The following is a 72089-nucleotide window of genomic DNA, read 5'->3' on the forward strand; positions in this document are numbered from 1 at the left end:
CTGATGGTCAAATCATCTATCATTTTACAATCATTATTAATTCATCTAGAGGTTTGGTAGTTTCTTCACAGGTATGCTAAAAACACAGCACTTTGTTTCTACACACCATCAGTCTGTAGAACAAGTAAATCAGTCATATAGAGTCAACAACAATCCCTGTGCAATAACTCTGCAAATCCAAAATGAAATACACACTGATTTTAGACATGTATATATCATTTGGAAATAAAAACGTAAGCAGTGCATGCTGTAAACAGACATTTATACATGATATACTGTCCATGCAACCTAGTGTATACAATATAAAGTGACTTATTAATCAGCCAATATTTATTCCAGCACTCTTTGCACTCTGCACATTTCTTCTTGTAACAGTTTGACTTGTATACACTTTGTATGTGGTTGCTTTTTCATATATTTATCAATGCATCTGCAACTTGTATATATACATAAAAGTTCATATTTACCCACTCCCTGTTTTTAGCTGTATGCACCTTGAGAGCAGCCAAAAACAGGAGTCGAATTCCTTGTAGGTGTGAACATACTTGGCCAGTAAAGCTGCAAACCAACTCCAACTAGCACTATTAAGTGTACTGTACACCATCTGTATAATTTCACATTGGGCTCATCCCATGTGGTTGACTGTAATGCACCCAAACTTACAGCAGCTGTACAGTATGGTCTACAGAGATTTTCTTGAGCTACATGGTGGTGTCACAACCCCATGTAGAAGCACTGTATGTTCAGTTCGTAATCCAGCCGCACTCACACTCTCGAGGAATAAATCAGGCTGCAAGACGCGACTGCCAGGTTACGTAACATCAACTCACTGGTTTGTATATAACAGCATCAGCTAAACACTAAAATCCCTCCCAAAAAAATGAAAGCTGAGCTCACTCCTCCCCCTCACTGCACAATCTATATGAAGAATAAACTCGTTTGGGGAAGTTCAATGTTTCCTACACACGAATAGGACAATAGACACACAATAAAGCACTTATTTCTTCTTCTTTTTCTGTAGCTATGCATGAGTGTGGCTCTACCCAAGTGAGCTGGAGACAATGGGCGCTCACAACTGATGCAGTGCCAGGGTGGTGGTGGGAGTAGACACATGCACAGGCTTTCTCTCTCTTTAGTCCCTCAATCAGATGAACACAATGACAACTATTCTCTGGCATCAGGAGGATTTTCAATTAGTTCAGAAAAGTTGACAGAGCACACAGTGTTTTGAATGTTGGAGGAGCAGTTTGTGCGTGTTTGTCTGCCTGCTAGTTTGTTTGTTTGTTTGTTTGTTTACTCTGGAGCCTCTACATGTATTTGTGGCATGTTGTCTGTTATGTATGTTACAAAACCGACCTTGAGTTGCTCTCAAAGAAGAAAAGGTAGATAAGAAAAGGTAGAAATCGTAGTATAGACCACGTGTAAGGCAAGCCATGTGCTTGAGTCAAAAAGTATTTCTAGCTGATGCACTGTTGCACAGGAGGGGGTGTGGCACTCCTAAAACCCATACCCCCCCCCCCTCTCTCTCTCTCTCTCTCTGTCTCAGTGGCGGAGCCAGGGGGGACTGGGGTGGCCACGTCAATAGTTTTAATTGCATTTCTCAGGCATGAAAGCAAAGAGCCATGTCGGCAAACTGACAGCGCGACAAGAGAAAATACAGTTAGTTTCAGTCTACAGCAATACAATCACCACCTAAACATGGGCATCTTTTAAATAAAGCCTCTTGTTTTCATGATCATTAGGGCTTTGATGCAAATTTTTAAGTCTGAACATGGCAGCTGTGGTGCAGTTTTTTCAGCAACACATGTATTGAAGCACATTTTTTCATGGGGAGTACCCCCAGACTCCCACTTATGTTGAAGCGAAACCTAAGCCCAAAATTTTCACTGGCCCCATCCTGGCCACCCCAATGAACATTTCCTGGCTCCGCCACTGCTCTGTCTGTCTCCCTCTCCCTTTGCTTTTGTTGGACACAGTCACATAACACAACCCATCATCTAACCAGCCAATAGGTAGCCCAACTCTACGTACAGTCATCTCAACAGAGTCGTCTTTCGTGTGCATATGCTTTAGGTAGGGGGCGTGCATGTGTCCCTCCCCCTCCTCTCTCTGCCCGCCACGCCCCCCATCTTTCATCCCGGTCCTCCGATAGGTTCGGTTCAAAGGTAACAGCAAGACCGGGGGCTCTATAAAGATCCTCTTTGTTCACTCGGCCTCTTTGCTCCTCTCATTTCTTCTCCGTTCAGTCCACTTCCCATCAACAAACGCCAAGATGCCCAGCAAGAGAAAGAAGAACAAGCGCCGCATGAGGAGAGTGGTAAGTGGTGACAGGCGCGCTTTTTTTTATTTCCCACTATAGGTTTTTAATTCTCATCATCACGGTCATATCCGAAGTTTATAGGGCTTATTTATAATATGAACTCAAGTTAGGGAGAACCTTCTCCGTTTGGAAAATGTTGATGATAATAACCTTTTGAAATAGCTTGCAATGGTGGTAGTGGTTGTGTAAGCTAAAGTGCGTCGTTCGGTTTTTCAAAAAGATGGGAGGAAAAAAATGGATTTTTGGAATCGTTATTTTGTGTTTTTGTTCACTCAACCAAACGTTATTGATTGCTATGAACGTTAAAATATTGTTTATACTATTGCACGATTTTTATGCAAATTGTGTTTTGCACTTTTGGTCAAATCAAGCTTCTACACAAACACTTCCAAAAACCTACCGATAGGTTATGTGACAAAAAAATAAAAAAAATAAAATGAAAATAGGTTCGTGTTTTTGTCAATAATTGCTTATTTGATTGCATATTCACTTTAGTGTTGCTTTCGACGCACTGAACTTCGAGGCGCGCTCCGAGCACCACGTGCATACAATCTCGCAGATATGGGAGGCTGCGCAAAAAAGAAGAAAAATACCAAATAACTTCTATCCAAATCATGCAACCAATTTGTATGAGAACCGACGACATACATTCTTCTGACTCACTTAAATGTGCAAGAGACAAATAAAGTTCATAGCTGAAGGCCTGCGCGTCTCGTGCGCGCTCTGCATACATTTTTAAAATGCTGGGATGGAGACTCCAGGTTTATAGATGTCTGTGGTTTATTGCCATCAAACGTAAACATTGCCCCACTTCACGCCATCACATTTGATTGTAAACTTGCTGCTCTTGTTACATAATTCAGTATACAAAAGCAGCAGCCAATGATATAATGATTGGCAATGATCTGACTCCCTCCCCACTCTTCTGGGGGACATTTTACTTCTGAACATTGAGTGCCCGAAGAGAAGGAGAAGGTGTGGCAGTGTGCAAAGAGGGGAGGGGTCTGCAATGAGTTGCACAAGTACACACGCAACACAGAGGCTCTAGTTTCAGAGGGCAAAGGTAACTCCATCATAGAACAGTGTCCAGTTGTTTATTTGTTCTTATCATAACCATTTCAAACCATGCTCTATTATTCTCATTTCAGCCTAAAAACAAATCACTTGCTGCACCCTAGAAAGTTATCTTGAAGCCCAGTCCACTCTTTAACTCCAGGGGAAGTTTGGGGCATTCTTCCTCAGCCACCTCACCACCTCCCTCGCCCCTCCTCTCTTCCCCCCTCTCACTGGGCTGGCCAGACCGGGACTCTCAACACCACACCACTCTATTTGGTAGTGTGTTGACTCCAGGAATGTCTTTGCTTCAGTTTTGCCTGATTGCCAGAGTCTCAGTCTGCACAATCTCTCTGATTCTCTCTCAGAGTCGGCCACTAGTCACACTCACAGATAAAGGCCAGTTTAAGCTCAGTGTTATCACCCATTCCCTCAGAGCTGTCAGAGCACAGGAAGGTAAGGGGCGTTTGAACACTTGAAGACATGCCTTCGTTTGTATGCAAGCATTATAACTTAGTATAAAACCGGTTGCTCTCCAACAGTGGCATGGCCTCTTTAAAAAAACATGCCCAAGGAACACAATTAGCATGGTTGATAAGTTTGAATCTATTCATGACTCTACAATGGAGAGGTTTGCATTGCTAGGCGGTGAGATATTTGTGATCAGAGACAATGGACAGGGGGGTTGTTATGACTGGGCTAGGTGGACAGGCGTTGACGTACAGTATGCCCTTACACACACATGCCTTGTTAGCTTACAGCACCATTGGCTCCTGCTCTTTGAATGCCTCACTGGCCGTCAGCCCCCTTTCACAAAAGCATTTTGGGGGCACGATTGTAACCTGATTATGATGTGATTAGGCCTACTGTCTGGCGCGCGGGGGATCCACGAGCGCTGCTGACTCGCACGGTTTCTATTCCCGCTTCACCGGGCCTGTCAGGACCGCTCCGATTCAACCAATTAGCTCCGATGGTCTGCACACCCAAAACCTCCAGCCCGAGGGGGTTTTGTCCAGAGCTGAATAACATGTTAGATCTGGCCAGGGGTGGTATGCCCGGCATTCCTGTAGACAGAAATGTGCTAGGATGAGCAACCGAGTGACAACAACATCAAGGTCTGAATAGGCCTACGACCAGGGTCCTAGTAGCAAAAACTCCTCATATGCCTCTTTCTTTGTAGTTCTCCGTCATCGTGAGGTCAATTTCTTTGTACACTTTACACCTTTTTTGAAGCCACTATAAATTAAGTGTCACAGTACTTTGTGTGGAAAGAACGGGTCTTCATTCTTTTCAGTTTTGAAACTTTAAACAAAGATCAGTTGTGTGAGAGTAAAAACCAATGATGAACTAATTTTCCTTCTGCTTAATATCCAAAACAACATTTTCCAAAACAGAATGATTCCCAGCTCCAGGGCATTAAAGAATTGTGGCTCCATTTCAACCATTAACCCAGATGTTTTTTTTTCTCTTTTCTTTCCCCCCTCTTTGCAGCAAGCCTATAGGAGAGCACTCGAAGAGCAGCATGCACTCAACCCCCCAGCCAAAGCCAGCCCGGCCATCGCAGTGAGTGCGCCCCCTGCGGCAAAGAAAGCTCCGGCACCGTTCTTTGCTCCTGCTCCAGTCATTGAAAAGATCCCCGAGCCCGTTCCCGTCGCTGTCCCCATTGTGGAGGCGGCTCCCATTGTAGAACCAACACCAGAACCCATTGTAGAACCCACACCTGAACCCATCAGAGAACCCACACCAGAACCCATCAGAGAACCCACACCAGAACCCATCAGAGAACCCACACCAGAACCCATTGTAGAAGCAACGGCAGAACCCATTGTTGAAGCAACGCCAGAGCCTGTCGCAGAGCCCGCCCCAGTCGAGGTAGCAGAACCAGAGCCCGAGGTGGTGGAAGAAATTGTGGCCGAAGTGGAGGTTGAAGCCCCAGCCCCGGTCGCTGAAGAAGTCCTTGAGGCAGCAGCAGTAGCAGAAGAGCCCTGTGTAGTTGAGGAGGAGGCAGCACCAGAGCCTGAACCTATCATTCCCGAAGCAGAACCAGAAGCTGAGGTAAGAATGGCTTCTTTAAAAAAAAATGTAGGTGATGATGCTTGAGACAGACATTTGATTGGGGATTAAGAAGTGTTGGTTCGCCTGTCAGTACAATTCCATCTTAAAAATGCTAGTGGATAACCAAAACTTCCATAGTTAACCAAACACTTCCTGAGACAGTATCCCTGTCAACATGTCAAACTTTTTATAGAGTGATTCCTGGAGGAACTTCTCAGGTTCTTCCATAGGTCTGGCGTGATGGCTCCTCAAATGCCATCTACTGCGAGTGTTAAGATGCAACGTTTGTAGCAACTATATTTTTGATCCCAGAGTGTGCCTATTACATCTGAGGATATTTTACCAAGTTGGTTCTTTACTGGGGCAATGGAGCAGCATAGGGTTCATCATGTTTCTTAGTGTGAATGCAGTTGCCAGATTGAGAAATAATCTTAAATAGGTGCATTTTTGCTTATGGTTTTGCGGGAAAGAGACATTTTGTCACGGGCTGTTTCTGTATATAGCTTGTCACTGTTGGTTTGAGTTTTGTGGACGACCAATTTGGTGAAATGATATGTTCTTCAGTGATTGGTTCCTCGTGGTGGAAAGGAGGTGGAGATGGTGAAGGGTGGGAGGCAAAGGGAACAGCGTGTTCCATTTAGCATGGAGGTGGGAAAATGGAGAATGATTGTAGGCTACATCACTGGGGGGCTGGGCAACGGCTTTTTTCAGTCATTATACATTTTCACCTACATTAGACCACGTGTGTGTCACTTCGCATGTGCCCTAGAGGTTTTACCTATTTTTAAATAGGCTTGTTGAATGAGACAGATGGGACCTTTGCTCTCTTAAAAATCCATGTGGTTATCACAACGGGGTTTGGCTGGTTTTATTGTATTATTGTGCTGCAAGAAGAGGTTTTCCAATTTTTTTATGGAAAAGCTCGTTGTCTGACCTTTTTGACTATTTATTTTGACAAGTTGTCCCTTTAACAAAACCTTTTTTTTGTATTATAGTTATTTTTTAACTGTGCTTTTTTTATATACTGTTTTGAAAAAACGTTTATCAGTGATAAAATAACAATATCAGTGAGAATTCTATTTTCATTTGCAAGCTAAAAAATTATGAGCACATGGGTCTTTGTTCATGCATCCATCATGAAGACACTTTGGGAACAGAATGTTCCATTTCAGGCAGTAGACTGCAGGCTATGTGTTGGCGCACACACAAGCCAGGCTCTGTACATACATGTACAGCTGTGTACACGCACGCACGCTCACACACACACACACACACACACACACACACACACACACACACACACACACACACACGCACACACTCACTATCAATCTCCCAGTAACTGAGACATGACCACATATGTTGCACATGTATGTGCTCACATGTGTCCTGTCCACATGCACGTGAGGGGCCAAAGAAGGTGTTATCTTTGGCATGGCTATTTTCTACCACTTCTTCTCCAGTAATGTTTGGGTTTTCCAGCCCAGTTTACATATACTATGTTTTAATGGGAGGTTTGGATTTTCCCTTATAAACCTTAGGGTATTGCGGTAAATACATTTCTATTATAGTATCAGGATGGCCTGCCCATCATTGTATAATTTTAAAGCTGTGGCAGTATCCAGCCCCTCCCCCCTCCCTCCCTCCCTTCCTTTCTCCCTCCCTCCTCTCTCCCTCCCTCCTCTCTTCCACCACACCATCAATCTCTCTTCCTCCTCCCTTCTTGCCTTGCTCCGTCTCTCTCTGCTCCCTCACTGATGCACCTTCGCAAAACTGAAAATTACTCATTGCTGGCTGCAACTGCAAACACACGCAGTAGCCCTTTTTGCTTTTCTGAAAAGATTTTGAAGTTTTGACCTTGTTTAAAAGTTTTGCTCACAAAAAAATATACAGTTGTTTTGGCCACAGTCCTGCAGGAAAGTGTGCCCTTTGTGACCCCCCCGTGTCAGGCTAGAGTTGGATACCACTCGGTCAGTTGATTGATAAGTGATACTAGAATCAGAGTATTATGGGGCTCGTATTCAGCTGGCTTTGGGACCGCAGCGAGGCGGCCCCTCCACATATGCTTGTCGACACGGAGGCTCAGGTGAGTGTAAACCCACCACCCAACCCAACCAGACCTGCTTGCTGAGTGTCTTTCATTTCTCTGTGGCCATGAAGCGTTTGGTGGGTGGGTGTGGCTACTACTCAGGCTGAACATTTTGTACCAGCTTGCAACCTCCGTGCTGCAACACCCCCCTCCTTCCCCTCCACTCCCTCTACCATCCATCTCCCGTAAATTCACTTTGCTGGGAGTAATGGGAGGAGGCAGGAGTGGAGAATGTTGGGTATTGAGTTCTGTGTTGGGGCATTGGAGGGGAGGGGGGGTACATGTGCCTGTTGAAGTGTGTGCCTGCATATGTGTAAAGTTGTGTAGTTTAGCCTTTGGTATTTGGTGTGTTGAAGAGGAGCCTATGGACAGCTGTCGCAACCTTTTTTCAGATTCGGCGACAAATCTCTAGGGAAGGGAAGACTTGGCGTACATTTGCTTTCAATTCGCCCCCTATTGAAATGCTAATTACAGCATGCTCATAAATGATTGGTTGGCTTATTGTCATTCATTTGCATCTGACAAGATAGCCAGAGGGAGGAAAAATAGGGGGCGACCAAGATGTGTTAAGAAAATCAAAGATGATTTAAAAAGAAATTTGAACAATTACCTTGTTACTCGTGGAGCGACTCAACACCCCTTCCCCCAATGTCCAGCCTTCCTCCACACACATGCGGCCCCCTTCCACACACACACACACACACACACACACATCCTACACACACACATTTCCTGACATCCTTTATGGGTTTGTTTTTGGAGAACTACACAGTAGAGCTTTGTTAGCCAAACCATGATGTTTTGCACAGTTTAAATGCTGCCCTAGCTTTTTTTCTTCTTCTTTTTATGCTAAGTGTGATTTATGAAAGACCTTTGTGAGACCCCCCCCCCATTTGTAGTTTATTAAAGAACTACAGGTACTCTTTGCAAGATTGGCAAAACTTGTTCCCCAAACATTGAATTGGTTGTCAGAGATCCAGAAAAAAACATGCACTTGTGTGTGTGAGCATAAAGTTTGTTGGAACATAGAGCTCTTTGCATTGCAGGTACACAATGTTCTTCTTCGTGGGTTAAACTGTTGTTTGTGGCTAATTGTAGATGGGCTTGGATTGACTAGTGGGGCAGGATCTCTGTGCAGATCAGTTTGGTACAAAGTGTTCTGGTGCTGGGACAGATAGGAAGGGGGCGTGTAGACTTAATGTACACGTGTAGCTGTGTGTGTTTTCCTGTAAAGCAAAGGAAGGCATATAGTCCAACTCCCTCCCTCCCTCCTTCCCCCACTCTTTCCTTCCCTCCCCTCTTTCTGTCCCCTATAGCGTCCCCTATATATAGCTGGAGTATATACTGAGTATGTATTTACCCTTCTCAACGACACGTGCATTTTTGCCCACTTTGCTTTTGTTCACGCGTGGTTAAATCCCTAATACAGGATTCCTCACCTCCCAATAGTAAAGAGGAGGCGATTGTTAAGTAAGCAACAAGCATTTTTAACTTTTTCTTCTTAAGCTGTTTTCGCTCTCTTTTGACCATTGCAGTTAGAAAGACTGGGGTGATTTTAGTCAATGGATGATTTACTAGCAGTATAGTAGCAGCATGCATGCACCAGTCCTGTCCTACTTTGAAGAGGGGTTGGTACAAGGCCGTCTAAATAATTTACTGTCGGGTCTGTGGAGAATTACAACATCTATGTGCCGCTCCCTGTGATTGTCACTATGGCTCAACACACTTGGATGCTCAGCCGTTGCCACATGTGGACATGTAGGCTACTGCAAGCTGTTACAAACATGTCCTTGGCATTAAAAAATAAGTTTTTGTATTTCTATGTCTAATTTTATTTATATTATGAGTGTTACAATAATACAAGAAGGCCCTAAAGCAGTGCTGTCTAGAGTGCAGATGTTCCCCATTTCCATTTAAAAGATTTATGTCCTTTAGGTTTAATGGGGAAAATAATTAAGTTAAGAGTCTGAGCTGTATTATAGCTTAAGGGGGCGTATCAGCTTCCCTCTATGCAATTGGTTGTAGCATTCCCGTAGGATGCATAATGTTCCTTTTCTTCCCCCCAGAAATACAGCTGCGCTCACTCACAAAGCAAACTCTTAGGAAGAGTGTGTAGATATGTAGTTTGTGTGTAGTATATGTGTGTAGGCCAGCCCGTGTAGTTGTACAATCTGGGAAACAAAAAAACAAATTTTGGCAAATGTCTTCTCTTTAAAATAAACCTGCTGAACCTCCTACTAGGTTTTTTTTTTTTATATATAAGTGAAACGCCTGGAGGTTATCACAGCCATGAGTTTGGTTGACAATCTCATGTGCAGAAGTTCACTTTGCTCTCGGCACATTTTCATTAACTGCGGTTTGTGACCCCTCCCAAAGCCTCACCTTTATCTGTCAGAGAACATCAAGCAACGGTGTTTAATTGGCTGTGAATGCGTGTGAATATTATCCCCAGATGCACTTCTGATTTGAGATGTGCCGTTTGTTATCTCCGCTACTTTTTAGTAGTTTAAATACAGGTTTTTTTATTTATGATTGTGTTTTCTGACTCTCTATTTTTTTCTTTCATAGGTCATAGCCGAAGTTGAGGCTCCAGTGGCGGCTCCTGTCGAGACTGAGGTAAAACATGGCTGCTTTTTAGATTTAACACACATGCTCTCAGTCCCCATTCTGTTCCCCTGAGGCAGATGACACAGGTGTGGAAGGGTACAAGTGGAGCATAACTCAATGTGACAGCTTTCAAGTTAGACCTGCTTTGATTTTTTAAACATGTTATCACAGATAACATTACTAAAATGTACTGAGAAAGGGGTCAGCCTTCGCCTACAAGTTAGTAAAGCAATTAGGTGTCTAGGAGGAAAACAAACACCACTTCTCTCAAACATTTTACAAATAACCTGTGTTGTTCTGACATACAGTCAAGTTTTTCTTGGGACAAGTATGGTAAAAAAAAACATATCAATCAATCAATCATCTTAACTGATCAGTGGCCATTTAAGCTAACCACACTGTTTTTATATAAGCATAATACAGGACATTCATTGAGTACAAAGAACAAAACGGCCTTTAATACATTTCGGTGTTGCTCACGTCACACCAGACAAGTTGTGCAAAAGATGACATACGTCAAACCTGGGGTGTAGCTCAGAGTTTCCACTCATGTTTAATAAGTTCATGGTAACTGGACAAGAGACAAGCCTTTCGATGGAAAAGTGTTGAAAGTTTGTGTGAACTCAACTTCACACCTTTCGGTTAACAAACTCCTCAGCCCCAGGCCTCTTTCTCCTTAAATTACACAGTAGTCAGGTCAGTGAGAATGTGGCTGAACTACTCTATAACACCAATTTTATGGACTTTTATGGATTTACCACCCAACTAATCACATACATAAACTCATTAGTGTCCATTACAAACCAAGAGAAGAATCCAAACAGCCTATAATTGTAGTTAATGAGGTATTTAGACTAGGCTCTGCAGGTAGTGTGGAAGTTGTAATTAGGCAACAAGTCCTTAACAGAGCAGTCAGTTTAAAGTGATTGCTTTACGATGACTTTAGGCTGGAGGTTGTTTTCAGCGAGTTTTGTAAAGTGTGTTGTTACCAGGTAAACAACCATAGCTAAAGTCTTCTATCTCCTTCTCCAGATTCTTACAGAGGAGATCTCGATCATCACAGAGACCGCAGAGGTCGTAGAGGTAAGACTGACCTTCTTTAATAACAGCATGTGGCTTGATGTTGTATTTCATATCATAATAAACTCCATATCATCTTATAAAATAGACAGTTGCCCTTTGTAAAGCATTTCACGCTCATTGCTTAACCAGGAAAGGAAAAACCTGGTTGATCAATGATTCATACAAAGTGCCGACCGCCTTTTATGTGTTTCCATTGTTGCATGTTGCATGGTGTGTTAATCTGTGTATATCGTGTTGGTTTTTGAATGTGCAGCAGACGCAAAATGTCTGCGAGCCCGAGGTGGAGGCAGAGGCAGTGGCAGTGGCAGAGGAGGTTGCCGTCATTGAGGCGGAGGTGGAAGTGGCCGCAGCCGACGTTGTAACCATTCCAGAAGAAGTGGTAGAAGCACAGGTCTGTGAAGAGGTGGCTGAGCCCGCCGCAGAGGAGGTGCTAACCCTCACAGAGACAGTGGTGGAACCAGAATTAGCAATCTGTATCGCCGCGGCCCCAGTCCAGGACGAAGCCGAAGTAGAAGTGTTGCCCGAAGAAGAGGCTGCTGAGCCTTTAACAGTGACAGAGGTGCCACATTGATTACCAAAAGAAAAACAACTTTTTTCCCCCCTCTTTTCTCTTCAACTCCTTTTTTTTTTTTTGAAATTTTCCTCCCAAGAACTACAAGGATGATACAGGAGTGCATGTGTGACTTTGTGAACGTCTTGTGTGCTGTCTATGTGTGTGTGTGTATGTGTGCAGCATGCGTCATGATTAGTTGTGATTATTGTTGTAAAAGTGCCCCCGTCGTTATCTTATCATCCAGTAGCATTGCTGTAAATATGCTGTAGAATTTCATCGATGACTTCATCGTTTTCTTGCCTTTTTTCATCCCTTTGCATAATTATTTTCACAGTTCAACTTAACAGCAAAGACTAATGACTTACTGTGTCCCGCTATTTGTTTTGTGTGTATTAGGATGCTCCTGCCGAAGCTGTGGAAATCCCAGAGGTGTGTATTCTTTTAATCTCCCATCAAGAAATGCATGATATAGTTGACTATATGCCATGCATTATATGACTAGTCATACTTAAGAAGTAGAAAGTTGACTTTGGCCACATACAGTATGCAAGTGTTGTTCTATATAGTGACATGTCCCTATGTGTCTCCTCTCCAGGTGGCCATGGTGGTCCCAGAGGCTCCGGTAGAAGAGGCCGAGGCCCCAGTACCTGCAGTGGAAGAGGTTGCTGCCACCCAGGAAGTCGCTGAAAGCTTTGTGGATGACTTTGTCGTCACAGAATCTGCCTCGGCAGTGGAGGTCGCCATCGCCGAGTCAGCTGTTGTAGAGCCGGTGAGAACCACACAAGATTAATGTATCATCAGACAGTACAATCGTTACAATAATAAGAAACATCCCAATAGTTTTGTTTGCCCTAAGATGAACCTGATCAGTTTAGCCACCAGAGTGCTACAAAAGGCTAGTATTATACCACCTCGGTATCATTTATCTTTAATTAATCCAGCGGAAAACACAGTATCTTTAGATATATTGCGTTTTTCTACTTGTCACAATGTCATGCTTATGTTACGCCTTCCTTTCCTGCAATGTCTATGCTCATCTTATTTAACAGAACACTCTATCTGCTTGCTATATTTAGGAAATCGTGGAAGTTAGTGAAACCCTATCGGGATCTATGGATGTGATGCCCGCAGAGCCAGAGCCAGAGCCCGTTGCTGCCCCCGCAGAAGAAATCGTCATTGTAAGTCATTTCCAGGCTTTAACAGCATCTTACACAGCCAGTACTAATCTGGTTCATTGTATTGTGAACTTGAGTAATTGTAGCTTGACACGTCATCAGGTGCAGCTTAGTATTGAACCACCATTTAAAGATATATTGTGTAAATATTCCTGTATTAGAGTATATGAGTCTTCTCTGTCTCCTAAATGCATCTCTCTGTTCCCCTCCCGTCCAGGAGGCCGCTGCTGAGACATGTATGGTGTCAGAAGAGCCCCAGGTAGAAATCTGTGACATCGCTTGTCAGATGAAGCTCGCTGTGGAGTCTGTTCAGCTCAGCTCAACGGTAAATGGATAATATAGGACGAGCGGCACAGCCTAAAAAGAAGAAGAATGTGTCAAAAATAAACCTGTCCTAGTTATTTAGAGTTGGCCCGTAGCAAGTGTCTTTAGGTAGTACATTTATCAGATGGTCATAGTGTAATATTGGGGATTTACAGTGCACTCACCTGACGTAATGTCTTGTTTTTGTTTTCTCAGGAGTTGTCAGTGGAGACAGCACTAAATGGACACATTGCTCCAGAGGTCGCCATCGAGGGCTAGATACGCATCACACAGCCTGGAGAAACTTTTTTGTCTTTGTAAGTGTCTCACAATATCGAAATCAGTCACTTTAATCACGTACATTGGATCTCATTTAGTTGGCACTGTTTCCATCATACACTAACCAAAAGCTTTGTTTTTCCTCTCCTTTGTCTCTTTCAGATTCCCCTTTGGTCATTCGGAGGACTCAAAGCTTTACAGGGAGTCAACCAGCCGACCTTTTTTAATTTGTAGGGCTTTACGACAGAAGCGCCAGGAAATCGAAGGGAGATCCACACTTGGAAGTGCCTTTTCCGGCCCTCGTTCCTGTCGAGAAAAAATAACACCAAACCAGATGTCAACCAACGCCAAACGGCTGCATTCGTGGCAGCAGAACAGACTGTTTGTCATACGTTTGCAGAAATGGAAACAAACTGTGACCCCCCCCCCCCACCCCTCTTTCTTTGTGTGTTTCTCCCCAAAAGCACGTACAGTTTATCTGCATTAGCAGTGGAAGCTGAAGTGCTGGAGAGATGGAGACTCCTTCAATGAGATAAATGGCAGTGCCTGATATCTCTTGTCGCGTTCCCATCTCTCCAGAACATCTTCTTCCACGCGACATACTCAAAACATGTGAATACTTTCGAACTGATGAATTCTGGTACAGTTTGTTGAGCCTATGTTCACAAGGGTGGGAGGGTCGACTTGTTTGTTTTTGTTTGTTTCACATTTCAAAATCACAGGTATTGCTTTTCAGGCCCTTTTTACTCTGAGAGACAAATCTACAAACTTTCCCCTCTTTTGCTTCCATGTCTGTCCCCTTCTCTGTCTCGATTAAGTGCCGATGCTAAGGTTAGCGTAATGCTACGACGCATCTTAAAGCTTTAGAGCTGAGAGAATGATACAGATATCAGGGAACAGGCTGGGAGCTAGCTTTCCGTTTTCTTCTTTTCCTCACTTTCCCTTTTTTTAATTCATTTTGTATAGACTATATGATGTGCTACAGTTTTGTGTTCAAAGTCTGTGCTCTGGATGGGGAAACGTGGTATGGTCTGGGTTTGAGAATCACTGTTGGGCTGTTGATGGGCTGACTTGATCCACCTTTGAAATAAAGCTGTAATTCATCGTGATTCAGGAGTTTGTGTCTTACTTGCCTTGCAGTCACATTATAAAAACACATATGAGAAACAGTCCATAAATATATTAAACATTAAATATTTCCAGCTTCATTTTTCAGGTCAATGTCTGACTCACACACAGAATATTTTGATAGCTTTCATATTTGGTGTGTGTTATGATTGCAACACTGTTTCCTAAGCCCACAGGAATTAATGGTAAAATAAATGTTGTTGCTGAAAGGGACAAATAATGAACATGGTCAAACTTGAGGTAAAACAAAACAGCCATAAATGCATCATGACATAAAGAGTGTGACCATGTGACATTTTACCTAGAAGATTTCAAGATGTGATGACTGTAAAGCAAACTTATTTGAAAATTGAAAAGGAACATCGGTGTAGAAATTGGGTTATTGCTAAATAAACAAGCCATTAACATAGTAAACTCAAGTTAATACTCTTTAGTAGCACTTCCAAAATGAATGGTAGCAACACCTTGGTTTGGTTGTCTTTTTAAAATATATTTGATGGGTATCTTATCAATCTTACTGGTCACAAAAACCTAATCTTACATCCAATGAAGTAGGAAACAGAGATATTATATTTAGGACCAAAGCACACAGACTACACGGTTTAAACAATTTAAAAAGGTAGCAGGTTTCTAATAATAACAAAAAATGCTATGATATACTCTTTTATTTTGCTTATGTTATCAACGTGAAGCAAGCTGCAAATCATCAAAAACAAAGACAACAAAACAGATCAAAAGTGTTTTTAATTATTTGTTTTGCACGGAAATCTACATTCATAATAGTATGACGTAATTTGGTACAGTAAACACTGCCGATGTGTGGTTTTGCAATCCTCCCACTTTATACTATGATCATACTGTCAAACCGCTGAATTTCAACCGAAATTCAAGCATGAGTTTAGTTTTTTAGATTTTTCTTACATTTACTGGCCCCTCGTGTTGGAATTTTAACAAAATGTCCAAAATGCAAAAAAGAAGAAATAACTTCAGTTCTGCCATAAGAGGAAAAAAAAGAAACAAAACAGTAACAACAAACAGACTGAACAGACAAATGATAAACACATACCGCTTAACAACAGAGAGGATATATATTTAAAAGCACATTCGTATTAATAATAGATGCTTTGGAATGAAAAAAAACAGCAACAAAGAGGCTCACTGTGGTCAACTGTCCTACTTGCACTCGGCACATTCCACTTATATATTATCTGAAAATGTTCACTTGTGCCATTAATATGCATGAATACATGTCATAATAACCCAAAACCCTCCTGAAAAAAACATAATAATAAATAAGAAAACAGGTGATTTGATTGGTCCATGAGGTAAAATGTGAAAAAAAGAGAAAGAAAAAAAAAAAGGTAAAAGTTGGAAAACATTTTTCTTTTAAAGACATATCCACGAAAAACAAAAAGGTGAGGGAGAGGCTGAAAAAAAATGAAGGAGGAAAAGATTGTGATTGCCAACAAGAAAGAAAGCATGATGTCCAATTTCATTATCTTCCCCAAGAAAGAAACACACGCACACACAGTCACTCACTCACACACACACACACTCACATACTGACTCGCACAACTTTTCACCCAGTCAAGCATGAATCTCAAGAACAAATCACTTGCCCAGGCTGTACTCTTTAACAAAGCCACTTGATGAGGGGGAGGGGGAGTTACCTCTATATTTACACTGAAGTGATGATTAACTGACAGAAAAAACACTCAAAGCTCAGACCCAACCCAAACATACAAAAAAAAAAAAGAGTAAAAACCAAGAGCAACCAGAGTAAATCACCATATTCTCTTTAAGTTCCTTCACTTTTTGATCTCCTCCTATGCACTGACAAAAAAAATGAGGGGGGGGGGGGGTGTTAGAAGTGGGCAGGGCTCACAGAGACAAAGAATGGGGTGAATAATAATGTCAGATTTAAAGATGACGGGGTTGCTCAAAAGTGTGAGCGTTTGGAAGGCATGAGGTCTGCCACTCAGGGCAGATAAGACTCTTCTGTTTCTGCTACAAGAAAAAAGAGCACTTGAATAAAAGAGCCCACCCCTCCCTCCCGTGCCCAGTTTGGACTACCCTGGTTATTGAAATCAAACACACCTGCCTCCTGTTCCTTGAAGAGGTTTGGTGTGGGAGAGCATGCAGTTAGCTACACAGTATAGCCTGAGTGGGTGGAATTAAAAGAGCACTTCAAAAAAACAACAACAACAGACTGCCCATTTAGGTTAATATAATATGGGGCTCGGAAACATGTCCAGCTCCTAAAGTTGTCAGAGGTTCAAGGATGCAGGTTTTTAACAGCGATCTAAGGAGTGTGTGTAGCAGTAACAGCAATGGTAGAAGCAGCACTAGTAGAGTTCAGCAGGCAATCGTCTTGTTTTGTTTTTTCAGAGAGCAAACTGGCTCAAGAGCAAACCCCAAGTGTTGACCCCAAAAGGTGCAGCAGTACAAAGCATGAATGGGCGTTATCGATGGATTTACCTTGTTTCAAAGAGGGGGGTTAATGCTCCGCCTGCCTTGGTGGCAGGATAGGAGTTTGTTTTGCCCGTTGGTATGTTGCGAAGATTCATCCACACATTTATTTTTTGAGGCAACTAAGCTTAAAAACTTAACATTCAAATGTTTTGCAAACAGGTTGGCTGGCATGCTAAAAAAATGTAAAGCCATGTTCAGTTTTTTTTTTCTTTTACCAGTTCGCTAAATAACTGGTTGTTTGCTAATGTGCCAGGCACAAATGACAAACTTACCAGCCAGTGCCAACATGTGCCAGCATTTAACTAGTGTAGGGTCAATATATCTCTTTTATCTTTGTATCTTTTAACCACTTTTGTGATAATTAGCCGGGCCATTTTTTAAAAGTCCATGTATTATTTTATTTGTTGTTCCCATTTTGTCTTCTTCCTGTGATTGTCACCCATTCCTCCCTCCTGATGTTTGCAGCACCACTCAGGCAGTCGTACAGGTAGGCAGTGAGTTTAGGAACTATCACAATGTTTATTCAACTGGCTGTTTATGAACCAGTGAGGAAATGAGGCAAAAAAGGGTATTGTTTTCATTGACTGTTGAAACCGAAGAAAAGTAAAGAAGGACAAAGGGAGTGAAGGGAATGGTAGAGAGGACACCTCTCAGAGGCTCTGCCCAATGTGGGCTCAGTCCTGTCCTATCTGGCCCAGTCTAACACCCTGTTTGGTCAGGCCAAATCCAGTCCAGTCCGGTCTGGTCTGGTCTAGCTGGGATCCAGACCGAGGTTTTTAGAAGAGTGCTTTGGATCCCTGGTTCTCGAACTCTGTCCAGGCGTCATTCAATTCCATGAAGATCATCTTAGCGTAATGTTCATAAGGCTTGCCTGTTGCCTGCAGAAGGGAGAGAGAGAGAGAGAGAGAGAGAGAGAGAGAGAGAGAGAGGGCATACATTTACTAATAAACTTAGAATAATAAACATTAAAGGTGGAGTCAGCCTTTCTGGAGAATGCTTGTTGTCGAAATCACTTTGTCAAAATCTGTGAATATCTCCTCACGATCCGTACTGTCTGTGCGCTGAAAAAAATCCAGTGTTAATGCAAAGCCTATGTTAGGTAAACGGGTGTGCTGCTGGCTACGGTGGGCCCCTTTGTCTACATACTCTTTGTTTCCATACCAGTTTCCATACTAGTTAACAGAGCCTAGGCTGTGTATTGACACTAGATTTTTTTTCAGTACACACAGTAAAGTATAGGTAGCGGATTGTGAGGAGATAATCACTGATTTTGACAAAAAGTGATTTTTGAACACGCATTCTCAGGAATAGCATACTTCCAAATAAGGCTGTAAAATGGCTTCAATGATAATCAGCATACCTCTTTTTTTTTTTTTTCTTGTCCTTGTTAAATGGATGAACATATTATACTGTACCTTATCTGGGTGTACAATCAGCACAGCCTTCCTGTAGTACTTCTTGACCTGGTCTGGTGTGACCAGGTCAGCCATGCCTACAGGCTTCCAGCGGGTTTCTCCCTCCCACAGCACTGTGTTCAGGGTCGACAGCAGCGCTCGGATGTTCCGCTCCTTCCCCTCGATCCAGTCCAAGATCTACAACATGACAGTAAGACAAACCTTCACTAAACAGCCCTCACACTGAACAATACCTTAAGGCTTTGTGAGGGACAGTTATCGCAGTATCACCTGCCAATGTGTGTCACGTTGGTCTATCTAATCAGACCTTTTTGATAAGGCCGATTAGGGGACCCAGAATCCCATTTTGTTCAAAGGAAATCGTATGGTGCATACGCCAATAGATACAGGAGATTTACAGAGTGACCACAACTTTTATCAGTATTTTGTAACCTTTATTTGCCTAGGGAAGCTTTGCCAAGAGCCAACAATGTTACACTGCAGCAACAGTACAGTCAGTGGTGGTAAAAGACCTGGCTCAATGGCACCTAGGTACTGCAAGACAGGCAAGCACTGCTTTTTCACATTTCCCAACCGGATTTATCCTGTTTTCCTAAAGATCAAAGCCGCCCAGTCATAAGCAAATGCATACTATTCACATTGCATCCAATCAAGAATGTTGAGTTTTGAGTAGTGCATGCAGTTTCCAGAGTGCGTCAAGTCTTTCACATGTGTTTAGTTTGTTACCTGTAATTTAAGTGGATCGATGTCTTTCGTGATCTCCTGTCTCCTCATCTCAGCGATGGTCCTCGGTCCCTTCTTATCAAACGTAGAGGCGAAACCCTGAGTTGACAGCAGGTCCTCAAAATCGTCCTCTTTCACCTTCGGCTTAGGGCCTGCAATGAAGCACAGAGTAGTTAAGGTCTGACATGGAAGATTGAGTGGGAACAGAAAAAGAGGCAAGCAGGCTGTGCAAACTGTATACAATGAAGCTTTTACAGAGTAGTACAGAATTGCTTGAAAATTTAATGCAATTATGTCATGTGATAGAAGTGCAGCATCAGACGTAATTTTGATAGAATACGTTTGCTCAACTTTTTCCTGCACTTTAGCACAATTCCCAAAACGAGTTTGCAACACAATTCAGAAAAGAGAATCAACAAGATACTGTAATAAGTATTATTAATTAGCAGGTGAATTCGAGTGCTTTACTAACTTTACTTTCTTACCATATTTATCAATTTCTAAAGTTGGGGACAACCATGTTTAAGTAATATATGACTAATAATTGTGGAAAATCAAACATCATTTAATAACTATCCCTTACTCCGGTACCATATCCTTTCCCCTCTAGTCAATGTGTCTTACCAAATCCATGCCCGCGTACTCCTCTGTCCTCTCTCCCTCCAATGACACTGGCGAAGTTGAGGTTGTAGTTTGGTTTGGTGGGCTGTGTGCCTGCAGGCGGGGGAGGTGTTGTGGAAGTGGACCCAGACCCTGCTCCATGCTTCCAGGGTTTACTCTGGGCCGAGGCGGGCCTTCCAGACTGCCAGGCTTGAGTCTTAGCAGAGGAGGGAGGAGCCTTGGTGCTAAATGAGGGCCCGGGGAGTTTACTGCTGGAGGAACCTGAGGAATGACAGTCGGATACACATTAAACAGTAGTTTATTCATGAAGTGTTTCTTATTTTAACAGCATTTTCCCCTTTTGGATCAGCCACTTGATCTCTGAGCAGGCCTCTTACCTGGTATATTAGAAGCCAGGTTTCCTAGGTCCGCAAAGGGATCAAAGGTCTGAGACTTGGCCTTCGACATAGACGACACACCAGAAGCTACACACAAAGGAACAATTTGTGTGTTAGAATATTTCGGGTTTTCAAGATAGTCCTGAAAACAGACAGCCACAGATCCCTACACAATGTTCCTCCACCTACCTGTTTTGGTGTAGTTGGGTTTGCTTGCGGCGGTGCTCATGCTAGCCGTCGTGCTAGCTGCCCAGCTGTCCCACCCACCCAGCAGGTCTGGTTGGCTGGCCGATGATGTCATCTTAGGGGCATCTTTCACTAGCTTATCTGTTGAAACACAAACAATAAAAAACAAAAGTGTCACAAATTAAGTTCTTCTTTTGCATAATACCATTGTGGATAGAGAACAATAACACAAATGACTTGTGATCTTTTCTTTCTATGGAGGCACTAATAACACCTTGCATATTTTATATTTCACTTATTTTGTTCTCTTTGTTGTATCTGTAATTTTGAAGCAACATGGCAAAATCATTTTCTTTCAGGATGAATAAAGTTCTATCTTATCTTATATATTACACAAATGTCAACAGTAGGAGGACTGTGGTACGGTTGGGACATGATGCTGATGTACTCACTGAGGTTGAAGAGGCTTGAGTTGGAAGCAGGAGTGGGATTAGTGTGAGCTGAGCTGAACCCACTGGTGGCTGAACTATCAGAACCCAACAAGTCTCCAAACAGGTCTGGACCGGAGGCCTGTCGCGACGAACCAACACTGGAGCCCACGCCCGAGCCAGCAGAGCCCATCCCAAACGGATCAAACAGGTCGCCCATGGCTGCAACACATGAACACAGGGAGATGTTAATGCATAAAAGGACAACACATAAAGCCTCAGGAAACCTGGTCTGAAATACTAAAAATCTATATATGATAGTGAAAGTTGGTTGTCTCAATGTGCTCAAAATATTTTTTGTTCAACAAAGTGTTATACTATTTATGAACATTTGTTTTTCGAATCAGGTTGTTGTAAATCTGATTGAAAACAAATGTTCATAAATATTAGAACACTTTGTTGAACAAAATGTTTTTTTTACTGTCTTTAGACCATTTGACAGGACTGTGTAGGCATATCAAATGGTCTCCATGGCAACAGTAAAAACATGCTTAACTCTTTTCAGATGCTTAATATGATGCAACCATCTCCCCAAATGAGAGAGTACAGAAGGATTTTGGGGCTTTAATGGAAGGCTGTTATAATAGCACAGCAGACACATATTGAGCCTGGACCCTTACGTTTTGCGTCTGGCGTGGCCCCACTGGTCGGCCCGCTGAAGAACAAGTCCTCCTGCACCGCTCCGGTCTGGCCAGCAGGGGGTGCAAACAGGTCGTTGAGGAGGTCGCTGTTGCTGGATGCAGCTTTCATTCCTCCCTGTGCTGCTTGATGGGGAGCAGCAGAGGAGGAAGAGGAAGTGGAAGGAGGCTGAGGGTCAGAGTTCAACCCCAAGAGGTCAGCTGTGTCGTTGATGGGGGGTTCCTGGGGTGGAGGGGGGGAGGTCTATGGGGGGAAGAAGACAGAAATAAATGGAATGCTGTTCGGAAGAAAATAAAGCATTTATGGGTCCGCTTCATTACACACTATTTTAAAGGTGCACTGTGCAGTTTCAGGGGAGGGGGATCTGTTTACCTTTGCAGAGCTTACAGGTCATTTACAAAACATACTTCCTCTACATGTATTTCTTAGTATTGAATAATTATATCATCATAAATCAAACAAACTATTTTGTGGCATCTGGAACCTGTAAGGCTAGAATATTTTTAGTAAACAAAACTGTGGGCCCTGCTGCTGGAAACAACCACAGTGAAACCCTAACTCTTCCAGTAGCCCTTTAACTTCAAACACTGTTCCAGGGATCCAATTTTCCTTTGAGGAGAGTTTTCTTAACCAGTTATGAGAATATACCCAAGATAATTGTCACTTCTCTGACACACCCATAGTGCACCTTTAAAGCATTATATGATCTAACCATATACCTGGAAGTCAGCATCAAAGAGTGGTTCGCTGGGGTCACGTGAGAGTGGTTCTCCACCGGGGGCAGAATAGGAGTAGGACTCTCCTTCTGATTGGTCACTCAGGTCCTCCTGGTCATTCATGGATCCTCCTTGACTGTCTGGGGTTTGCTGAGAGCCACGCACATCTGCAAACACAAGGAGCTGGTCAGTGTGATAGTTGAAGGGACTTGATGTTGTTTTGGAATCAGTCAGTAAAGAGGGGGAGGTGAATCAAAAGGTCAGAGAAGGTTTTGTGGTTTGAAGAAAGGATGGAACTATAGATACTAAAAAGGTAGGGAGCAAAATCTAGAGGATGTTTCCAAGGAAATTAAATCCAAAATGTACCAATTAAAACATCAGGACAGTACCTTCCCAATCCAGTGTCTGGAAGAAGTTGTTGGCGTTGCTATCTTCGCTCATGGGAGACTCTGGCTCTGTTGCGATGGGGCCTTCAGGGCTCTGAGCCGGCTGGGGCGACTCAGAGTCAAAAAACGCTGGTTGACGAGGCAGCTCGGGTTTGCCTGTAGTGATTGAGGTTTAAAGTTTAGCTCATATGAAGAAAAAAAGAAAACTGTTGAAATAAAAACATGCTTCCAATGAGCTTGAGGGTTTAAAATATTAAAGATGTATGATATATAAGTGAACCGAGACAGATGAATGGATACTTGCAAACAAAACAAAACCATAAACCCGGAGCTTGACTTTTGTAAAGTAACGCCACTTACCAAACTTGCTGAGGATCTCTTGTTGCTCATCCCTAGAGGAGAAGAGTATTTTGGGGTTAAGGCCCTTGGTCTGGACCGTCTCCCATGGAGGGGCCTTGGTGCTGGTTCTGTCCCTGGGTTCCACCTCGATGTCCAGGTTGACCTGGAACAAGTCCGGGTACTTCTCCTGGATGTCACAGGCGTCTAAGTCGTACCTGGTCAGGAGAACAGGTAGATGGGAAAGATTAAAAAAGGACAAAGTACATTTTAAGAGTTGATTTAAAAAATAAAACTATTGGAGTCAGAATATTGCATTTCTCAAAATTGTGTGTACTCACTTGTTAAACTTGACAGTGGTCGCATTTCTAGGGACAAAGCCTGTGTGGAACTGGATCTGAAACATCTTCATGGATGCCATCTGAAACACCATAGTATAATATTTAGCTTCTTCATCACCATCTGTCAAGCATATATTCATATAACGGTCTTTGCACAGTTTATGCATGTTGCACTTAAGCCGTGTGTGTGCGTGTGCGTGTGCGTGTGTGTGTGTGTGTGTGAGTGTGAGTGTGAGTGTGAGTGTGAGTGTGAGTGTGAGTGTGTGTTTACCTTGGCCTGTAGACGTCCCCCCAGTGTAGATCTTGCATGGTAGATCACCACCAAAACATCTCCTTGGACCGTCACATTGAGGGGAATCTCTGCTTTCCCATCCTCCATCTTAAAATCACTACGAACAGGAAAACGAATAAGAGAGAGTGAATAATTAAAATGGCAACCTTTTTTTAAAATCTATTCTAGGGGTAAGCCAAGAGGCATTACTGTCTTTGCACAAACTCACCCCATCTTGTCGTACTCCCCTGATGTGGTGAGGACTCTCTCGTCTCCAACATAGACTTCACAGAACGGCCTGCACCCGCTGCGCTGCTTGTTGAACAGTGGCACGGGCGTCATGACGATGGAGTGAATGACTATGGGCTTGCTGTGGGGGATGATGGGCTCCTCTGCCATCATGTCACACATATACTCTATATACCTGCAACAGGCAAAAGAGAGAGAGAGAGAAGCAATTCATCTTTTGGGGTCTGTTGAAGATGATTCAAGATATGGCAAAATCTCAAACAAGATAACTAACCCAAATACCACCCAGGGCTGTACGCTTATTTTTTAAAGTGGTAGCACTGGTGCTAGCAAGCAAAAAAAATCAGTAGCACAAAAATAAATTTGGTAGCACACAAAGTATGATCGAAAACTTGCATAACCTTAACCCTTGCATTTCGCTCTAATTACCTTTGAGCATGTCATCTTGGTCTCATTTAAGATTCTCAATTAATATTATTTCAGTGTGTGCAGTAATAATTGTAGAAAAATTAATAGGGGTGCACTGATTGCAATTTAGACAAAATAATCTAACCTGCCAATTGCAATTTGGCAGGCTGTCGCACTAGTTAGGGTTGCCACCTTGGATTTAGGAAAAAAAGGGACACTTGAATGTTTGGGGCGGAGGGCTCGGCCATTATTAGGCTACCAGTTCAGACTGACCAGTGTAATGACCTATAATAACCATACACACCTACAGTGCTTTTTACAGTATAGGCTAAATAGGGAGACTGAGGTGGGTGGGGACCCTGGACCTTGTAGGGGGGCCCCGGAAGAAAAAAATGCAACCTTTTAAAGTAAAATTCATCAATCTGGTGCACTTTGAGAATAATATTGCATGCAACCAGGCCCAGGGGCCCAAGGGCTCGGGGGGGGGGGGGGGGGCCTAAGCCAGAAATACTGATAGTAACTTTAAATGTTGCATTGTCAAAGAGCTCATGTCAATAACAGGGTCCAACAAGGAATAGCCTAAATATAAGGAAATAAATCATCATGGCCCCAACTAGGTGACAAATAGAAAAGCAAGTGCAAAACAAAAGCATTATTAGCTCTGTCTAAGGGGCTTCATGAGGGACAGCTAAGCCCCCACACACAAAAGTAGCTTTCCACCCTGTATATGTTGCAATGGGCCCCTCCATCATATAACATGAGTCTGCAGACCAATCTACTGTACTGTTTTCACAGTTGCAGAGTAAAGAGTGCCTGTTTAAGAAAAATAATATTCCTTCTGCAGCTCAAGATTTGATTAAAATGTTCCTCTGCTCTGATGCATTTAACTTTAAAACGGTACAAAGAGTCTGGGCCCATTATCTCATAATCCGTCTATGAACCAACTGGTTTCCACAATCTTTTTTATTTTCGCGGGCAGCATGCACAAGCATTATTTATTAAAAAAAAAAAAAAAAAAAAAAAAAAAAAGTGTGGGGCCCCACACAGGGTCTTGAAACGGGCCCCGAGATCGTTAAGACCGCCCCTGCCCGCCCGCCTCTCCGATGCAATAGCGGGCGCAACAAACTCCTCGGCCCGTGTGAGACGGCCTTAACTACTGAACGAAGGAAGGAAATCAAATGAGGTTTTGGCATTTTCCCCAAAAAACGGGTCACAGCTGGTGAAAAAAAGAGAACAATTCTGGGAAAAACGGGACGGGTGGCAACACTAGCACGAGTGCGATTGGAGTTGTATTCATCATCGCACGTGATCAATTTCAGTAGCAAATGCGATCAAAACTGTCGCACTGTACAGCCCTGCCACCCCTTTCTACACTTCATCAGTTTGGAGGTGTGTTTTTTTCATACCTCTTGTGTGAGGGTGCAATGCCAGGTGGGCAGCGTTTCATGGAGAACATGTAGACAGCAGCCTCGGCCGTGGTGAAAAGGCGACAGAAACACAGGAAGGAGCAAACTGCCACCGCTGATGCCGCCCTGCCATCCTACACAGAAGAAAAAAAACGGTGAAGGTAAAAAAAAATGAACAGATATTGCTTATTGTTATCCCAATAATCTAGTTATGAAACAGTCTTGACTTCTCCTAACACCCTCTCCCTAGGAAAGGAAACTTACCAGACAGTGTACTATACAGATGTTCCTCTGGTCTTGTTTGAGCCACAGATGCATGTTCTTACACACACTGTAGAGACTGCGCAGGTTGGGGGCTCGGCGCACCTGCCAGTTACACTCTGAAACCTACATACAAAATGTGCATGGCTGAATAAAACAAGAATATTTGCAAACAAGTGAAGATAATAATTCACTCACAGCAATGAATGAGTTAGTAAATGTCCCACACATCCACCCACACAAACAAACACACACTCCATACCCGGTTGTGAAATCGAGAAGGCCTGTACGATCGTTTGGAGAGGTTGTAGACGGCGTAGTGACCAGCATGACGCGAATCCAGGAACAGCCGAACGTCCTCGATGTTGTTCTTTATCGCTGACTCCACCCCTTCTGCTGGAAAGGACATTACTACACACACACACACACACACAAGTGTCATTGTTACATCATAGGCTTTTCTGGAAATGTCAAACAGTCAGTAAGGGCGCAATTATTTAGGAGTAAAAAGGATGACATTTTATGAGGGGTTGCTGAGCCTACCTGCTATTCTGGAGGTGATGTATGATATATCCAGGTCCCCTTTGGCATAGCTGGAAGATAATTAACAGCACATATAAAAAGGAGTAGGTATACAACATAGTAGGGGGGGGGGACACAAACCACTTAAATAAAATAAAATGGTTTGCCCAATGTTTTACTATGGTCTAAAAGAGTACACAAATAGAGCCATTAACAAACAGCATGGTAACACAAAACTGGTTCAGAAACATGGAGGTTTTATATACAGTAACAATATACTATTAGTAATGGCTTTGAAGCCACAATGTCTGAGGATGGAGATCCTACTCAATGCCTTGAATGAACATCCCTGCCAGGCCTATCACACAATACCGAATTTTTACCAGTTTTGATGAAGTACGAAGTATTATTTGTTTCCCACAAAAACTAGCCAACATACATCTAACCTAAAGCTAACATAGCTCCTATGTATTTATACCTTGGTTATTATTATTGGCAGTTAATTGATGTAGAAAGTAATAACATAAATCAAATTGGAACAAAAAGCAAAATGATTCCCACTGAAAATATGAAAAAACTTCAGACAAAGAAACAAACTGTAGGAAAAGCAAAGGAATGTATCTATCTATGCGGATGACACTCAATTCTATCTCTGTCAGGACAAACAGGCGGCGCTGGTTAAGACACAGATGTAGCGGATATGGGGATTTAGTAAGCAGACGAGGCAAATTAAAAACTTTTACCACTTATTCATTCAGTCAGTCATTCAAATAGGGAAGAGGTACTGATTTTGCAAGCCAGTAGAGATGCTAAAATGACAATGATTCATGTTAAATGAATGCTAAAGGTAAAGAAGAAATTGTTTAAATTATAAAGGGAACGTGATGGATATCATCACAATAGTTCGCTCAAAATAATTGATAAATGACGACCCAGTTGTCTAAACCTGATGAAGAAAAAATAATATCCAAACTATTTTGTCCTTAAAAAATTAAACATACATCCAAAGTATGTATACAAATATGATTGGTGTAACAAGGAGAGTTAGACTCCTTCAATTGCAATACAACTTTGAGGGATGTTGCATTTGCACTGCTTTCCCTTTATCAACTCTATACACCTAAAAGAACCTTTCAAAAACAAAGGATATCATTGCTACACCAGCTGCTGTAATTTTCAAAATTTGGTTTTAAATGAAAACCGACCAATAATTTACTTTGGATCATGCACAATTTATATGTTTCCCTTGTTTTGCCACTGCCAGATGTCCCTTTCCAATCATTGACCCTTCCATTCACTCACATAAATGCTACCCATTCACATCACATCACACTCTGCATTCATTCAATCATATTATTGAATGTGTTATGTTAGGATCAACAAGCTGTGATGACAAGGCACAGCACAGCAAAAGCTTAGTAGCCTATGTGTTTTGTTTTTCTCTCCTCTAAATCAAACACAGACTATAGAAAAACACACAGAGCAACGCACGAGTGGACGCACTTGACCGACCCATATTTACCTTGGGTTGCTAGGTGATGGACACATAGTGGGACCATGAGGGATTGGGAACAGAGAAAAAGAAACAACAACAAAAGCAAAAAATAAACAAAAGGACCAAAGAAAATGGAACAAACCGATGGACAGGAAAAAACCAAACCAAACATCAACATTGAACAGATGTGGACAGAGCGCATATTGAAAAGGAACACTTTACTTGTTTTATAACCCATTGAAACATGTCAAAAAGGCTGCCAGTCTATAACATCAACAGTCAATGATGCCTCACTGATAACAGCGGCCAAGTGTAACAGACTAGATCACACCCACCATCCAAATACTGATGCAAGCGGGAAGATTTTTTAAATTTTTTTATGGGAGATTTCCAAACAAAGTGAGTGGAAAACCCCTTATTTCAGACAGCCACACAGCAAAATGTTCCTTTTGAAAAAAAAAAGTAAATCTGAGGCCGTGGTAGGGATGAAAATTATTGGTTACAAAATTAGCAAGTGTACAATCATCTTAATTTACTTCAGGTTGATGCAACCGTGATGACAGATGATAACTTACAATTAGAAAAACCTATGCAATCTGATAAATGCCCAAATTAGAAATCCCTCGCAGGACCAGTGCATTTAAATTCTGAAGATCAGATTTTTCTCACTTTCAAAATTGTAATAAATGAAAATACGAAAAAAAATTAACTAAATGTTGAACAGTTAACCCAACAGGTGAACAAACATAAACATGATAGGGAAACATGAGATACATTTTGCAACGCATGTCCATGTTATGCTTACTGAGGAAAACACTGGCTTACACGTTATATGACCAACGCACAGGGTTGTCTGACCTGTCATTACAATAACTGAAAAGTACATGAGTAGTATGGAATATGAATCAATAAAACGAGGATAATCAATGCAACAAGGTTAAGAGCACCTTACCTAGCTACTGACTGGATGACCTTAGAGGAAGTGTCCTTTATGTTGGTCAGGAAGCGCTCCGTTCCTCCACGTAAGATATCAAACAGGCCACTGCCGGCCTGGTCAGGATCGTACACGCCTAAAGGCATCATGGGAAGAAAAAAAAGAGAATGCTCAATGTGATGCACTGTCAGATGGTGTCATTGCTTAAGCACTGACATTGGGTTAAGCAAGAGAAATCAAGGCTCACAGTTTAACCCACAATGACATTAAGACAGCATGCATAGTTTGTAATGTTTTTATTTTCTAATAATTGTCTAAATGATTGATGCTACCATAAATGACTTATTACATTACGTAGATAAAATATTAGATTATTGAAAAGTAAAATATATCTAATATACAGTATGATTGGACCAGAAGACTGGAGTCACTCCTCAAGAGGAGGAGTGAACATTCTGCCTTTCAACAGATGGTCGAGTGGCCGTACAGAAATCCTCTTAATGGACCGCACACAGCCTATGTGCGTGTGTGTGTGTGTGTGTGTGTGTGTGTATGCGTGTGTGTGTGTGTGTGTGTGTGTGTGTGTGTGTGTTAATGTTTGTTTGTGTGCATGGGGAAATGTTAAACTCCTTATGCACTTTTAGAGAAAGGTTACACATAAAGAGCAATAATCTTGTGCCCAAGCTTTTAATAATGTAAATCAAATATTATTAAAACAAAATCAGCAGCTATTTCTACAGTTTGTGTATTTGGCTTCAGTTTGCTTTAGACATACATGTATAGTGTGAGATCACCAACAGTCAGCGTGCCACACATCAATATGTGGTCTCATCGTGTGATTGTTCCTTGCTATTCTTCTAAAGATTGACACTCAAAGCAATTTATTATCTCAAACGCTGAGCATACCAGCCACCATCGACACATTTAAGTCAAGGTTAGTGGGTTAGGAGGGACAAGACTATTATGTGTAGATATTGAACCAGAAACCCTGCTCTAACCATTAAAAAAAGAGAGACGTAAAATATCTCAACATGTTGGAAAATATCCCACCTGATTAATCATGATTCTATAAAATATCGTGAAAAGCCTCTCCCCATAATTCCTCACACCTGAGGATCTGGACTAATGGGTTTACAACAACTGACCTACTGACCGTACACACGGGATGGTGTCTGTATTTTCTGTGTCACCAGGATAGTCATAGGTAGGAGTGGATGAGTGTGTGTGTGTGTGTGTTTGTGTGTGGGGTTTGCCAGTGTTTGTTTTGTGTCCCTTGATGATCAAAATCAGCGGTTATTAGATAATGGCTTTGATTCATGAAATAAAGTGTCTAGCTTGGTAGAATCTCAATGGCAAAGATTACAAGACAGCTGTAGTAATATTAATGTAGTTATTTCTGGCAGTTTGCTGCAAGAGAACAAACGTATGAATATCCTAAGAGTCTATGTTTGGGTTATACTTCAGTCAATCAATAAATTGTTACATTTCCTGGTCAAACGCCACTGCTCTGTTTTCAACACTTGTAACAAATACACACTATTAAAACAAAATCTGTAACATGCACCGTCCCAAAGCATACACACAGAGCATCATATGACACCAACAAAAAGTTTACCGGCATTGTTGTGTACGTTGTGGATCTGCATGGGTGGCTGCGCTCCGTTGTTGCCAAAGCCTCCGTTCTGCTCCAGCAGCTGCAAACATTCATATCCGTCATACACTGGACGCATACTCGAGTACGCACTCAACATGGTAGCAGGTCGGTCAATACACCATGAAGGATAAGTTGACAGAAAAATAGTCTAAAAGTCCTAGATGTCTGTTTAAGATGGTCAGCATCCAGAAAAGAGAATAACAGAAAATAATTTAAAAAACAAAACAGAAGACAAAGTACATCCCAGCAAAAACTAAAAAGAGGACTTGAGGAGCTAAAGGAAAGAACCCATCAAATCAGGACTGTCTGTCCCTAAATGTAAAATCCTCAGTTCAAAAGAATTCCACTAAGGAGATGCATCATATTTGCATTTTTTGAAAAGTTGTTTGTTTCTCATCTGAAAAGAGCTGGAGGGTCTGGGTCTGTGTTTCTCTTCCCCTCCCCGATGTCTACTGTATTTCTCTCTCTCAGTATTTCACTTCCATGTCTGTTTCCTTCACTGCTCTCCTTCCTTCCTCTCTCTCTCTATATTTCTGCACCGAGGAGCAGCAGAGAAGGAGAAGGATTATAATCTCCTTATGTCCAGCAGGGAAACCCCCTCTTAACTCTAATCAGATCAGCGATCGCCAAAATCTGCCCCTTCACTCAGTCAGCACACATTTACCAATCCTTATTATGAGGATTCAGTTTGATAAGAAATTGATTGAGATGCAGAAGAACTCTTTAGTTTACATATTTGTTCTGAACTAAAGAACTATAGAACAAGACAGAACACTCAAGTGTCTGCAGCATCAATAAGGAAACATTGCTTTTAATACAGTGGTTCACTAGTATAGTATTTCCAAATCGTGGAAAAAAACTAAATGCACTGGCTAAGCTACATACAGGGATTTTGCAGGTTTCAACAAGTTAAAGGTTAAGACTATATAATACTCTTCACATTCAACACGAATGCTTTGGTTCTAAGTTGGTTTTGTAGTTTTGCTACATCATCATCAATACAACATCTTCTCCAAAACACATTTAAAGGTGAGACTGAAGTTAAAGCTACTGTATGGACTTCATAATCCAAACGATTTTTACGGCATATTTTAAGGCCTAACATTAAAGTTATTGGACTTTAGTCTTTTGAAGGACCTGCAGAAACCTGGTTTTAAAAGTTTTGAGAAGAAAGAGGACTTACTCTAAACCTGGAGACTGTTGACATTAAAATCTGCTTTACGTATTATAAATCACAACTGTGGCTGAGGCTTTAGTGTTAAGTAGCGGGATTTGTGGATTTGCGGCAAGATTGGTGAGGCTGCGGCTACTTAGCTGGTCATGACCTGACAGCATGCGGAGTTAAGTGCTTTTCTGTTCCTCAACATTGGCTAAAATTGGAAATCAGATTGGGGCTGAATTATCTGTGGGTGGTCAATAGAATAAGTGTCTTGTGACTTTGGCAGACTCAATGACACCCAAAAACATTGCTTTACCACGGAAGTGTTGCCATCACTTCATGTTTGTTTGTTTTTATTTAAGTTTTAACCATTTTCCATCTGTGCGTCACTCTGTCCCTTTGGACCCATTAGGTACCATGCCAGCTGGGAAGAGAGGAGCCAGGGCAAGAGAATACAGACTCCTTTGTGTGTGTGTGTGTGTGTGTGTGTGTGTGTGTGTGTGTGTGTGTGTGTGTCTGTGAGTGGCCTGTCAATAGCCTCTTCACAGACTGCCACACATGGAGGATGAAAGCCTAAATCTCAGCCCATCAACTTGTTTACTCCAATGCACAATATCAAGAGAACATGCAAGATGCTAGAACATTGTTGATTATTGCGTTGAATTTGCATTAATAAACAAATACTTAAATATACAGGGTACAGAAGCCACCTAGCCACAGTTAGAGATATCCAACCCTGTCAAAAGTCTTTACTAAAACATTCACTGATATTTCCAATACAATCCAATAGTATCCACTATTTGAATTTGTACTGTATTTTTGCGTAACCACAATGTAGAAACCAAGGACTTTCACTTCAACAAAAACTGCAATGGAACAGCACATGCTAAAGAAAGCATAACCACTTTTGGAGAAGATGTACTGTAGTATCACTTCTTAAATGTGGTTAAGTAGTATTTTTTCAACACAATCACACACAATCACACACACACACCTCTGTAATGGGAGACTTGGGGTTGACGTTGCGTGCTGCTGCTATCTCCTGGAGCTGATTGACCAGTTCCGTGATAGACAGACGCTCCTCAGGGTTCATCTTCAACATGGAACCTGGACAGAGAGGGATAGAGGAGGAAGAGGAAGAGGAGGAAGAGGGGTGCAGAGGAAAAGGAAGGAAATGTTAAAAATCTTAAGAAGTAGTTAAAAAAACATAGAATATTGTCAAAGGAAGCCATTCATGATCAACAATTACAATGTGGGATATATATAATTGCTTAATAAACAGCTGTCTTTATTCACATGCAAAGCAATCAAGGCGAACAAACAAAATGATTAAAAACATATTATTTAGATTTATAATAATTTATTTGAATTTTCTGTGCCTCTGTTTGTGGACCGTTTTAAATGTTCCACCAGGTGGAGCTGTTTAACCTAATTGGATTAGCTGGGACCAGGCGCTGGCATCACCACTGTCTCCATATGACCTTTCTGTTTGTTTTAGAAGTGCAAACCTAAAAACAAGCTGACAGGCAGAAATGGGCAGACACCGTATCAGAAGGTACGTACGTATGAGGTTGTGGTAGACAGTGTACTTGACGTCGTTCTGAGGGATGGAGTATTTCCCGTTGACGATTTGCAGCTTGGCCCCCTCCTCGAACGGGTGCTGCTTAAAACACAGCAGGTAGAGGATGCATCCTAAAGCCTGCAGGAGGGAGTGGGAATAATAAAGTCAACTATGCTGAATGAGACTCTCAAGCGTCCTTTTCTGAATGAGAGTGTAGAAAATTCAGGAAATACTCACAACAAAAGACATTTACACAAAACACAGTCAAAAGACAACTCACAACAACAAACAGGGATTGGGTGATGCACAGCTAATCCTATGTAATTAGTTGTGTGGCACCTTTTTGTGGCATCATAGAGAACCTAGAATCATACAGTATTTTCCCCAGACCTAAAAACAGAAATAAAAGAAAAGGACAAAGCTCTGACCCAGATGTCTTGTTTCTCGTTGATGGGGAAGTTGGAGTAGAGATCGATCATCTCTGGCGTTCGGTATGCTGGAGTCGTGTTCCTTGTGATCTACACACAAACAGAAATAATAAATAATGTTAAACACACAACCACTGCGGCTGGACCAATGTGAGGTGTGACTGCTGATAAAAACAAGTGATAGTATTTCTCAATGAGAAAAGTGAATTAAAAAATAAATTATAAAACAAATTTCATGAAAGGACGTGTCCCCATAAAGAGAGCTGAAACAAATCATTCCAAATTCAAACTGATCAACCATCCACCTCGGATTTTCCATCATAAAATGCTCTTAACTCAAGCATATCTTTTGTACTACTAGAGTGAAATCTAGAGGTGATAACATCTAGGACACCAGGTTCACTGGGGTCCTGTGAACTGAGGTCATCTTTCTGCTGTAGAGTGAGCTCCTGTGTGCGTGAGTGTGTGTCATAAATACAAATGAACCTGATTGATCTGTGCTTCCTGGATTTCTGGCTTCTTATTTAATCCAGGGTTTCTGGTTCCTGTCACCACGGCGCCAACATCAACCCCCCCTTCCCTTCCCCCCTTTTCAAATTCTCTTTTATGGTAAAATAATCTTGGTAAAATCTGGACCATGAAACGGATCGTTTTTTGTGACAGTGTAATCAAAGACAACTTCAGAAATCAGCATGTTAGTTTATGAGCAGTATGTTAAAACTGCCTTGTATATAGAAATCACAATATGATTGAAAAGAGGAAAAGAAACCTCACTATGGTGTATAAGGGGGGCACCTGTTGAGCTCAACCTGATGTGCGAGTGCATGCTTGTGCTTGTGCGTGTGTGTGTGTCTGTGTGTGTGTACCTCATCCTCCACCATGGACCTCTTCTGTGCCGACCAGCTGTAGTCGGGGTAATGTGACACTGTGGTGGCGCTGCCAAAGTCACACAGCTTGATGGTGCCCTGGTTACTAATCAAGAGGTTCTCAATCTGCAACACGTCAAGTAAGCGGTAAGTAAGCATGCCAATCCATACACATTAAATCACCAATTAGTAAACACAATAGCCCCTAGTTGAAGGTAATATCAACTACTGTGAGTTAAATTGCAGCATATTGATCACACAATAGAAAATGTAGTCAGATATTAATGGGTTCCATTTGATTTCTTTCATTCTGGGACTGCATATTATTCTTTCATACAATGATCAAGCGGTTACAAACCTTGAGGTCTCTGTGTATGATTGGAGGCTTCTGTTTGTGCATGTGCTGCACGGCGCGGCACGCCTGGTAGAGGATTTTCAGCACAGTGTCGACCGACAGAGGAGCCCGCTGCTCTACACGCTTTATGAAGTCCACCAGCTGACCTGAAGAAGAAGAGATAAACGGGGACGAATGAATGAAAAACCCATCGGACAGAGTGAAAGCAACACCTGCCACCAACCAGATGTCTGTTAACTGTTAAAGTTGTATGTGATGAATAATCATTTCTTTAATTTCATCATATAAAGCTAAAAAGTCTAAAATTGTTCATCAAATAAGGAGAAGGTGCTTCAACTAATGCCATTGTTAATACATCATTTTCAAGAGTAGTTTAAGAGTGGTTCGTTTTCATTACGTAGTTTTTTTTTTTTCAGCTTTGTAAGCAAATTCTGGTGAAAATGACCAGTCAGAGGAGAAAGGAAGTAGAGCAGGAAGTGGAAAAGCTGCAAACGGGAAACCGTTTCTTTATCAGCGTTTTTCAGTCAAAGTTACTAAGAACTGGTTCTGATTACTCAAGGCTTACCGCAATCCATTTAAACTGCTCTGTGAGTAACAACTAGTTTAGTAGATGAGAAAGAGCTAGAAGTAAAACAGTGTGAGAAAATGTGTGTGTGTGTGTGTGTGTGTGTGTGTGTGTGTGTGTGTGTGTGTGTGTGTGTGTGTGCGTGCGTGCGTGCGGGGAAAGTGCGTATTTACCTTTACACAACTCTGTGAGGATGAGGAACTCGGCCTGTCCGGTGTCTGACTCCTCCTTACTGATGGAAGCAGCGGAGCAGAACTGCACCATGTTGGGGTGACCGGACAGCTTTTTCTATGGAGCAAGTGGGTCAAGGAACACTCAGTAGAAACACTGCTTTGGTGAAGCCTATAGCTTTCAGTCATTTCTCAAATTTCAAACAGAAATCTCTAATTGTGCTCTGGTGACATAGTTGGTAGGCTTTAACCTGTGACTTGTCTATTCTACCAACCACTTCGGAGAGCGTGTAATATAATGGTTCCTACAGCCCGGGTCGAGTTAGAATTAAGACTTCGAATGCCACTTGGAATGAAATTAGACCGACTCCAATGACTCAAATTGATCCAGTCGGCCATCCACTTTAATGCATAGCCGAGCAAGCCTCACAAGACATGACAATTATTCAATTCTAAATCCGTACCACAGCTTAATGGTCTATCAGTGGAAGCAGGATCAGATTATAGATAGGGTGATGAGGGGAGGAACTCACTGATGACTTGAGAAATGAATTCTTCTGTCTGTGTTTTAGCACTAATTTGATTTGATTCAATTTATTTCAGACATATCAAACATACAAAACAAAATGAAAAGCATGGAAATAATGCATTGAACGCGATGAGACAATGTTGTAAAGCAGCGGTTTTCAAACTGTGGGGCGCGCCCCCCCTGGGGGGCGCGGGGTTATGGCAGGGGGGGCGCGGATGAATATGTAAAAAAAAGAAAAACTAAAAAAAAAAAAAAAAAAAAAAAATTATTATTATTTTTTTTTTAGTTTTTCTTTTTTATACTAAGATCACGGCATAGCTGGACACAAGTTCTTCTGCTTCGTTCCCCTCACTGCATTTAAATGCATTCAGTAAATTACAGAGAAATAGGTCTCGTTAAAGAAAAAGAGCACCAAGCCCAACCCAGAGGACCCTGCATACATTTTGTTTATTTTAAATTAATATTTTTATGGAAAATCCATGTGTCCTTCTTCAATAGCTTCTAATTCATCAGACCCAGTGTCTCCAAATTATTTGTTCACACACTTAGCCTCTTAATTATCCTCTCAAAGTGCACCAGATTCATGCATTTCACTTTAAAAAGGTGAAAAAAAATCTCCCGGGGGGGCACACCCCCGGACCCCCCTAGGAGGGTCTGGTTCTCTGCTGGCTACTATTCTCCTCCAGCAGGACATTGGAGGCACTAGCAAGAAAACACTGGGTGTGTGAATGACATTTAACTAGGCAATAATTTGGGCAAGTCTGTCTGCCTATCTTTCTCACTCCGATGCACACTCAGTCAGTAGTATCCATGCTTAAAGGAAGCAGGATTAAAACACTGGATTAAGATGTTAAAATGTATTAAATGTGTTTAAAAACGCACAATTTTTTTTAGAATGTTTCAAAAACGTTTAAATTTGTAAAATAATTTTTATTTATTTTTTTTGGGGGGGGGGGGGCTCCGCTGAAATTTGTTCTCTGAGGGGGGGGCTCACTCTCTCACACTTTGAAAACCCCTGTTGTAAAGGAACATGGAACACAGTGTATACATTTCCAAATAGCCTGCGCCTCCACAATGTGCCGCACAGCGTAAAACAAATATTGCACAAGAGATATCCCCAGCAGTTTTAGCTGCTGGCCACAGGGTCTGTTACTCCCCTCCACTGACTGAGTTATCTCAATATTAAAAGCTTGCTCCATGACATAAAACCATCCCCAGAGACATTGAAATACATTAGATCATCCTGTGATTTGATCTGTTTTTTTTTCTGTAAACCCCTGACTGAATAGAAATATCTGGGAATGAAACTCCTTAAGAATAATACATTTTTCTTCCTGCTCATGACTTAAACAAACTTTGAAAAGAATTACAAATGACAAATCTTTTAAGTAGAGAACCACATGATGGATACTAGAAGTCCTTGTTTGGTAAGGTTAACCACGTAAGTATACATGAGTTTCAGCTATCAATGTATGTATGATGCATTCACTGTGGAGTGTTGCCAATACACTACAGGTGATCTTGAAATGACAGTATACTACTTGGGAGACGTGGTAACTTGTGAGGTCATCGGTTAAGAGTTTAACTTGCCTTTGTCACATGTTGCCACCCACTGCTACGTGCTAACACAAGAAGGCTCAACTCTGACAATACCAACAAACAAAAAAAAACAGGTGTCTTTCCACGCTGGTCTGGAAATGATAAAAGGATACCAATAAGCAGACTTCCTGTATGATTTCTTTGTTCTTCTCTTCCTCGTTGGACAGCAGCCTCTGAAAGAAAAACACACACACAAAGACCATTGGTTTGGTTGTTGCTTTTCTGGGAACAACACATCAGCGTTTTGTTAAACAGGACTGCGCTGTACCAATCGATAACAATTCATACAGTGTTAGCTTTGAACATGAAAAACTGAACAGTTCAATGGCCGCTTTCACAATTTCACAATAAAGTCTAGACTTGGGCCCTAGAGAAAACCCTACAAGCTCAATCCAAAACATAGCCGATACTCAACAACACAGTCTGTTTCTGATTTGTTCATTTATCATTTCTTGCATTATAACTGTAAGCGCTTCACTGCTGAACTTAATCAAAACTGTGCCATCATTTTCTTTAAACCTGGTCATGCTTAAGGAGTGTTTCTTGAACGATAGGATCTGATATTGCTGCCCACACAGTTTCATAGTATGTGTTTAGCATAGTGTCTAGATAGAGAAAGGGGCTAAAGTTCTCTCTGTGTTATGCTATGAAGGGAAGGGACACATACAATTGGAAGTCCACTTATATATGTAGTTAGTTACAGAGTGAAAACCGTATTTCATACTGATTAGCATTGGATATACTATTTAGTACTTACTGCATATTACAAGTATGTGCAGAATCAACATGGACAGAGCTAGTGTTCCCCGATTCAGTGTATAATAAATGCAGACTTAACAAATGAGCGTTTGAATGAATTTGCAGTGTTGACCAGCACAGCCCTATTATAAGAGTGGGCCCAACCTGTGACCTTCATCTTACCTTGAGGGCAAAGTCTTTACCGCTGGTCATGTCCTGGGCTTCATACACAAAGGCAAATCCACCTGAGACAAACATAAAAACAGGGAGAGCAACCAGGATGAAATGTGCAATCATTTTGTTGTCATTTAAACTACATGACTTGTACATAGCACTTTTAAACTCTTAAATTGATACATAGAGATTCATCTTAGGTGTTCATTGTATTTCAGAAATTGTGTAATACAGTGGAATGTAGCTACTGTCTTGAATTATAGTCAAACTTCTATGGCGTGTGTCAAAGTGATGACAGAGTAGCAATGACGCAACAAAAACCTCCCCACTTGATATTTCATAAATATGTGTCACTGCAAAGTAATTAAGTTGTAAATACTGCCAGCACACCATTGAGATCCCATCCAAACTGGCTACTGCATTTGTTTAGGACAACTTAGTCTTGTGATAACTGATAAGAGATAGACAGCAATGAAATAGACAGCAACGCCCTGCTTCCACTCACACACACCCATTAACATTTAAACCTGAAAGCTGCCAAGTATAGCCACAGTCTGATCTGTTGGCCACTGAGCCGCCACGTTGGAGACTTCAGTGCCTTGCTCAAGAACAACACAAACATACAGCCTTTCCTGTCACAAGCTAAAGTATTCAGTTATAATAATGACTCCGTTCGCCTTGTAAGACGTGTTCAAATGTTGCTTCAGAAAGACATAGCATTGGATAGGCTGTTCTCAAATGTTTGAGGAGAACCCAATCACTTAGAACATGCCGTTAGTTTAGTCAACCTACAGCATGTACAATGCGCCAAATATATGAATGCAAAACAACTGGATAAAGGATCACACATGTTTATTAATCAGTACATCAGTGTGTGTGTGTGTGTGTGTGTGTGTGTGTGTGTGTGTGTGTGTGTGTGTGTGTGTGTGTGTGTGTGTGTGTGTATGCGTATGCGTGTGTGTGTCACGCGCTAATAAGAAAATATATTTAACTAGCCACAGTCCAAACAAGGCCAGGGAGAGGTTTCCATAGTGATGAGTAAATCAACTACCAGCCTGTGAAACCTGAATGAGCAATGAGCGCACACACACACACACACACACACACACACGATATCTTATCTTTAACGCTATATTTACATAGGAAAGACTGTCAAGATGTGCAGCACACAGCACAGTGTCTTTTATTTTGTCAGTATTTTTTTTTTAATCTAGTATGGGATTCTACCCAGCAACCCTGTTACACACCATTGTGTTTAAAGCACAAATATATAAGCATTTCATTCCATTTTTGAGTCCATGCCTCCTACTTGTTACACATAGTTTACGTCACTACAAGCAGTACAAACAAAGTGTAGCTAGCTATCCAACCAACTAGCTCATGCTTTAGTGTCCACTAAAGCAACATTTATATGCAACACCAGGAACTTTGCTTTGGGAATGCACAACCATCCCTGGAAGGGATCACATGTCCTCTTCTGTGTAGTGCCGGCAAAGGAGGGGACTGAAACCTGGAAGGCTCCATTTCCTTCACTTCAATTGCCAATCTATTGCAGGACAAACACTGAGAATGGTGGTAAGATAAAATGACTACACCTGAACCAAACGTATTAAACCTTAATAGGGCAATCTGTTTGCACATCTTATCCATTCTAGCTCTGAATAGAGAGTCCTCTCTGTCTGCAGAAAGAAAACAAAAGCCCTGACATGCATCACTGCTCCTAAACACCTGTTTAAGTTGTGAAGATAATAACCTCTTTCTCAGTAAGCTGAAGAGGACAAGAGTGGGGAACTGAGCCCAATAATATCATGATGACTACCTATGCCATTGCTTTGTGTTTGGTCTACAAAACAGCTAAGTTGTTTCGTAAATAGACCCACCAGCAGTACGTGCCCACAGCTATGCCAAACAAGATTCTTTGAAGTGGAACTTCTTTGCCTAACTGCCCAAGTGGCTGGTACTGCAGGCAGACAAACTAGTCATAGCTCCTGAAAAAAAGAACCGTTTGATTGGCTACAGCCGTCCATTGTATTCTCTAACCAAAGATCTCGATGAGGAAACGCAACAAAGGCACCTTTCAAAGACCTTGAGTTTACCATCTGCTTTGATTTCAAAATGCTTTAAAAAGGTGGAAATCAGCCATTCTGGAGAATGCTTGTCGTCAAAATCAGTGAAAATGTCTCGTCCCTGTCCACTGTCTGTCTGTACTGTGTGTGTGCCGGAAAAAAAATACAGTGCTGCTAATACATAGCCTATAGTCTCTGGAAACGGCCATGTTGCTGGCTACGGTGGGCCCCCTTTGTTTACATAGCAGTTTACAGAGCTAGGCTGTGTATTGACACCAGACTTTTTTTCAGCACACACACAATACAGACAGGTAGTGGATCATGAAGAGATATTCACCAATGTCGACATAATCGATTTTGACAACAAGCATTCTCCAGAATCGCTGACTCCAACTTTAACCTCAATTCAACCAAGTATTTTTTTTTGTTTTACACACAAATCTGGAATTCAGTAGGGACCGAAGGCCTTGCAATGAGTCAGAGTGTTGTTAGAAGCGGACATGGTAGCGGGTAAAGAATAACAAAGGAAAGAATGCTTCGGTCAAAAAAACAGTTTCCTCGCGCTGAAGGTGCAGAACTAATCGGTCAGAATAATTGGTTCACACACTTTCCAAATCGGGTGGACTGAAGGCAACAACTTGCCAATTACTTCAAAGGTTTTCTGTTTTTCCTGTCATTTTGGTGGTTTGTTTTAAGAAAATAGAAATGACACTAAAAGTGAGGCACGTTTACTTGATCCACTGAGGCCAAACAATGGATGAGTTCAACTCTGACCCACTGCTGGTCTGACAGGCTGAAAACTGTTGACACTAAAAGATGAAGCACTTAGCTGTGGCCTACTTGATCTCACAGCTGCTTATGTTAAACCACAGATTGAACCAACTGTCTTGTTGAATATTTGGATACTTTTTCAGAATAATACAAATTTGCAGCAAAGGAATAAAGGGGACACAGCAAAATGGTTCCCTATACTTGTTTTGGTTAATATGGGTCTGACATGCAAGATAAAGAAAACCAAATAATATAAATCATCTTTTTAAAATTCCATTTGAATTGATATTGAAACAGATTGCATTCAAACATTTTCATCTTTACTTCTCCATGTTTTTCTTTTTGCAGCCCTAAAGAAAAACATCAATCAATTACGTTTTAATTTTTTAAAGGAGGGATGAGATGGGACAGGAAATCACAACAATGTCTCCCTTGATGTCATCGGCCAGAATCCTGCACATTTCTGCAGGTGCTTTTGATGTGTAATTAATATAAAAAATTAGACCTGGTAACAACATAGCTAGCTAAATAGGCTAGGCTATGATATTTGATTTCTAACACAGAATGCATTCATGTCATTTCTCCATGATTATGAACGTACCCCTTGAGTCAAACATGTCTTGCTGCCAATGAATATTATGAGGTTTGAAAGTATGTGGCTAACTATGGCTTGAGAGAGTTGGTGCACAAATAACATGTAGCTGTGCTTCTGTTCTGCGTACAGTCGTGCATCTTGTAGCTGTGACATGGACTGCAAGCTGAACATGAAACGTTTTCCACGCATCACCTACACATGTCACCCTGGGGGAATTCGTTAGACACGCACGAAACCAAATGATTACCTGTTGTTTACTTGGTGACTCATAGCTCTGCAGTTTATTGTCATTGACTACCAGCTGAAGTGTCACCAGTGCTAGCCTAGTGCTATGTTCAGCTAGCTAGCATGCCTAGCCGCGCAGAGACGCGATAGACATCTCTCGTGGGGCGGTAACACCAACTCACCTTCCGCGATCACCCTCCTGATCCGCAGTTTCATGTCGCCCAGCTCCACCACTTGTCCGACGAAATCGTTCTGGTCCCGGCTGGCCGCTCCGAGCGAGCCGGGCCCGGCCAGGAAATCCAGTGCCGACTGGAACAGGGACATTTTTCTTATCCGGCGACCCCCTCCGCTTACAGACTGACGAGAGGCCCGCGGCCCTCCAGATGAGGGAACGCGCTGTCCGAATCACTGGTAGACTCGGCAGAAACACTCTACGGGGTGTTTAACGTGTTACATAGGCTGAGAATTAGCTAATATTATCCTTTCACTGGGAGAAAACATCCTCTTCCTGCTGCTAGGCTGACAGGGCCGCCACCAGCGCTGACTTCCGTGAAAGGTGATGACGTCGGGACACCATTCAGTCATGTGACATTAACAAAAAAAGAGATTCCAGTCTCCTCCAAGTGTACAGCATGTACAAAGTACACAATGTCAACTCATAGAGTTGACATATTTGCGTTCCATCCTTTTACGTTCATCTTTTTTTTTTGTATTAGGCTAATTAATGTTATTTTTCGTTGTCATATGTCAATACCACAGGTCAATACTGTGAATATAGGCTACTTGTGTTGGCAAAACATCCTCATACTATTATGTGTGAATATTGAAATAGGCTTTCATTTGAATAAATATGCATTTTAAATTAGCCAAGAAAAACAATTATAAGTGAAGATATTAATTCAACCTGCTTATTCAATTTTTTATGATCTTATCTTGTAGGATTATTCATGTGCTAGGCCTATGAGTTAAATGATGTAAAGGGCTAAAATTAAAATTAAATTAATGTATTAGAAAAAATGATAATGATACAAGTTTTAAAAAACAGTTTTTTTCCAGAAGTGTTCTCTCGTTTGGCAGCAACAGATCCACATTTGTATAGACAAATAACTTTTGCAAAAAATTATCATGTTCTTGAATTACAAAATTTTTTATTTCAACAAATTCTGTGGTGTCAAACTTTATAACATAAGATTCTTTGAAAAGAGCTATGATGCAAAGTCTCTATCGATTAGCATGCCGTGCACAATATTGTGTTCTAGTACGCCATCTGCTGGATCAGTCAGGTTTATGTGTTTAATTGAGGGCTGCTACACCCCACGCAGTGAACTTTAAATAGTGCAGCAGTTGAAACTGTTTGAATGAATGAATAACAATGCCGGGATTATAGTCATATAGGCCTAAAGCTTTGGCCTTGTTTCAATGCAAGGTCTTTGCAAATTGTGTAGCCTATATGTCCGATACAAAAATGTATTTTGTGGCCTTGTCTAAAATAGCATTATAAAGATTGGATTAAAGCTGCATATGTCCTAATTGAAAGAAAAAATATAATCAATTTTTTTAAAGATATTTTTTGGACATTTTTGTTATGCTTTATTGATAGTGCAGAGAGACAGAGGTGAAATGGGGCAGAGAGGGGAGTGACATGCAGAGGGCGAGCGCGGGCGGGAATCGAACCCAGGTCTGCTGCTGGGCCCGGTCCGGGGGGGGGGGGGGGGGGACGCCCTACCAACTGAGTTAAGGGCGCCCCCATATTATATAATCTAAAATCTTCTTTATCTTATGCCCTGAGAATGAATTTAAGTGGAGCATATACAAATAATCAGAGGGTTATTTAAACAGACAAATAGTCAAGTCAAAATGATTTATAAAAATATATATATATAAAAAAATGAATAAAGTAGGCACGACTCAAGAAGGATTTGATGGCACAGAAGGAGAAGAGACAGGAGAAGTATGCTCCAAATCCACTGAAATCACCACTTTTTGTGCCCATGTAGCCGGGTTCACTGGGTTGTCCCGGATCAGACTATTTGCTGCAAAATGACAGTATGTGACATTGACACAGTTTGCATCACAGTATCAGGAGAGCAGTCCTTGGGAAATCATTTTCACAATAAAAGAAAATGACAGAAGTAGCTCCAGCTTGTTACAAAATGTGGATTTTGGCTGGAAAGCAGCGAATATGAACTCAAGTGAAGGCAGAACCAAGGGGAAGAAAAAGTGTGGAGTGATGCAAAGGTCCATTTCAGGTCACAACAGTGTCTGCTAGAATAAGTCAGATCAGAGACGGAAAAGGGTTTCCTCTTTGAGCCTGGAGCACACACAAGACACAGACATGCAAGATTTAAAGAATTAAACAATGTTATCTAAAGGCCAGGTGTTTGCAATCTTAAGGTGTGTGCATGCTTATTTTGTATTATAAAATTGTAGGTATAATACATTATTTGCTCACTTGGGCTTATACTGCAAACAGAAAAAGTCCAGGACCAGCACTGGTTTTGGCATACTTTGAATTGAAAGTAAAATAGATTCAAAATCTAGCTTACTTCATGGAATTGTTTAGGAATTAGAGAAAATGTCATGGCTGAAGAACATTCATGTTTGCATCATGCATACCCAATGTGTGTCCAAATGTGTTGATAACTCCCTCAACATTTACAATGGTGGTTGTGTCAGCTTTTGTGGTTTAACTGGGGAGCACATAGGCAATGTTATCTGCGTCCCCCTATTTAATAAATGTTACCTTTCAAAATATTCCTTTAAATGTTTCCGTCATGTCAGATTTTACTGTGTGTTTGATAGCAAAACCATCATTGACATTATGATGTCATCAATAATGGATATGTGGTATCATAATATCCTTTGTCCTTTCCTGTGTTTTGGCTAATCCTTTTTTCAAGGTCTTACAATAGCCCCTTTGATAAAGGCATAGTCATAATAACATACATCCAATACATAGGCACTCTTTCATTCCCCCTGCTTTTTCCCTTCTGAACTCAGACTAGGTTTTCCTGTGGTGACAATTGGTTGAGAAGGTGATATACCACAGAATAACTCTGCACATCACTGATCCTGGGACTGTTTGGTTAGTCTGACTCACATGATTTCACAGTATATGTCGCTACGTATTTGCTCAGATTTCAGGTTAAGAGAGTTCAGGTTTGAGGTAGGCCAGAAGCTGATATTAGGCTACATTTACAAATACCTTTAGACAGGTTATACCATTGTTTTAGCCCAGTCTATATCTTTCTTATAGTGAAATAAATAAATTAGGAATTATATTGAGGAAGGACCTCATTTTCACAAATTGTAACAGTCATCAGGTTACAATAGGCTAATAAAAAAAAGCATCCAAAACTAGAAGTAATTTTTGTTGAATTGCCTTAAATATTGGTAGTTGAATTATGGGCATATAACATGCATTGATGCAAACTAGACGAGACTAAAGAAAAAGGCCTAACTATGATGAAATTATATTTTCAAATTTGAGATGACACCACCAGTCCGTGAGGAGGGTCTTCCTATTCCTCTCTCCGATTGGGCACACCCCTAAAACGTTCCTAAATGTTTGCTCTCTGATTGGCCAATATGCTTCATCTGAAACATCAAACGCGAATTTGCCATTGATCGAACTGCACGCCGGTCCAATGGGGATGACACGCCCCTCACATAGAGCGATCGGTCGGCTGATGTGGAACCAGCAGGCCGAGGACCAATCAAAATCCCTCCCTCTGACTTTGAGAGACCCGACTGTGCAATGCCATAGCGTGTCCATGTATGTGGGGTGTTCAAGACTTCCACGGGTAGGACTTTGAGCGTGGGTTAAAGAATCCAAATGTTTAACTTTTCTGAAAATAAAAATAAATACATTCATATTTAAAACATATTAAAGAGGTACATCTCATTTTAGCACGTGCAGTATAATCGCAAACTATCACTTTTGTCACAACGGCCAGTAGAGGTTAATAGGTATTTTTATCCATGACAAAAAGGCATATTGAATAGGTATTGGAATTACTTGCATATGTTACACCCATTATATTCATTCTGATGTACTGGTACACATGTTACGATTAATTATCATATGTCGAGAAATGGAACAATTATAGTGGTGAAAAAGATATTCAGTTTCTTGAAAAAAAGTAGGCTATCAATGGTAAAATGTAGAAATTCGAAATTTGAAAGTATTATAAGAAACATGTATAACAAGTTTCAAATGCACTTGAATGACCCCTGTCAGATTAACATCACAGGAACATGTCACAGTAGACAATAGCTAGATAGATAGAAATAATAAATAGAGAAGAAAATGTGTGTAGGCCTATATTCATTTTGTATTATTTTATGTCATTGTTCTATCTCATTTCTCAAACTTTGAATATCACTACTTATCTTGGATATGATCCCTGTAGGCCTAAGTGTGAATCTTTTTGTAGGCCTATGTTTGTAGGCTATTATTTCAACAAAGATTAATTTTAAATGGACAAAAAAAGTGACATCTGAATGTAAAAGAGCACACACAGAACACATAGCAGGCTAGTAAAAAGATCGAGTCCATTATAATGATAAAGTGTATGGCATTATCAAAATATGTGCACAAATGTAGATTAGAAACAAATTAAGAACATGTAACATGCAGAACAGAAATAGAATACTCAAATAATAATAAAAAAATTGCATAGCTGGACACTATTTATCTGGTAGCCCACAGGATAATAACAACAATGCAAATAAAAAAATCAAATGTTATTTAAAAAATATGCATAGTCCATTTAGTCTCATTGTAGGAGTATTCTGCTCTCAATATATTATTCTATACCTAAGGTATGAATACAACTTTTCATTTTAGATCACTATAATCAATGATATGCCCAGGTCAAAGAATACTGTTCCCATTAATGGAGATAACGTGTAGTTTTTGTTGTGTAACAGTATTGAACAGTGCGTTCCTGAACCTCCCTCTGCTACGTAATGACGCTGGGGCGTGGTTTGTCAGTTTTCCATAGCAGTCCAGTCCCACGCTTGCATTTGACAGTGAGCCTCGCTCTAGCCATCGCGCGCTGTGTTAACTCCCTGAGCCATTCAAAGTCAGACTAAGCGGCTAGCCTGTGATCTCATTTAGCACGAGCCCTCTCACCTTCGGGGACGGTTAGCTTTAGCAAGGCGCTCGTGACTCCCGCTAACCGGTGTTTGACATCCAACATTAAGGTTCGCGGCAAAGATGTCCAAAGACATGGAGGGAAAGAGCGAGACAATTATGGACATTGAGAGCAAGGTGTTGTGGTACCCGGACTCCAAGAGGAACACACGCATGGACAAATTTAGGATACAGGTCAACGGAGACTACGGGCTTAATCTGGGTAAGTAGGGAGAAGATGGAGACAGACAGACTCACAGACAGACACACAGTCAGACAGACAGACATACAAGTAGGCTAATCAGACAGAGGGAGAGAGAGAGAGAGACAGAGAAGGGGAACGTGCTGGATGCTGGGTATCTGAGCTGAATAGACACACAGAAACAGATTTGTCTCTCCCTCCTGCCATCACTCCATGTCGTGTAATTAGCTCAGTAGACCACTGTCTTAAACTGCTTTGCAATGCAATGTGTCAAGCTAGCTTTGGTGAATGCAGCCATTTGGTAATAAGGTGCCAAATGAATCGGCGTGAAGATGCATCTTCTTCGGGTAGCCTATACAAACTAATACAAAATAATATTTAAGGATGGGCTCACAATATGCACTCACCATGCCTGTTAAACGAAAACAGTGAGTGAGAGAGAAAGTGGCCTATATTAATTGTCTCCTTGATACATTGTAGCCTAAAATGCTGAAAAACTTGTTCCACCGGCAAAGCAGAAAGAGAGAGGGAGAGAGAGAGGGAGATATGGCTATGGCAGACCTGTTTGTGTTGTTTGTGTGAATTAATGAATGAAAAATGTATTAAGGTTTGAAGAAATGATGTTGAACACCTGTGCTACGTTAAAACATTGTCCAAACACTTGCTTTAAATCATTTGGGTCCTCACTCAAAAATTATTCTCTCTTCTTTTTTTTTACCATCTGTCACATGTCAGAGATCAGCTTTTCATTTAAATACGTGCTTCCCATTCTGGTTATTGTGGGACACGAAATAATTCCACCTTTAAAAAAAAAAAATATGCCCCCAAAAAGTATTAAGTAAGTAGTAACAACCTGATAAGGGGAACACTAGTCTTTGGCTCATGTGCATACAGCTTCTAGACACAATGCATACTGATTAGTGACTGTGTACCCTAATCCATCACTACGCTATAAAAGGTCATAAACACAAAAAGATTGGGAAACACCACTTTGATACTTGTTAGTAAAATATGGAGGCTGATTTCCACTGTAGCAACTTGCTTTGAGCGGATGGTCACACCAGTAAATTGTAATGTCTGTTGTTAATCTGTAGTAATCACCCATTGTCTGTCTTCTAGCTAACTACAATGAGCTGTACCAGTGGTCAGTGGACAGCTACTCAGAGTTCTGGGCGCAGGTGTGGCGCTTCTCTGGAGTACTCAGCTCCAAACCATATGAAGAGGTGAGTCCAACTTCTAAAAACAAAACCTTATTTTCAGATTAGAATATTGCCAACAAATGGTTACTTCACACACCCATAACTTAAGGCAGCTGCATAGGAAAGAGTGAAGCAAATCCAAAAAGGAAGGTTCCCGCACACTGTATTACTTGCATTAATATATATTTATTCTGAATCATCACATTCCCAAAATGGTTCATTCAAACGTAATGAAAAATACTATGACTGTTTTGACATTTATTGATGCCACATTGTGTAAAACACTACATCATTGTAGCCATCCTGGGGCTATCTGGAACAATGTGTAATAAAGAACTTTAAAGCAATCAAAGATCCAAAAATGTAATAAGGTCCATTGTTTCCTTAATGTTTAAAGTGTAAATATGTAGACGTTTTTGTTGGGAACAACAAAGTGTTCCTTCGTGATTATTTCCAAAGGAAAGGCAGTGGTCTGTTATGATTCATGCTAGATGAGCAGACACAGAGTTAATCTACAAATAGCTACGACCTTTTCGTTTTGGAATAAAGGAGTATCTCAAATTGACGACACCTGTCATCAAGTTCAAGTGTCTGCTATAAATGACAAAACTACAGCCAAAATGTAGATGTGGCACATTTAATTTTTTTCTGACAGTGTGTCAGCGTTGCCACTGTTCCCTCCCTGTCTGAAATCTGTTCCTACTTCACCAAGGCTTAACCCAGTTGAAGAAAGTATTCACTGAATGATATGCATTTGTGTGTTCATTATTTAAATAGCTGTCTGGGTTTTTGAGTTTCCAGATATAGCACTCTCACATACTGTAGGTGAGGCAGTGTGGGTGGTTGTGTGTGTGTGTGTGTGTGTGTGTGTGTGTGGTCATAAATTATGTCAGTGTGAGCACATGCCACTGTGCCATGTTGTAAACAACACACCTCTTTTGTACACACGGATTACACTTTCCACGTCACCTCAACCACATGTTCTTTTATTAGGCGTACATTATCTTACCCACGTAATCCTTTCTTGGTTTTTTAGTCACATTGGACAAAGTATGGAATATGGGGAGACGTATAACTCGTCAATCAAGTGACTAGCAAAGGGTGTTGTCAGAGACCCAAATCAGAGACTCATAATGTGTTTTTTGTTTGTTTTGCATTTGATTGTACTTTTTTGTATTTGGTGATGATGTCCACTATATCTAGACCTAACATTGAAGTTCAAGTCTTTTTATGTGAAAAGAAAAAGATTATTTTATATGATTAATTCTGTGCCAGCAAAAGCACCAAAGCTGTGAAATGACAGTGCTGTGTTTGTGTGTATGTGTGTATGTGTGTGTATGTGTGTGTGTGTGTGTGTGTGTTTTATGGGTGTGTGTACCAGGTGGTGGACGTATCGAAACGGATCTCTGATGCTCCGGAGTGGTTTAAAGGAGCCAGGCTCAACTACGCCGAGAACTTGCTTCAACATGCAGATCAGGACAAAATAGCTCTCTATGCTGCAAGTGAGTGTATGACACCGCAATACAGTATGTGACAAAGTGCTGCAAAGAGCAATCAGCGAGCTAGTGTGCCAGTGAGTTTATTAAGATCCCCATTAGCTTGTGTCTGTCTTAAGCAGTAGTTACTCTTCCTGGGGTCTCGATTTTTTCATAACATAAACATAAAACATACATCAAAGGTATAACAAAAATATAAATGTACATACATAGCATTCATACAGCATAACACAATTCAACCCAATAAATAACAAAACAATGAACACAAACTCGAAACCTGTCTAATACATACAGTAGCTCACATAATCATTTGTCCCTGCAATAGTTCACAGAAGAATATGCTTGAAAATAAATCTTCCAAGTCACAAAAAATTGGATAAAAGCTCAAAGTCCATTTAAAATGTTAACACACACATTTTGATATATTTCAAAAAGCACAAATTTTTTGTTTTATTCTCTCTCTTTAAACATGGATCCAGCTCATGCTAGGCCAGTTCACTTCCAATATATACAGTATTAACCTTCATTGCGTAATCTCGATGTTTTCGCATTTCTACCCATGGCGAATTTTAACAAGCTACTGTTTCCCCCTGTTGGTTTACTTGTTTTTTTCTTTCCTAAGTCAGGCACATTTAGTTTATTCTCTGTTCCTTCCCAGCTTGCAAATTAACTCAACAGAAAGAAAGTAAGAAAGAAGACACGGAAAGAAGTAGGGCCCGACCGATATATCGGCCGGCCGATTTAATCGGCATCGGCAAAATAGCCGCCGATTTTTTGCCGATGTTTTGCCGATTTTTATTTTTTATTTCTATTTTTTATTTTTTTCAGCAATCATGTTGAGTGAGATGCATTGCTGCCCCGGAGGTAGCCTTATAGCATATTAACAGCAGCAGCAGGTGTGTTGTAATACATCAGATTAATTCACACTTGACAGTTCCCCCTGACACCAATAGCAGAGTCATTGGTCATCTCTTGACTGTTAATAGTAGTTGATATTACTATAGTTATTATATAGAATGTATATAGTGCTTTATTGGAGATCATTCAAATACACTTTATATCAAACATATAGAAAATCATACTTATAGAAAAAGAAAACAAAATACAGACAAATTAAAGATAAGGTTTGGAGTGGAGTCCGGTGTAATTATGCTTTCTGAAAGAGGTGAGTTTTGAGTTGACTTTTGATTGAGTTTATTTAGTCTGAGATGCTGATGTTTGGATGGAGGGAGTTCCAGAGGGTTGGGTGCAGTTACATAAAATGCTTAATGTCTGAGTTTAAAAATGCGTCATGTCACTTTAGACATATTTGTAACACTTTATTTTTTTTAGATAATGCATATTTCAATAAATAAAAAGTTCCTGTACACCTATTGACAGTAACAAGTATTTATATATATTTAATGGTTCAAAAAAGTAAATGTTTTCAATATATATTCATGGGATTAAAAAAAAAAGAAATATCGGCCGATTTAATCGTTATCGTAATTTTTCTCAGAAAATAATTAGCATCGGCACCCAAAAATCCATATCGGTCGGGCCCTAGAAAGAAGTACAGGGTTCTTAAGAGTGTGTGCGTTTGGCAAAAGAAATCGATGCGGCGGCGAGCGCAAGGCTGCATACGTCACTGTCATTAGATTAAGCGCTGTTCCGTGCTCCATCTCTCACAGCACTGTCACACACTAATGGATAGGCACTTCTTTATTGCCCTATCTGTGTGTGTATATGAGGAGGGACGGTGGGTGTTTTTAGCACACTCACCTACACACACACACATACACATACACATGCACACAACCTTCCCCTCAGAAGCTGTAATGTAATTATGAGGAAGCCCCATTGGTCACAATGCTGTGGATGCCTCAGTAAATGTCAGTGAACTATTACTTAAGAGAGACAAGAGAGCGGATCCTGTCTGTGGCTCTGTGCTGCCTGCTTGACACACTATCCTTCTTCATTTACGTCAACCCATAAATAAACACAACATTCACAAGGCAAAACACAAAAACCTAAATTGCCCAGACCCAGTCAAAATGTATCCAGGTCTTTTTCCTGAACTATATAGCGGCACTGAAGTGACCTTCATTTTTTGCTTAACATTTACCTTTTTAGTTTAAACAATTTCCTTAGAAACCTATTAAGTAGAATACGCCATGTTTGTTGTTTATTTTATTTTGTCTTTTTTTTGAGTGTTCACTTTTTCAGTTGTGTAATGTGTGTTCCTTAAAAAAAAATCAAAAAATAAAGTATTTAAAACATGTGACCAGGTCTTCTTAGTTTTCAGAATCATTTATTTGAAAATGTATTTGTCTCATTTTCTGTGACACTGTGTTTCACTCTCTCATTGTGTCAACCAGCCGAGGCCAATGATGAGATCGTGAAGGTGACTTTCGGGGAGCTGAGGAAAGACGTGGCGTTGTTTGCTGCAGCCATGAGAAAGATGGGCATCCAGACTGGAGACAGGGTCGTAGGTGAGTCTCACATTTCTTTGCTCTCTGTCTCACTTAAGGGGAAAAACTGCATTAGCTTGTGTATCACTTTTCTCTCAACCAGATGGCAACTGGCAAGATTAATTGGTAGATGGATTAAAGCAGATTAGATCATTTTAGACAACTTTCTCTCAGTGACTGCAGTTAAGCAGTCTTCTCCTACGTCACAACATAAACACCCGTCGGTCTTTGCCAGATAGATTTGTATTTGGGTAAAAATGTGTCTCTTGACAGATGGGGAGACCCGCCTCTTTGTAGTGTTCTCTCTCCTGATTGGATAAAGTTTAAAATGTATCACTTACTTCAGCTCTCCTCTTGATTGAAGTCTGTTCAAATCAAATCGAATCAAATCAGTTTTATTTGTATAGCCCAATATGACAAATAGACATTCACCCTCTGCCCTTAGATCGTTATCTTGGCTGAGGAAAAAGTCCCAGGGAAAAAAATGAGGGAGAGTGACCTGTTGCCGTATGAGTTGGACATGGACTTTTGCCGTAGCTAAGCGTGCGTGCGTGTTTACGCTCACTCTTTCTTGGGTAGGGGCGGCTGTCTTGGCACAAGGAGCAGCTCCTTCTGAAAGTCACCATTTATTTCTTTTCAAAGTTCATATTTGTACAGGGAGGTTTCTGGGCAGACACCTCACTATACAGTACATTCATCCAGATATTCACCTGCATACTAAACGGTATAAACAGCCACTGAGCTACAGCATTGCAGCAACTGGAGCTATACCCAAACTTGTGATTAGAACATTTTTAATGAAACAATTCTAAGTGCCAAGTTCTTTTTAAAGCGCTAATCTCTGTTGATTTCATAGCTTGCTGCCACATTGCCGACTGTGGACGGTGTATATTGAGTTGTTAGAACTTCTCAGCTATCCTGGGTTTATTTACTTCAATGTTGTCAAACCGATTCTCAAAATATACGCAATGCATGGAATTGCTAACTATATGAGAATATTTTGTTAAATCATTTTCTGTGAAGCAATCGGTGACCAGGAAGTAATACAATGCCTGTACGTTGTTTTTGTTGCAACAGATTTTGAACTGATACAGCATAGGTGTATGTGTGTGTCTTAAATTCACTGTTTTTTTTAATCTATCGCTCACACAGTGTCTCTGTTTCTTTCTCTGTTCTGGGCCACAGGGCTACAGCATGTGTATTGAGCTGTTTGTGCTCTGTCAGAAGCGGGGTCTTTAGTTACACCGAGTTCGCCAAATGGCAGCATCTCAGATGTCTGAACCTTTTCATTATTCCAAGAAGCATCTTCTGTTTGTGCTGCTCAAGGCATTGAAGATGTCCTATAAAGGCCTTTTTGTTGCAACCTTTAAAAAAAAATCTGGATAAATATAACAGAGAACGGGCACACTATTTAAGAGGCTGCAGAAATTTGCCTGTGAATATATTAAAATCGTTGTTCAAACGCTGAGCAAATTTGTGTTGTACTGCGTGTCCAAACTATTTCTTAAAAAATGTAGGTATGAAAGGATGCAACCCTGTATAAGGAACATTAGCTAACATCTATGGCATGTGTGCTCAGAGGAAAGATGGATATTGCGGTAGAGAAATGCATTATCTTAATGACTGGAGCTCTGTGGGAATCTTATTAGAAAGACGGCATGGATGGATGGAGGGAGGGAGGGAGGGAGGGATAGAAAGGGAGATACACAAGCTTCTTCATGCGTTCCTTTTTCCTCTTCTCCCTTCTCCCCATTACTTTCCTAACATATCTAAACACGGATCTGTGTGCGTGATCCAATCTTTGTGCTCACTTGGGTGTGTGTGTGTGTGTGTGTGTGTGTGTGTGTGTGTGTGTGTGTGTGTGTGTGTGTGTAAAATACAGAGATGTCCTTGTCCCCAGGTTGTAGTTTAAATGCCTTGTCAATGCCTGTAATCCAGGAGATGTATAAGCACTTAGCTAATGAAGCCAACCAGGTTTTTATAGCAGGACATGAGCCAACCCAGTGCACACACACACACACACACACACACACACACACACACACACACACACACACACACACACACACACACACACACACACACACACACACACACACACACACACACACACACACACACACACACACACACACACACACACACACACACACACACGCTCACACACACACACGCTCATGCAAAATTATTCTCCCCCTTTCGTGCCCTTTTAGATCAATTGTTTTCCTCAGTGGTCCTATCGTCTCTAGGTTCCAGGAAGTACGCCATGCCTCAACCCCCCCAACCGCCTATTCAATCACTACATCTGGCCCATTTATTTGAAACACAAGAATCATTTACAGAAACATTACCTCCACCTTAATACAAAGCTTGAATCTAGCCTTCACACCCACTGCTCCTCCACTGGGGAATGCATATTGTAATTTCTCAGCGGTCTTTAACTGTGAAGAATAATATTTAAAAAAACACATAAGAAAACACATGTCAAGCATGTTGAGAATGACAAATACTCCACAACATAACACTCATGAGGTCAACAGGGTTAAATCTCCTCCCCTCTCCTTAGCTGCTTGATTTGACTTCAGCTTCATTTTATTTTAAGTACCCTGCGGACTGTGTATAACCAGCAGTAGTGTGTACTGGGGAGCAATGTGTGTACGAGTGGGTCCCTCCCTGCTGTATTTCAATCATGTACACTAAACACACAACAAAATGCAAATGACCATGGGGCTGCCACACCTTTTTACATCCTGAATTCGGTTTCATCCGATTTCGCTGTTTCAAGTTTGGCAACAAATGTGAACAAGGAAAACCAGAAAAAAAATGCTTAGTTTAGTTTGAATTTTTCCGAGAAAGAAAAAAACATTCAAGGTTCAATGTGCCTTGTTTGTTAACGTCACTCCACAGGGCATCCTTTAATACGCCTTAACACAACATATTTTATTTGTTTCCTTATCTTTAAAACAGACAGGTATTACTATTATCAAAGTAGGCCATATAATTAAGTGTACCATGGAGTAGCTTCCCAGAAGTGAACTGATCTTCCTCCAGCGCAGTTTTCCAGGAAGTAATTCATCTCGCATACAGTAGATTGTCTGAGCTGATTTCAAACCAGTTGCCCCTGTTCACATTCTTGTTTCTGTATCCATGTACACCTCAACTCACAGGTGTCAACACATACATTATAACAAAAGGAATCCATTGACCTCTGTTAATTTCTATACGTTTTCTCTGCTTGTGGTACTTTTTGAGGCCTTGATATCAATATCTGTTTCACATATTCGAGGGATTAAATATAACAGTAGCCAAATGTCCCCCATAGTACTGGTATGGTGCATTTTAAAGTGGGAAGTATGGCAGTAATAGCCATTTATATACTGAAGGTAACACTGGCTTGCATTCACTGGTAAGTGGTTGTCAACATACACCCAAGACCTGAAAAGTTGTATTGAAGTGAGAATGACTATACAGAAAAACAGCAGGATGTTGCTTCTGATCTACAGTACATGCCCTGTTGCCACGGTAAAAGCAAGATAGTGATTCATGCCGGTTGCCTCAGAGGTAGTCAAGCTAGGTGTTGCAGTATTACGGTGATCCATGACGCTATCCGTCCTGTGAGAGGGTAATCATTTCTGACAGCGCCTGTTGAGCCAGTGTTGCTGGATGGTGATCCGTCAGCCCGCCATGTCATCCAGCCACCACAAACTTCCTTATTACGGCAAACAAATACACAGTCTGATTGGTCATGACTCATAGGAAGTGACAGTGTGGTTGTTGTTGCCCTTCCATGAGTCAGATATTGCTTGGCTGGACCTAGCAGCTGTGTCATTGTTTTATTACGCCGGATAAGATATATGTTGTAGACCAAAAAAACAACAACAATGTAATGGTAGCGTGAGAGCTCCTATGTAGGGCCAATAGATTTGTTTTCTTTATTCCTTATTTAAACTGTAGTAAACATATTTATATTACTTTCAGACATTTATTTATCTAATTAGAGCACAATAGATTAAGTATCTAACTCGCTGTGCATTTGTTAAAGCAGTCAATACTAGAGGCACAGTAGTATTGATGTGGGAGGAAACTTATCTTTATTGGTACTGGCTGGAATGCACATGGGTGTGAATGGTTATACGATAATAGTAAGAATTTCTACATTTGTGCCTCCCTGTTGGGTATTCTTCATTTTCCATGGTGCAGTTTTCGATTTCTCTTTATGTCTCTCTCTATATATTCATATCACTGATTTTCTGTGTCTGACCCGTGAAAGGACTTGTGTCCTTGGGCACCATTTTACAATATTGATCAAGGAATATAATATAACGCAGCAAGACGGCAGTTATGGTCTCTTGGCTCTGCTTGTTAAGAATGAAATACTGTCTCTGCCCTGGTTGATATTCATCACTCCCCCTCCCTTCTGCCCTCCTCTCTCTTCCCCTTCTTCCGCTATTATCTCAGCCACTGGACATTTAGTAGATGATAGATAGGACAGCATCATTTTGGATCGTTTCCTTCTCTTATCATATACTTTATTTGTGTACATTTCTGAATGAGCTCAATAAATCAATATTTTTGCTTAATTTATTTATATTTACATATGATGTACGGTCTATGCAATAGCATTGTATAATTAATTTATGGCAATACAATAAATTCTATGCTGTTGGGCATTTTGATAATAGAACAAAAAGTCGGATTTGTGAGGAAGCTGATGATGCACATAGGCACACTGTTTATGGGATGTTGTGATTTGTTATATGCTTATTTTTATACTAGTGTAGAACATGTTTATCATAACTCCTACATACATCCATACACATTTTTAATAAAAGTAAATCTCATGAATTGCTTATACTTAACGTTTTCGTCCTGCCTCCCCCTTCAGGCTACCTACCCAATGGTATCCATGCAGTGGAGGCCATGTTAGCAACAGCCAGCATCGGAGCAATTTGGAGCTCAACCTCTGTCGACTTTGGAGTCAACGTAAGGATTGTACAATGCTGTTTGTGGCTTGTATTTGTAGTTGTATAGTCCACCTGAGCTGATGTATCATCAACATTTCATTTTCTCATTGTATTTAGTCGTTCAAACTAGATTTTCCTTTAGACAGTGTCCCATGCCGAGGGGGCTTCGAGAGCCTCAATCGCAAATTTATTATTCACATACAAAAAAATAAATTAGCTGGTTTGGACTGCATTTGTCCTTTTAAGTTGTCTGTGAAAAGCATTTGCAGTTCAAGAATAGTGTTAACTGTGTGTCAAAGTGGCCCTTTTCATCCCTCAGTGCTGGCAGAGCACATGCCTTCCTACCCTACAGATACTCTTTCCTCAATGCTCTTTTTGTCTCCTTGTTATCCACTTGTTGTTTATGGTGTGCTACTGCCCCCCATGGCCAAACAGAGAATTACACTTACAAGACCAATGTTTTTTCAAGTGTGGTGTGGTGATGGGTCTGCACAATGTACATAGTGCAGACCCATCATATATAACCTCAGAATACTTTTCCATCAAACATGATTATTCGAGATTTACTTTTGAGTGCCTTGAGGGTAACAGTTCAATTGGATGAGGGGTAAGAGGTGAGGGGTTAGGGTTTCATATCCGGTGCAGTTTTTGCGGACTTATCTGTTCTTACTTTTCATTTCCGTCTGTTTCAACCATCTGTCTGTCTCTCTCTCTCTCTCTCTCTCTTTTGTCCCAGGGCGTTCTTGACAGGTTTTCCCAAATCCAGCCCAAGCTCATCTTCTCTGTCGCCGCTGTGGTTTACAACGGCAAAACACATGACCACATAGAAAAGCTGACCAGTGTTGTCAAAGGTTGGCATCTGCATAATGCATCTGCATGTACATTTTGACCTCACATTATTATTTACATTGCACAAACACCATTTTTTTTTTCATTCAAGTTTTGGCTGTTACTCAAAGATTAACAATTAATTTATTATTTATTATAGAGAATGCAGAAGTGACTGGAGTATGTAATAAGACACTTGCCCTGTGTCAACATTGAATTTTATATGTCAAGATGTGTTGCTCTCTTCAAAATAAGTAACTCTGCTAATGAGTAGAAAGATCAGTTAAGGGTAACACCAAGTAGCTACACTATGTTTTAAAAGTGTTCAGAATTAAAACCTTTTGGAAGACTAAATGCCTAGCAGATGCTCGATCGATGTACAGTATGACTTGATTTATTTATTTGCTACTTATTGCTACTACAGAAATGTCCAGAGAGCTATTAATCATATTTGAGTCCCTTTTAACAAAAAAAAAACAATATTTAGTTGGATCTGTAAATAACCCAAATGTGTTACAGGTTCATTCAAATAACACTTGTATTCCTCTGGGAATCAGTGGCTTGGCTTTTCACAATGTTAAAGTGTGAAGGAAAGAACAAAGCACTAGACTCTCTATTTATTTTTCTCACTCTCTCTCTCTCTCTCTCTTTGTATGTAGGTCTGCCTGACCTGAAGAAAGTAGTGGTGATTCCCTATGCGCGGTCCAAGCACGAGACGGACCTCTCCAAGATCCCCAACAGGTGTGTTTTCTTAAGCGTTAGGACTGAAACAACCGTAAGAGGTTTGTGTATATATATACAGTATATATATATAGGTATTTGGTCTGACAGAGCAGTATGATGATATATTCCCTTCCCCATATAATGTATCAAATCTCTTCTCCTCCATTTTCTTTTTTCTTTTCTACCCTGCAGTGTATTTATAGATGAGTTCTTGGCATCGGGGCGTGGTGAAGCCGGCCAGTTCCCTCAGCTGGAGTTTGAGCAGCTTCCCTTCAGTCATCCCCTGTTCATCATGTACTCCTCTGGCACCACAGGAGCTCCTAAATGTATGGTCCACTCTGCTGGGGTAAGAAACACATTGACTCTCTCTCTCTCTCTCTCTCTCTCTCGCTCTCTCTCTCTCTTTGTTTAGCTGGCACAAACACAATTCCTCACACACACTGCGGATCATTTTATAAATAAGGTCTGGAATGTTGCATATCACTGATGTTGTACTGTAATATATCATTACACGCATAATGAATAACATTATGTATGCATTTACGATTCAAAACAAAGTGACACTTTTGTTGCTTTTTTAAGTTGGTCGCTTTCCGTGACTATACTCCACAAGGGTTAGCTAGACCACAGCTGTCTCACACACACACACACACACACACACACACACACACACACACACACACACACACACACACACACACACACACACACACACACACACACACACACACTATTAGCATACGCTGGCCACATCTGTAAGCAGAGTTCTCCCGGGTAGGCTACACATGTACGGTTTGATATTCAGCAGGGCACATTTATGTTAAAACAAACGTGAACAGTTTGAGAATGTGGATTTTATCTGAAAAGTTAAGATTTAGAGTGAATTCTTGACCTCTGAAAATACTGTTGATTTTTTTTGTACTACAAGTTCCATTTAATAGTTTCTATGGAGCTTTTGATCATGAAAATATGATCCGAAAAACAAAATGGAACATTCCAGCTGTCATTGAAATCTAATTATAGTGCATACACTTGAGCAAACCACATGTTTTATGATTTAAGACAACCTTTTGTTTAAGTCTTTACCTAGAATATTTTTTAATAAAGTCATACCAAAATTGGTATAATTTGATCAAAATCCATAAGTAATGGACAAGCTTCTCAGTAGTGGTAACTGTATCATTTTCCACCACAAGATGGTAGCAAACCTCCATCTGTAGACCTAAAGGAAAAAAGGTTATCCGCTCTCAAGAGAGTGTGAGAATGACATTTGTTTTGCTGCTGCATGCACACATCTGAGTGAGGGAGCGAGAGAGAGAGGGTTGACGAATGTGTGATTTCACAAGGGCCGCTGTACTTAGAAGGCTGAACCACTCAGGGATCAAGCTGGGTTTACACACTCTTAAGAAATGCATTCACACATTTTGACAAAAACAGTGTCTCGCCCTCTCTGAAACACACACTCAATCTTTTTTTTTCCTCTCCGTGTTTCTCTGTTGCTTGCTTTGCTTTAACCCTCCCGCCATCTTTGACACAGGCTTCTCCATCTCCAACTTACTTTCATTTGTTCCTTTTTGTTTCCACTGTCCCCGTTTCAGACTCTCATTCTTTTTTTATCCCCTGCTTTTACTGCTTCTATCCTCTATGTCCCTTTTATTTTCTTCTCCTGTCGTCCTCCTCTTTGTCTCTTTCTCTGGTGCCCTCCCTCCATAATTGGGACGGTAATGCGTTGGTGACTGAAAACATTTCCTATTGCGACGCTGGCTGGCAGTCCTCTCTGGCGCCACCAATTAGCCCCTGTGCTGCTGTGTGGTGCGTTCTGCTTTGTCACGGCTCTGTTAATGTGCTGTCAGTAGCAAGATGGCACGTACCAGACGACGGGTATGGCAGCGGAGTCCTGCCAAAGATTATATGCATGCACACACACACACACACACACACACACACACACACACACACACACACACACACACACACACACACACACACACACACACACACACACACACACACACACACACACACACACACACACACACACACACACACACACACACTCATACAGTTCGTTCATACTCACGGCCAGCGATAATAACCTATCCAGCTGTAATGGGTTGGTGACTTCTGAATGATTCACACTTAACACAAATTTCCCCTTTTGTCTAAAGAATTGCTTGTGTGTGCTTTGGGTAGCAGTGTCCGTGAGGAAATGTTTTCTTCCACACAGCTTGGAAAGGAGTTTATTTATATATTTTTTTAAATATAGATTATTATAATTTGAAGGTAGAGTGTCTAGTGTGAACTGCCTGTTCATTTATCAAACAAAGGTCACAATCCAGACGGAGAGTAAAGAATCAACAAATGTCAATGTCAACAATGAACGTATGAACGAAAACCTTCAAAACATTCACTGTCTCTCTCTCTCTCTTTTTGTCGCTCTGTCTCTGCAGGGCACGCTCATCCAACACTTGAAAGAACACATTCTCCATGGCAATATGACCAGCAGTGATGTCATCATTTACTACACCACGGTAGGTCCACAACCTTTTCACAATAAAACTAACGGGCTCACAGTACCAACATTTACCAGAATGTGGGGAACTTTTCAACTGCTTTCTCAATGTCAGGCGTAGAATGTTAAGTATTATGGGCTGTTTTTTAATCATGAGACACACACACACACATAGGCATACACGAACAGGTCCTTTCTAATGAGCAGCACTGTGCTCTGAAGGTCTGGGCTGTGCATACATGTTGGCCGTTCCTCGAAGATTCTTGCTCATTTTGATGATAAACACCAGTTTGTGTTGATTAAAGCTGCAACTTTTGGGTGGTGTGTGGGGCGCATTTGTGCCGATTATTAAGGGCTGTTATTCAATATCGGCCTCTTCTGTCTGGAGTTGCGGGTATGTTTGATGCAAATGTTGCTTATTTTAATTATCGATTAATCCTTTTAATTTTTTTTCGTTCGATTCGTTATTAATTCTAGATTATGTTCAAATATGCCCATCACAGGTAGCCCACAATGACATCAACACATTTCTTGTTTTATGATATATACAAGAGGAATGACGCAACTCCTCATATTTCCATAGTAACCAGGGGATATTTGGCATTTTGCCTGACAAATAACTAAATGATTAATTTATGATTGGAATAGTTGATTGATCTTCTGTCAATCCACTAATTGATTAGCTGTCTCGCCTTGAATTGAAATTGTATAAGTGCCATATATTTTATAGTATATGCTAGGGGTGGGAACCTCTTGGCACCTCACGATTCCGATTGCGAGGTCAACGATTCGATTCAAAATCGATTCTCGATGCAATTTTGTTTTTACGTACATACCCATGTGTGATTTTCAAAAATATATTTATATACACATCTGAGTTTGCTACTCAGAGTTTGATATTCACTTCCTACTTTTGTGATGATCATTAAATACAATCAACAGATGAATTACCTTCTCTAATATTGTATTAGAGAAAAAGCTTTTCTTGTCACAAATATGACTTTCTATGACCAGTGCAATAATCAATGCAGCTTTCAACACAATATGGAAGTATGTAAAAACTAAACCGATTCAGTTCAGTTTAATTTTCTTTCTACTCTTGTGAATCATGTTTCTATAGGATTTCTATTCTATTATTTTCTATGTCATTTCAACACATTGTGCAAAAAGTATGGCTTGGAATTCAGCTCTCATACAAAAACGTAAACAGACACAAAGCCAGTGCAGGTCATATTGGTTTGCTGCTCTCTGCCCTTTTTTCGCCACTTTTAACAACTCGCACTTGTTTGGTGTGAATGTGCAGTGGCGCAGGAAATACTAATATTAAATACTAGTTAAAAAAAAATATATATATATATATATATAATATATAATATATATTATACTATATTATATTATACTATAATATATATATATTTTAAATCGATTATTAACTTTTATGAATCGATTCGGAATCGTTGGAGAGAGAATCGCAATTAATCGGAAAATCGATTATTTTTCCCACCCCTAGTTGCATAGTGTGTCCTGTATTATCTCTGCAAGCAGCTGACATTACCATTCATGTGCATAGTATACATATTGGGGATGATACCAAAGCTGCAGCTCAGCATGCAGTACAACAAGAAAGATTTGAACCCAAGAAACACAACTCTCAGTCTGCAGGAGTTGTCCACTTTGCTAACTGTGTAGCCTTGCTAATCAGAAGTGAATGTTTGTACCAGATAAACTGACTATTAGGGTTTGTACCTGTGTGTGTGTGTGTGTGTGTGTGTGTGTGTGTGTGTGTGTGTGTATGTGTTTGTGCGCACGCGTGTGTACTGTCCTTAGACGGGCTGGATGATGTGGAACTGGCTGGTGTCTGCTTTGGCAGTGGGAGCCTCAGTGGTTTTATATGACGGTTCACCACTAATGCCCACACCCAATGTACTGTGGAACCTGACAGACCAGCTGGGGTGAGTTAGACGCACACAACACACACAACATACACACACACACACACACACATGAGGCTGACAAAATGGAGTGACAATGTCTAAAATGTTACATTCAGTTGTTGGATTATGATTTACTATTTCAAACCCCTAATTAAAATAAGAATGAAGTCAATTCTATGCAGCATCTGTAATAAATGGAAACAGACAATCCACAGTATACTTCATTACTCTCAATCTTACTCTCTCTACAAGGTTGAGAGATGATTAATGGAATAATGATTGAGTGCAGTGCAGCCCCATCCCTTGTTGCATTTTCAGCACAAATGGTGCTGACACAAGACTGCTATAAGAGCAAGTGAGTTTTTTTTTAAATATAGTATTTGGGTTAATAAAGAGAAGACAATGAGGAAAAGGGCAGATGGATATGCAGACAGGAAGAGAGAAAGGCTTTCCTTGAAGACTTTTGTTTTTAACCACATAATTGGTAATGCGTTTGCCTTATGTGCTCACACACACAAACACAAAAGCAGGGCTATGAATAAAGATGTCTGCTGCTTATAATTTGCATTGAGAACGAGACCTTCTGCAACTGATCCTCCAATAAACATTTATTATTTACCTATTCATTTATTACTTCTTATTCAAATGGGAGAAGAAAAGAAAAAATTAGCTGAAATGGCACAATGTGGACATCTTATGTAAATACATGTCTGATTTTCATCTTTCAAAAATATATTCCTGTTCCCCAAATGTATGTTCGTGGTAGAAATGTATTTCACAATTACAGGGATAAAAAGTTTTTTTTTTTAAATCAATATTGAAAAAAATATTTGAAAGACAGTTTCGTCCTGTGATTCACAAATAAGATAGTGTATACATCCACACCCACCATCTGCACTGTATATAACCTATGAACCCATTTCTAGTCATAAATTCCAGAAATATTTCATACACTGTAGGTTCACAAACAACGGAGCTCAAGGATATCAAGTACATATCCTCTTAGTAAATGTCCTGATACCCTCTCCCATTACTACTGCATCAACAGCAGATGCTAAACCCACTATTGATTTTCTATTGTCTTTTGAAGACGGCAAGAACAATGGAAAATGGTCAAGGATAAAAGTGTGTGAGTGTATGTGTGCATTAATTGGTTCAAATGTAATGGGTAAGATTGAGAGCATTATCCATGTGCCTTTTTTAATAATTTTTTCTTTTATACTTCTTAGTACATGTGTGTAAATGTGTGCAAACTTTGCTTTGAGAAAGTCAAACTTTTTTTTCTTTTCATTTACATATACCTCTGTCATATTATTTTCAGCCTTTAAATATATTCACTCATCCATTCTTTTTTATTCTTAAGGCTATGATTCTAAAACAAAATTAGACATAAAAATACAACTAGCGCCTACACCTTCACTGTGCACACTTTTTAAATAACACAAATGAGCAGGGAGAAAACACATCTGATTGTGTTCATATGGGACACAAGGGGACTTTTAGAGGTGGCACAATATCATGGGAAGACACAAGTGGGTGCTATTATGTGTGACATAGTGTGCATAATTATTTTAAAAACATCACCGTCACCAAATAGAACTGTGTGATCTGCGGACTATTTGACCTATCACAAATAGAACGTATTCAAAGGGATGGAGAAAATTGTATCCCTCTTAGAAAAAGGAATCTGCACCTGATGTGCCCTTGAGCAGCCTTACTACTAGAACCAACGTTAGGGGATTGCGGCAGCTCTTAGGTGCGGGTACACTCAGTCAGCCTGTGTTTGAATTATGAGAAAAATGCACTGTAGTCAGCAAAAGTAGGACTCTTTTGAAGGCAGTGATACCACAGACATGTCGTAAGTGCAGCAGAGTTGGCATATTGCCTACAGCAAGGAAAGGAGTAATAGGGAGACATTTTTGACACAGATTGGGAGTGGAGGAAACTATATTGCGAAAGTGCCAAGAAAAAAAAGGGACTTCTACTGCAGAAAAATGTGTTGGGTTAGTTGATCCTAAAGCTAATGAGCTCCTTTCACAATTTTACTAGTCATTTGATTGATCAAAGATATTAGGATCGTCTGGTTCCCTGGTCAAATATTGCTGTGTTTATTCCAAGGTGTATGTTTGGTTAACATCTACATTATTGGTTGGCGTGTAGTAGCTTTCTGATGAGATTAATGTCCTTGTGTTACACCACACCACACCACACCGAGTGAACAAAGTTAGAATACTGTTGGCAAAGACTCACATAAAGGAATTGGATGGAGAGATGCCAGTATGAGACGAAGACGAATAGAACCTTTTTAAACTGTGAGGAGATTTTTGAACCAATTAAATGCTGATGTTGCCACCGCGGACATGTTTTCCAGAGCCCGGCCGGCCCTGTGGAAAAAGAACCCTCTGGTAGGGGCTGACATGACATTCTTTACACCCTCATCTTCTGAATTGAGCTTGGACATTTTAATTGGGGCTAAATCTGTCAGAGCCTTGGAGTTTCTTAAACTTACACTGAGGACTTCCCCTTGTGCCTTGAATTATTTTGGTTAGTTATGGAATTGTAATAGACTACTTTGCTGTGGAACCCCATTGCACCCCACTGTTACACTAAGATGTTGTACATCATAGTTTTTAACAGTAACACGGAAGTCAATGAATATACTAAAGACAGTGATAAGCTGTAACTCGGGGTTGCTCTTTTTCATTGCATGCAGCCCTAACCTCTAAATGCTGTGACAACGTTCCCTGTCGATGTCATGTAGGGAAGGAAGATCTATTGAGACTCTATTCTAAACCAGGGCTGTAGGGAAAGAAAGAGAAGCAGCATTCCTGGGGTACAGCAAGCCAAAAGGTTACAACATTTCTACTTGTGACAGGTTCCATGTATTCCACCAGACTTTGGAGGCTCCTCTCATTCCTCTGAGGATCTCTTCTTGTCTCCTCCATCTCCTGTCCGTAACCGTATGGTGTCGAGCTGATAATGTCAGGAAAGATCCATTTTATGCTTTTGTAGCGACTATGGAGATATTCTCTTTTTGCCAGTGCCCAGCAAAATTCTTCGTTTTCTACTCTTTTCGAGGAGATGATTACTACAGATACAGTGTTAAGCAGATTGCATCTTTGCCAGCTCAACTGCAGTTTTTAAACATGTAGGCATGACGATTTAAGGAATCTTCTCGTCTTCAAACTGTGTCTAATTGTCGTGAACTGGAGAATCAAGTCTAAATGAAGTCCTTCACAAAGATTATTCATTCCCAAACTGAACAACAATATTTGTTTTGAAAGCGCTAAATGCAGCGTATCGATTTTTAAATAAAAGTAAATAAATAAATAGAACGACAGCATTTATTTTCAGCCATATCGGCCTCTATGCTATGCCTTTTTGATTGTCTGCCACTGGAAAGATTGTAGCTCAAAAGGAGATTGCCTTTTAGCAAAAAAAATAAATATAGGGTCACAGTAAAAGATGACAGGGTGAAGTGCTGATGGAAAAATTATTCATAACATGTCCGCCTTTCCTGTAAAGCAGGGCTATTCAATAGGCACAATTAATGTACTAGCACGCGCGATGTGTGCTTTTGCATGGTCATAACTGCGCGAAAGGCCGCAATCTGCAGTAAATAAATGTGCACATGTGTCTCCAAGCGTTTCTCTATCAGCTGCTCTGTGTATGCAGCTTTGCGCGCACGATTGTACCGCAGTGTAAGTGTATGGTCCATTATTTGTATTTAGTGTGTCTGCATAATATTGCATCAGTAGAACTTTGCTTTGAACTGTCAGCATGTTTGCACAAAATTTGTACCTTCACATAGCAAACAAAATTGCACAACTGTAAAGTCAGTGTCTGTAGTTTTTTTGTATTCAAATAAGCAGTTGTTTATTTCTGTACTGTGCATTGGCATCTTTGAGCAAAATACAGCCAAAATTTTCGGCGCGGCGCCTCCTATGACCCTGGACAGTGACCCCTTGACAAACACATTTTTGGGGGGAAACACTTAAGGTGTTGCACTTAGAGTAGCCTACATTTATTTATAGATTTTTTGATAAGCTGTTGCACTCTTAGTAAACCTAGGCCTACCTGTATTTTGATAAGCTGTTGCACTTAGAGTACATTTATTTCTATATATTTTGATAAGCTGTTGAAGAGTTAACCTATTGTGTTTTCCTGAACTGATAAGATTGTTAAACACTTAAACCACAGGCAGCCTATGTTAATCAAATAGGGATTTTTTTGATAAGCTGGTGAACTCTATTTGATAAAATAAAGACAATATATGCACTCCTATGTCGTTGTAGTGTTTTACAGTATATGTAGCTATTGATGTGATGCTCATAAATTTTAGGCATTTTTTTCTGGCCCCTCATTTTGGATAATTTCCACCAACCGGCCCCCATTCAAAACTAATTGAATAGCCCTGCTGTAAAGCAATTGCATTCAGAATCTCATCAATGGGAGGAAGCAACAGGGTTCAGGAAATTATTTAAATTTTAGAGTCAATGGTACTAAAAATACTGTTCAGATAATATGTAGGTCTCTTTATCATCCTGAACAATTCCTCTTGTATACATGGCATTAACACCAAGATACCCTAATCAAATTGTTTATTTTTTATATTTGTAAATCTGTAAAAAATTACACCAATTAGCGGGTCAATTTTTATATTACAACTCTCCCTGAAGTGGAGGACAAGTGCGACTTGATTTTCTCCATCACGACACACACACATGAAGAGGCCACATTAACATAATGACTGCTTCGAGGTGCTCTAGTGTCTGATTGGCTTTGAGTGTCTCTTATTGACTCATTACCTTCCAGTAACATGCCTCCCTTGAAACAGACACACAGGTACATGTACAGATGTAGACACTCACTCTGCCAGACAGTGACTCACAGCTTCTCCTCCGCCACCTGCCATCCTAAACATCCAATTAGCAGCCACACCTGGCCACCTGCCTCCAATCAGAAGAGAGCGAACTTCTCCCTGGTAGCCAGCAACCAACAAATCCAGATGGGGAAGGAAAGGGGGGGGGGGGGGGGGTCAGAGATGATGGATAGAATGGATAGTGACTGTGTGTGTCCAGATGACAAATGGGGTCTTTATGTTTGAGTTTAAGTGTGTCACCTGCTCTGGTGGCTGGGAGTGTGAGATACAGGTATAGACTATATCCATCTACCAAGCCATACCAAATATACAAAATACTGTGCATATACAGTGTACACACATTAATAACTTTATGGTGTGTACACACAGTAAAATATTGTCTTTCTTTTTTTCATAGTTCAACTTATTTTATACGTTTAAGTGATTCAAAGGAACATTCATTTTAGTAGATTTCTAGCGGCCTGTCCTAAAGATATTTGCGAGCGTATGCCAGCGCCGCGTGTATTTCTTTAAGAAGCTAGAGAAAGAGACCGCAGGATGCATCACGATGAAGGAAGGGATTTATAATAACATACTCAGTTATGTGATTTCAGATTTCACAATAAGACACCTTTCTTGTGGGAAAAGGCAATGTGGACGGGATGTGTGTCTATATGTGTGCACAATGCATTATGCCTTGCACTTACTGTATAATTACTTCCATTCCATCTCAGATGTTACTTTAGACCTTTAGCCTTTCAGCCCATCGCCCTTCACTCACCCTGTCAACCACCTCTATTACCACTGATCAATTTGAACCTCTCAGGACAAATCACCTCTTGTCGCTGCTGCCAATTCCTGGTTATTGACCAATCAAGAATCAGACAGTTGTTTTGTGTCCCACAGACGGATTCCTTTTATCTGTTTTGAGTGACAGACATGGTAACCTTAGTGATTGGAGGTTTTGATTGATTTTGTGTCAACAAAAATATCTTGAAAAGACGAACAAGACGCAGTCTGAGACAGCAACACACTCATTCACAGAGGCAGGCTTTAAAGGGCCCTTTGTTTTCAATATACAACTGCAGGGGAACACAGAAGTGACATTTTGTCACTTCTTTCCTGCCACATGTTGTCCAACTGTTGTCAGCTGTCAGGGTGACTTCCATTCACACAGAAGAAAGCCATCTTCTGAAGTCATTTCATTGCAGGATGGTTGTGTGCAAACATGCCGTCAATACACTCTCCTCTGAACTATTTCCTTCTGGAACATTTACAAAGGAGACGTTTGGTCCTCTCATGCTCCACTTTGTTTTTATTTGTTCAGTTGAAAGTCAATTCGCAATCAGATTTTCTTATCTATCATTGAAGGGGGTGACTGAGCACACACGCTCTGTTTTCAGCAACACCTTGCATTACATTTACACAGTGGCACGCTCTCCTCTCCTGGGAGCCTCCTAGTACAAGCAGGCTACTGAGCAGCTCCACTGGAGCAGATGGGATTAAGGGCAAAGGCTGATGGGAAACTGTTGCCTCTTTCTAGTATTTCTAGATTTACCACACCTATGTAAAAAAGATGCTTCGTCATGCATAGATTCATTCATGCATCGCTATCAGTGCCTCTTTCATTAGCTGCTTCGCTACCAGCATCCAATTATATTTGTACAGGTGTAGAAGGCCTTATAAAGCTCTCACTTCTCACTTTTACATTGGCCTGTACAATCCCCTCACCCACTCAACCTCCTCTCAATGTGAAAAACCGTTTTTGTTGTCAACTAATGTCTGATGTTCATCAATTTGTTCCATGGGGTCAAATTCTTCACCTTTACTCCCACTTGCAAATGTAAGACATTGTATTGGATGTCATATGGCTTTGTCTTTGTATTTGTCAGGGATGCAAACTGGTATTGATTTTGGGTGCAATCACTTGTCCACCAGTGGCAGCATTTCTCTCCTATTCATATTTTTCTTTTTGTCTCAGGCAGCCAAATCGAGAAGTGTCCAACTAAATGCTTTTGTTTGTAGCTTTGTGTCTACTGACCATTTTATATTATTTTTACGATTCTCCTAGCCGGCTAGATGGAGTCAACTGAAACATGTGGCTTACTTGCCAAATAAATAGCTTTCTTGATGCAAAACTGGCAGGGTCAGACACTTTCAAATGCTACACGTGGATTTTGCTTTAAATAAATAAATAAATAAATGTATATTACCCCTCATTTTGTCTATCGTTTTTGTTTTTCCAGCATCACTATCTTTGGTACCGGGGCCAAGTGGCTTTCTGTGCTACAGGAGAAGAACCTGAAACCTGGTGAGTTGTGGTCACTGTCATAAACGTGTGTACACACACCTTCATGCTGCAGACACACATGAACGCACACAGATAACAAGCAGAAACTCTGAGAGAATTTACACACACACACACACACACACACACACACACACACACACACACACACACACACACACACACACACACACACACACACACACGCACGTACACACACACATCTACTCTCCGAGAGTGGAATCTGGAACAATAATAACAGCAGCTGGACACGATAATGATTAGAATAGTGATGCTGTTTGACTCTTAATGTATTTTGTGCCATTAGCTGTGCCAATCAACAGTTCGCTCGCCCTGTGTTCTGGGGTTTGACACTGAATCCAATGGGTGAAAGTGCTGTTATGATAATTCATGTGTGTCATCATGGGTAGTATCACCAACTAATTGCTTTTAGTATCACTGCTCTGGAAGGACAGAACAGGGACTCTACACATAATCAGAGTTGTGTCAGGGCTTATTAGCCTTCCTGCTACCCTTCATACTGGCCGTTAGCGCGCTGCTATTTGTGTGACAAATAATGCCACTTAAAAGTATTGCTGCTTTGCTGTGGCCTTAAAAGTACATAGTGCCTATTATAGAACAAAGCATGGGGCACATTTTCCTAATAGTTAGGCTCCTATCCTCAATATGGTGTAACTTCAACCCACTGAGCATTATTTGTTTAGATGATATTTTGACAATAATACCTAGTTAAAACACTAATGATAGTGCAGTTATTTTGGTGGCAAAATAACATTGAGGTACCCCTTAAATTAGTTACATAAGCTGGCTTTTGGCTTATATAGCTACAGCATATGTTTGAAAAGGATGCTTTGTTGTGTCCTTCCTTGTCTTCATCCACTCAAATTAGCACTTTTAACTGATGTTTATTGGTTGCTGTGTGTCTCAGATCCCAGTGCGCTTTTATAATCACCACAAATCTTTATTCATGATGCTTGCTTTGTGTGTACAATGCGTTCCAAATTATAATGCAAATTAGATTTTCTTTCTCATATTACCTTTATCCGAACGACCCCGTCTGTGCTCTGAATCAGCCACAAAACTCTTCACAGTATGATGATCACACTTAAGTTTTCGTGAAATATCTAAT

General features: G+C 40.8%; 3 protein-coding genes across 4 annotated transcripts in view; 2 read left to right on the forward strand and 1 right to left on the reverse strand.

Moving 5' to 3' along the window:
* Positions 1 to 2166: 2166 nt before the first annotated feature.
* Positions 2167 to 14626, forward strand: LOC307263261 (uncharacterized protein). Of its 2 annotated transcripts, XM_080044379.1 has the most exons (11): positions 2167 to 2317; positions 4865 to 5428; positions 10086 to 10133; positions 11157 to 11207; positions 11461 to 11766; positions 12157 to 12189; positions 12356 to 12529; positions 12837 to 12938; positions 13153 to 13260; positions 13455 to 13555; positions 13680 to 14626. In XM_080044379.1, the coding sequence occupies exons 1-10, from the start codon at positions 2273 to 2275 to the stop codon at positions 13515 to 13517; spliced, it is 1494 nt and encodes a 497-aa protein (XP_079900505.1). In that variant the 5' UTR covers positions 2167 to 2272; the 3' UTR covers positions 13518 to 13555; positions 13680 to 14626. The 2 variants fall into 2 exon arrangements, with proteins under 2 accessions (XP_079900505.1, XP_079900506.1); XM_080044380.1 differs by lacking the exon at positions 11461 to 11766.
* A 721-nt stretch (positions 14627 to 15347) lies between these two features.
* gak (cyclin G associated kinase) lies at positions 15348 to 42839 on the reverse strand. The gene is made up of 29 exons (XM_080039369.1): positions 42529 to 42839; positions 38699 to 38760; positions 37891 to 37950; positions 35653 to 35767; positions 34918 to 35060; positions 34560 to 34685; positions 33694 to 33783; positions 33268 to 33403; positions 32699 to 32811; positions 30507 to 30585; positions 28910 to 29027; positions 26484 to 26533; positions 26203 to 26351; positions 25944 to 26066; positions 25680 to 25813; positions 23846 to 24040; positions 23617 to 23734; positions 23346 to 23425; positions 23029 to 23222; positions 22672 to 22824; positions 22286 to 22449; positions 21548 to 21809; positions 20892 to 21089; positions 20443 to 20580; positions 20254 to 20340; positions 19880 to 20137; positions 19259 to 19407; positions 18533 to 18709; positions 15348 to 17995 (listed from the first exon to the last, which is right to left on the reverse strand). The coding sequence occupies exons 1-29, from the start codon at positions 42668 to 42670 to the stop codon at positions 17894 to 17896; spliced, it is 3915 nt and encodes a 1304-aa protein (XP_079895495.1). The 5' UTR covers positions 42671 to 42839; the 3' UTR covers positions 15348 to 17893.
* A 4558-nt stretch (positions 42840 to 47397) lies between these two features.
* The window catches only part of aacs (acetoacetyl-CoA synthetase), a 35167-nt gene continuing 10475 nt past the window's right edge, over positions 47398 to 72089 (forward strand). Inside the window, exons 1-11 of the mRNA XM_080046065.1 lie at positions 47398 to 47706; positions 48805 to 48908; positions 50266 to 50386; positions 52738 to 52851; positions 57716 to 57813; positions 58531 to 58645; positions 59282 to 59363; positions 59538 to 59691; positions 61796 to 61876; positions 63685 to 63809; positions 70899 to 70963. Coding sequence (XP_079902191.1) covers positions 47568 to 47706; positions 48805 to 48908; positions 50266 to 50386; positions 52738 to 52851; positions 57716 to 57813; positions 58531 to 58645; positions 59282 to 59363; positions 59538 to 59691; positions 61796 to 61876; positions 63685 to 63809; positions 70899 to 70963 — 1198 coding nt within the window. The 5' untranslated portion in view covers positions 47398 to 47567. The remainder of the gene's footprint in view (positions 47707 to 48804; positions 48909 to 50265; positions 50387 to 52737; positions 52852 to 57715; positions 57814 to 58530; positions 58646 to 59281; positions 59364 to 59537; positions 59692 to 61795; positions 61877 to 63684; positions 63810 to 70898; positions 70964 to 72089) is intronic.

Source organism: Ammodytes marinus (genome assembly GCF_949987685.1).
Source record: "Ammodytes marinus genome assembly, chromosome: 2".
In the NCBI taxonomy this organism is placed as follows: Eukaryota; Metazoa; Chordata; class Actinopteri; order Uranoscopiformes; family Ammodytidae; genus Ammodytes; species Ammodytes marinus.

What these genes read in the sequence shown, in the direction of transcription:
- LOC307263261 (XM_080044379.1), top strand. Translation starts at nt 2,273, where the DNA reads ATGCCCAGCAAGAGAAAGAAGAACAAGCGCCGCATGAGGAGAGTG. An exon ending in CGGCTCCTGTCGAGACTGAG is followed by an intron (nt 10,134 to 11,156) that starts GTAAAACATGGC and finishes CTCCTTCTCCAG; the next exon opens with ATTCTTACAGAGGAGATCTC. An exon ending in CCGCAGAAGAAATCGTCATT is followed by an intron (nt 12,939 to 13,152) that starts GTAAGTCATTTC and finishes CCTCCCGTCCAG; the next exon opens with GAGGCCGCTGCTGAGACATG.
- gak (XM_080039369.1), bottom strand. Translation starts at nt 42,670, where the DNA reads ATGTCCCTGTTCCAGTCGGCACTGGATTTCCTGGCCGGGCCCGGCTCG. An exon ending in TCTGTATAGTACACTGTCTG is followed by an intron (nt 25,814 to 25,943) that starts GTAAGTTTCCTT and finishes TCTTCTGTGTAG; the next exon opens with GATGGCAGGGCGGCATCAGC. An exon ending in ACCACTGTCAAGTTTAACAA is followed by an intron (nt 23,223 to 23,345) that starts GTGAGTACACAC and finishes TCTCCTGACCAG; the next exon opens with GTACGACTTAGACGCCTGTG.